We start from the raw sequence: 72089 nt of genomic DNA, 5'->3' as shown, positions 1-72089 counted from the left end.
AAATAAGTAATTTTTATTATCTCATAAATTAAATAATAGAAAATATAAATATAAAATTTTAAAAATTTTATAGAAAAAATTAAATATGTATTAATATTATATATTCTTCATATTAAACAAAAATGTGTTTGAAAAATAAGAATTATTGTTAGTAAAGATAGAAATGACAAAAATACAAAGAAAAAAAATGAATTAATGTCTTAATCATAGTCCATTTTCTTGGTTAAATAGGTTAATGATTCAACCAGTAAGGTCATTTGGTTATTGACTATTATCGTCATCATCATCTGATATTGCCACGTGCAACCCGCGTGCACTTTTACTAGTAATATACAAATACACGAATCTTTGTCATGCATGGCATTTATAACCTATTTCGAAGCGAAGATTGCCCACCTATCTTCATAAGCATATAACTAGCCACCTCTTTTCATAGTTTTTTCCCATGCATACACAAAAAGAGTGAGGTTAGGTTGTATTTGATGGGGTTTCAAAGTTGTTTTTATCATTGTTACAGAGTCTTGGTAGATGGAAGTCTTCTCTACAATGTCTGTGCTTGGAAAATGAAAGCAAAACCCATATATGAGAAATTAAATGGTATATTCTGGTTGAAAACACACATCACACCATAGCAAAATAGGTGTTATGTACCGTGGACAAAAATAGGTAGCCTAAACCACACCACACCCACATAGGTATGCTACATGATTTGGTGTGGTTCAGCTATACCCTGTGTTTTGATTCTATGTATCTCAAATACACAATGTGAGATAATCTATGACATTGATCAAGAGTAATATTTTTTTATTGTCTTTTAAGTAAAATACAAATTAATTGAACATGTGATCAATTTAAACATAGCTAATACTAATTAATAAAATTTAATGGAAGAATTCAAAAATAATAATAATGATGACTAAAAATTATTAGTAATATAAAAATTAAGAGAACTAATATTCGTAATAAATAACTAATAAAAAATCAATATATAATCATTAAAATTAGTAGAAAATATAAAAAAACAAAATTCATACTTTTAGTACCAATTAGTAACAATTTTAATGATAAAATAAATATTATTAATTAGATATAAGACAAATAATTAAAAAATATTGTATGAATTTATATACATGTGAAGTACTAGATAGGGAGGGGCCTATGGCATAGTTGGGACCACAAGATATTGGTATGGCCAATATTTTGGAATGTGGTTAGTCCACACAAGAAGTAGGTTTTAAACCACACCACACCATAAGGTCCATAACCAAATACATTAAAGTGGTGTGGTTTGAAACCACTATCCCGTGGATTTACTATACTACTAAACACCATCTTATTTAATATAATTACATGTGCGGCAAATTTGTCATTCATGTAAGACACAGATCAATTCTGTGGACATAGAATCTAGACATTAGGAAATCTCCCATGCATGTATCTTAAATTCACGGGGAGATATTCCCTACATACAACTTGATTCTCATGCTTGTATGGTTTTTGCTTGCAAGGAATCTAGTGCATTTAACTGGGCATTTGGGCCATTGGGCAGTCTGAATCCCATACACTTGGGTTTGTTAGTGGGTCGAATTAGATGATAAACCCACTCGGATGTTAAGTGGGTTTCAGACTGGGAATAACCCACACTGACCTTATCTGGTCTGTTGGCAATAAATCTGTATCAAATTTGACCCGTTAGTATCTATAGATACATTTAGAATCTACTTGGTTTATAGTCACAATTGAAATCGAAATATTTTGAAATCAGAATCAGAATGGTTTATTTTCATAGTCTGTTTAATTCATCTGAAATGGGATTTCATTCTCAAGATAGGGAGGGAATGGTCATTCTTTCTAATGGGAGAATACTATTCCACCAGGAATGATAATGATGGAGGCCCATCTCTATGCACATCCCCTCATATAGGCGGCAATTCATGAGATAAGTTCAAGATAAATCAAGAGTCCAAGATAATTCAAAAATTCTAGATTCAAGATAATCCCAAGATTCAAGGAAGTTCAAGATCCAAGGTAATTCCAAGGAGATAGACCCAGGGAGATTGGACAGTGGAGATCAAGGCAACATCCAAGAAGAGTTTCGATCCTAGCTAGAAGATTAGATGTTTAAGATCTATCACAATTTTTCTTTTCTAGTTACTCTACAATTTCCAGATGTATTATAAATACTGTTAATTCCAAGCTAATAAACACATTCAGTTTTCGCCAACTTTTCTCTCTCCTCAAGAGATTCACGTCCAGCTTCACTACAAGGCTTGCGTTCGCCCGGTGCCTGCATAGCCAGCCCAGTTTTCACTGCTTTTACGTTGCATCAGGTGGTATCAGAGCAGGGAGTTCGCCTAGTCAGATGGCCAACCAAGATGGTAGCAGTCACAACCCACCCCGTGACGGAGATCAGGTTAGGGGTTACAAGCTGTTTGGAGAGCAATCGAAGAGCAGCACACAACCACACATAACATCGAGTAACAGTTGGTAGAGATCGCTGGACAACTGCGGACCTTGTTACGAGAGGACATTCCCAGGAACCAGGAAAACCCGTACCCAATCGAAGGAGATGATCACGTCAATCCTATACCCCGACATTCTATTCTTGATAATGATAGTGACAACGAGTTAGACTTCGGCGTTGCTCCAGTCAATCCTGATGACGGTAGGAATGGTAGAAATTGGCGCAACCTAAGCAATTTCAACCCCCGCCGGAATAATGATGAATTTAAACTCAAGGTAGATATTCTTACTTTTAGTGGGGATCTGAATATAGAGGATCTTCTAGATTTGATCACAGAGGTCGATCGTTTCTTTGAATACATGGAGATCCCGGAAGAACGAATGGTGAAATTGATAGCCTTTCGATTGAAGGGAGGCACATATGTCTGGTGGGAACGGATGAGAGAGACCCATATCAGAGAAGAAAGATGTCCTATTCGAACCTGAAGGCGCATGAAACAACTTATAAGAGGTAGATTTTTACCCCCAGATTATGAACAATATATGTTTGAATCATATCAACGACGTGCGCAGGGTTCAAGAAGTGTCAATGAATATACATCTGAATTTCTAAGATTGGCTGAAAGAAATCAGCTATCTGAAAGTGATAACCAGCAGACAACCCATTATCTGAGCGGTTTGATGCTGGCTATCAGAGATAAAATTGGCGTTCAGATGGTTCTTAGTGCGCAGGAAGCAAGGAACCTAGCTTTAAAGGCTGAATTAGTGTTCCAAGAAAAGATCCGTGGTGATAATTACCGTTGGTACAGTGGGAGCGACAACAAACTGGAAGTTGTCGACAGAAACAAATCAGCTCCAGGAGTACAACCTTCTCACCTGAAGACTACAGCTAATGCCGGTAAGGCCATCGCGGGAGGAAATACTCGAGGTAACCCTTCCAACCCTCCTAAACCCAGTAATCCTTATGCAAAACCTGATCCTTTTAAATGCTTTAAGTGCAATGAAATTGGGCATAGGTCCAGTGACTGCCCCAGAAGGAAGGCAGTTAATATGATAGAGAAGGAGGAGGAAGATAATGTTGAAGATGAAGTATATTGTGGACCTAATGGGGAAGATGAAGAAGGTCCATACGAACATGAAGAATATACATGTGCTGTGAGAAAATTAATGTTGTCCCAAAGAAACGAAGATACCTCTCAATGACACTGATTGTTCCGCACTAGACGTACTGTAAAGGGTAGTTTATTTGATTTAATTATTGATAGTGGTAGTCAAGAAAATATTATTTGCAAGGATGTGGTACAAAGATTACAACTACTCCCTGAAAAACATCCAAACCCATACACAATTAGGTGGATCAAAGAGGGCGGCAGCGTACGGGTGGAGGAACACTACAAGGTCACATTCTCCATTGGTAAGTACAATGATGAGGTGCATTGTGATATTGTAGACATGGATGCTTGCCATATTTTGTTAGGGAGGCCTTGGCAGTTTGATACAGATGCAAGACACATGGGTAGGAAGAATACCTACCGACTTGAAAAAGAGGGTATACACTACACTTTATTACCCATGGCTGAAAAGAATTCCCCAAAAATAGATGAGAAAAATTTCCTTACTATTACACATCACCATGCTGAATTTGTAAAAGAATGTAAGGATCCCCGTGATGTACACTTGTTGGTAGTAAAAAGAGAAAGTATAAATGAAATACTGGAGGAAAATAAAATTCAAGTGGAAGTGCAAGGACTACTTGATGAGTTTCATGATGTAGTTCTAGATGAGTTACCAAATGAACTCCCGCCCATGCGAGATATACAACATCACATTGATTTTGTTCCTAGTGCTAGTCTCCTTAACCTCCCATTACAGGATGAATCCTAAAGAAAATTAAATATTACGGGAGAAGGTAGAAGAATTGTTGAAAAAGGGGCATATTCGAGTCAATATGAGCCCTTGCACAGTACTAGCATTGTTAACATCAAAGAATGATGGAAGTTGGAAGATGTGTGTCGACAACTGGGCTATTAATAAAATTACTATTGGCTATAAATTCCCCCTTCCCAAGCTAGACGACATGCTAGATCAGCTTGATGGAGCCATAGTATTCTCTAAAATCGATCTCAGGAGTAGATACCATCAGATCAGAATCCGTCCCGAAGACGAGTGGAAGATAGCCTTCAAGACTAGAGATGGACTGTTCGAATGGTTAGTCATGCCCTTTGGACTAACCAACGCACCCAACACCTTCATGAGGCTAATCAATTAGGTATTGCGTCCCTTTATTGGTAAATTTATTGTGGTATATTTTGATGATATTTTAATTTACAACAAATCTATCACTGAGCATATTGGACATATCAGGGAGGTATTAAAAGCATTAAGGGAAAATAAATTATATACTAATTTAAAGAAGTGCACTTTCATGAGTGATAATTTGTTGTTCCTGGGATTCATTATAAGCAATGGTGGAATTAAGGTGGATGAAAGGAAGGTGAAAGCCATTAGGGAGTGGCCGACACTATCAAACGTTACGGATGTAAGGTGTTTCCATGGGTTAGCAACTTTCTACAAGCAATTTATCAAACACTTTGTAGTATTGTAGCTCCCATCATTGAGTGTTTGAAAAAGGGGAAGTTTCAATGGGGAGAAAAACAAGAGCAGAGTTTTGCTCTCATAAAAGAAAAATTATGTACTGCTCCTGTCCTTGCCTTCCTAAGTTTTGATAAACTATTTGAAATAGAATGTGATGCTGGTGGAGTTGATATAGGGGCTGTATTGTCCTAAGAAAAGAGACCCATTGCCTTATTTAGTGAAAGTTATGTGAAGCCAGAAAGAAGTGGTCCACCTGTGACAAGGAATTTTATGTTGTAGTTAGAGCCTTGAAAACATGGGAGCATTATTTAATTGCCAAAGAATTTGTTCTTTACACCGACCACCAAGCTCTTAAATATCTCAATAAGCAGAAGCAGTTGAAGAGTGATCTGGATGCAAGATGGTCCGCTTTCCTTGATAAATTTCCATACAAAATTATGTATAAGGTCGGGTAGCAAAATACAATGGCTGATGCTCTTAGTACACGTGTCGCCCTCATCAAGACTCTCAGTGTTGAAATTGTGGGCTTTGAATGCTTGAAAGACCCCTACGCCCAAGATGAGGACTTCCAACAGGCGTGGGAAAAATGTATAAATTGATAGCCAGCAGGTGACTTTTACCTTCATGATGGATTCCTTATGAAAGGGGAACAACTATGCATCCCTTGCACCTCCCTCCGTGAAAAGATCATCAAGGATCTGCATGGGGGAGGATTGGCAAGCCACCTTGGGAGAGACAAAACAATTGAAGCAGTCAAGGGGCGTTATTATTGGCCGAAATTAAGAAGGGATGTGGCTACTATTGTGAGTAGATGCTATATCTATCAGACAACCAAGGGACAGACCCAGAATGCTGGCCTCTACATGCCTCTACATGTTCTTACCGCGATTTGGAAGACTTGTCCATGGCTTTCATGCTAGGGTTGCCCAAAACTCCTAGAAATATGGACTCCGTCTTTGTAGTGGTTGACCCGTTCTCAAAGATGGCTCATTTCCTTCCATGCAAGAAGGCAGCGGATGCAACAACAACAACCAATTTATTTTTCAGAGAAATTGTCCGTTTACATGGAGTACCTAAGACCATCACATCAGATCGAGACACAAGGTTCCTAAGTTATTTTTGGATGACCTTGTGGAGGCTATTTGACTCATCATTGAATTTCAGCAGTACAGCCCACCCACAGACGAACGGACAGACATAAGTGGTGAATCGGACCCTTGGTAATTTGATTCGCAGTATCTGCAAGGAGAGACCAAAGCAATGGGATTTCGCCATAGCACAAACCGAGTTTGCCTACAAGAGTGCAGTCCACAGCTCTGCAGGTAGATCTCCATTCTCCATTGTCTATATGAAGGTTCCTAATCATGCACTGGACTTAATGAAGCTACCCAGAGTACCTAGTGCTTCGGCAGAACAGCTGGCAGAGCAGATTCAGACCGTCTAAGATGTCGTAAGGTAGAAACTGGAGCAAACCAATGCAAAATACAAGATGGTGGCAGACAAACATCGCTGGCACCAAGAATTTGACGTCAATGATGAAGTCATGGTGTTCTTGAGAAAAGAACGGATTCCCGTGGGAAAGTATAACAAGCTACAACCTTGGAAGTATGGTTCATACAAGATCATGAAGAAAATCAACGACAATGCGTATGTCGTGGACTTGCCAGATCACATGGGTATTTCTATTTCTAATACATTCAATGTTGCTGACCTTCACTGGTACCTGCCCGAGACAACACTTGCATATCCCAGTCACGACTCGGGGTCGAGTTCTTTCCAAATGGGGGAGAATGATAGAGGCCCATCTCAAGGCCCGTCCCCTCATATAGGCGGCAATTCATGAGATAAGTTCAAAATAAATCAAGAATCCAAGATAATTCAAGAATCCAAGATAAATCAAGAATTCCATATTCAAGATAAGCCCAAGATTCAAGGAAGTTCAAGATCCAAGGTAATTTCAAGGAGATAGACCCAGGGAGGTCGGACGATAGAGAGCAAGGCAACATCCAAGAAGAGTTCGATCCTAGTTAGAATATTAGATGCTTAAGATCTATCACAATTTTTCTTTCCTAGTTGCTCTACAATTTCCAGATGTATTATAAATACTATTAATTCCAAGCTAATAAACACATTCACTTTTTGCCAACTTTTCTCTCTCCTCAAGAGATTCACGTCCGGCTTCACTACGAAGCTTGTGTTCGCCTGGTGCCTACATAGCCAACCCGGTTTTCACTACTTCTACGCTGCATCGGATAATGTGATTCCAATTTTACCCAACCAAATGGTTAGAATAAGAATGACCCATTCCAATTCCAATTCTAAACCCCTATTCCCACAAACGAAACGAGACCTTAATACATACCTTATTATATTAAGGTGTACATTAATCAATAAAAGATTCATGGTAATGGCTTTGATACTGCAAGATCTTACATTCCAGAGTTTGACCAATTGAAACACTCCTCGTGAATTTTGATTTATTTTCATGGGTTAGTGTAAAAGGGCTTGGCATTTGGAAGGAGTACAAATGTAAACATGTACATTATAAATACAAACAAAATAATACAAAATATAGATTTTTTGCTCTAGATATTTGCATTTATACTCCTTCCAAACTGAACCATTCGATCTGATGGACTGCTGTTTCAATTTTTTTTTTTTTTTTGATAACCGTGGAAATCTACTCCTATGCCGTGGTTATGATGATGCTTTATAAGCAAATTAATTGCAATGGTTCGGTAGTAGGTGAAAAGATTGAAAAGATAAGGATAAGATGGTATGCATTTGCATGTTTGTAATAATTCTCTTCAAAAAGGATGGCAGCTTGGCATGATGAGCAGCTCCAACACTGTTCAATGTGCCCACCAATCAACTCAAACATCTATATGCAAGGTTCAACCCAGTTGTCACCTTTTGGTTATTCGATAAAAAAAGGGTGGAAATATCATGCTCTGATGATTCAGGCCGATCTCTCAATTATTTATAGGTGTAATACAACTTGGGCAAATATCTTAAATTATTCTTATTATTTAGTTAATTGATAAGTTGTGTCTTAAATCATTCTTATTATTTTTAATAATTGACTAACTCTTTCTGTTAATATTTGTACACACATGATACTATGTGATGTATATTTTTATTTAAAACCCAATATTACCGTTCTCCTCTCGTGTATAAGCCGGGTAAGAATCAACCCCTATGAGCGAAATTGTTGCACTGGTGCCGATGCTCTGTCCTGTTGCAAGGGTTCCAAGTGCTAGTATCAGTCAATTGGAATGTACAAAAAAAAAAAAAAAATCTCAATTGATAACTCATGACAATTTCCTGGCGTCGTCCACCACGGCCACGAATATCTGTTGAGACGGGGAATTGGAGATGACTTCAGTGTTGATGATGTCGAGAGATTTGACGGACAATGCCATGATGGGTGAAAAGAGACCGGTGGTGCTGACGAGAAACCATTTCCTTAACTGAAAAAGCCCCCACCGAAACCCCTCTTTTTCCTTTCTCATATCTCTGAACAATTTGGTGCTCTTTCTCTCTCTAATTGTTAAATGGAAGCAATTTGACCTTATCACCAAGCATTTGAACTCAGGGAGTCGATGAACAAACAGACGAAAATCATCAGAAGATTCAGAACCCCTGGTGGGAAGGGTGGCCCCTCTACGAGCTCTTGAATCTCCAAGCCAACACGTAGGGAGAGGAAGGTGATGAATAGATTGTGGATGTAGATACCTAGCGCATACGAGATAGACGATGTAAAAACCTTGAATGAGGTAGACACAGATGACATAGATGGTGACAATGGTCAACAAAACAGAGAACAATCGATGCAACGGCAGAGCAACGACACTCCCTTCTCCCTTCCAACCTCTTTTTCTCTCTCTTTCTCTCATTCCCCTCTATCTTTCTCCTTCCTTTTCTTTTTCTTCTTCCACCTTTGACCACCGGCCTTGTTCTCTGTTCATATTCTCCACTCGATGTAGTCACAAAGAAGAAAGAAACGGGAGAGGGGGAATTGCAAAGAAGATGTCTATCTCGAATTATTGCTGATGCTCCTTTGTATTACTGGAGCAATTGCTATTTTAATATCCAAGTTTTCTTCCTTTTTAATTGAAAAGGAGAGAGGGAATCGAAAAGCATATGCTGAATTACAGTGGGCTTCGACCTAGTCTTCCAACACCTTGCTACAGCAGAGAAGAGAGGGGAGAAAGAGGGAAGAGAGAAGGGCTTCAAAAGAGTGTCTGATTCTAGTTGGGCTGATGTGAGAAGTTATTGACAGCATTGAAGGCTGTGAGAAGAAATGAGGTTGGGGGTGATAACAGTGTTTTCGGATGAATTTCGTAGGGGATGAGAGAAAATGAAAAAGTTAGAGGGAGAAAGGAGAGACCAAGGGCAAAAGGAACATTTCATCATTTCCATTAATGACTTAACGATGATAATTTAAGACAATAGTTAAAAAATTTGTCAATTAGCTAAAGATAGTTTAATAAATTTGTCCATCTTAAAACCAATTGGCACAAAGAAGTTACACACAGGGCATACTGACATTTTGGTAAGATATTGTTAGACAGTCTTGTATGCCTTTAGCTTCAATCGGATTTGATGTACTTTTGTTATTTAGTGGAAATAAATTAAAGTGTATGTTTGATTCATGTTATTTGGTATAGTTCTGTGTAAGACCCTAAAACTGGACACTTATAGAAACTTGTGTTAGTTTTAAATGTTCACAGCCATTGGATAAGTCTGTGGAGATTTATCCTGCCAAGGCTGATACTGGTGTGCCACCAAGTGTTGGGATGACTTGTTTCGGCCATCAGGGTAAGACCCAAGGCACATGCAGTATGGGATTGCTTGAACCCTTGAACCAGACCAGATTTTCAGTATTGCCCTAGACCTTGGAGACAGATGGGCAAAACTGAAAAGTTACACCTGACCCCTAGACTCGATTATGACACATCACTAGGTGTCGGATCAGGTTGTCTTTGATGTATCAATTAGTGAGATCCTTAGTGGGGGGTCAAAACCTAGACATGTTGGGGCAGTCTGAGAATTCATCTGAGTGAGTGGTCATAGTGACAAGATCAGCCCATTTATCGGACAATGGTAATGATCGGTAATGCACTCTCTCTGATGGAAACCAAACTGCTAGCAGTTGATTTCAATCGTTGGAATTTTGTTTTGCAATTTCAAAAGATTTGCAAAATGTTTTAATTCTCGAGATCCATGTGAATAGAGATTGCAACACTATTCATTGTAGCCGAGAGAGAGGTCTTCTCTTGTCAGGCAGTGCTTGATCATTAAGGGCTGAGAGGTTAAGTGTAAGACTATTTAAGAATACCTGATGGGCTAATCTTGCACCTGCCCACAGTCCTTGGGTTTTTATAAGATGGTTTGGCATAGGGACCACTTAATGTAAGTGTTGGGCCCATAGGGTCCATGTGATGGGCTCAAGGGGGTCACTGAGTCTTTCAGTGAATTCGGCTGGGCCTTGTAATAAAGGTTGGGTCGAACCCATGTGGCTGGTGTGTAGATAAATGCTTGGGTCCCACGCCATACAAAGAAGCTCAACTGGGCAGTAGGTTGGAAACTAGTTAAACACTGAACATTTAATGGGCCAAAAGCCCATTTCGAACTGGGTTGATATGATCACTAGTTCATAGGGCGAATCTGAGATTAGTGTTAGTAAAAGGATTGAGTCTTTGACCTTATCCACTCTAAGAGACCAAATTCAAATTAGATTTGAATCTGGTAATCTTTTGATAAGATCAGGAGTTAACTAACTTAATCTGTAGATAGGATTAAGATTAACCTCTATCCAAATATTGATTTGGATTGGGATAACTCCCAAAATATTGGGAGGTTTCTTAATCAAGAAGAAAGAGGAGACAATTATGCCCTCTTCGTCCCTGGACTTCTCCTACTTCAGCTGCCGCTATTACCTGTTGGAAGATTGGATCTTTGCAGCAACAGGAAGTCAAGAAAGCAGTTCTTGACAATAGTCTTGCAAGAAAGACACTAGGATTCGGTGTTCAAGGTTTCCAGAGGGTTCTTGTAAAGAATCCAGTGTGTAGGACGCACCCTGCTGGTTCCGTTCCATCCACAACTATGTCATCTTCAGCAGGAGCGGATTTTAGTTACTTCTTTGGGCGTGAACACCAACTTTGGGAGATATTATTTCTCTGGATCAGGTATAATCCTTCCTGTTTCCTTTTGGTTCAGATATGGTTTGTTTATGGTTTAAGTAGGATCATTGAATAATGTATTCTAAATTTAGGGAATATGATTCCCAATTGGAAGAATGTAGGAAATTTTTTGAAATTCGCCCCCCATTCCACACCTTTCTTGGCGTCCATCAGATGAATCCTACCATTCTTTCAGATATAATATAATCAAGTATTATATTTGTGGATGACTAAAAAAGGTATTGTGTTTGTGTAGAAAATAGGGAGGAATCCATCGTCTAAGACCTGGGTTCTTGTTCAATAGTTTTTCTGTTTTTTATTGTTTCATATAGACAAGATGGGTTCCTCTATTGCCATCATCTCTCCTATGTTGAAATAGAGCTAGTAAATTCAGATGGAAGGCTGCTGACTTAGATTCAAATTTTGGTTACAGGTTGGACCAAGAATTGAAAGCTATAATGTTTGCCATTCATCTCAGTCTAGTAGCTAACTGCCTCGCTCTCTCTCTCTCTCTCATATTCATGGGCTGAGCCCAAACCCGGCCCTTTGGAAGTCTTTTTTTTTTTTAAATTAATTTCATAATGGTAATGATGTATATTATATTTAAATAGTTAAAATCATTATTATGCTCTTAGAAGTTTTTAATATAATCATCAAAGGGTGGCATGGCTCTAAATTTCTAAAACCATAACTTTTATTTTTATGAAAATCATAGTGCTTTTTTTACCAGACAATGCAGAAAGTGATTATTATATTCGTGGTTCATTTTTAAAACCATGAGTGAGTATTGACTTTGTGATTGATATGTATATGTACTTTTACTATTTGCTTTTAATTGTATGGTCATCAAGACATTATTGGGAGAATATAATGGCATATGAATATATATTTCATATGCCATCATAACTGCTATGTCATGTTGAGAACAAATTTATTCATAAAAGATAAATTAAATAAGTCATTTAATTCAGTCATTTCAATTTCAGTTGTTATCAAACAGTCCCTTAAAAGAAATTATCTATTATCACATGATTTTTTTTTTTCTTAGGCTAACTCATACGGGTGTCGAAATTGAGGTGTGCCCAGATCACTATTTCACGACTAACCCTCATTACCACCAGGTGTACCTAGGTCATGATCATGTATATATATTGACTGTTGGACTTCATCTTTGGCCTTTGAAGTACTTTCAGTTCTCGTGAGAAGACGAGAAATTGGAAAGAAATTGTGTGGGTGAAGGTGAGTCATAGGTCACAACTCACAACTGGTCCATCGAACACCTGAGAAGTAGGTAAGTGTGTCAATGGACCGGTTTTGGGTTGGACCCCATCCAATCCAAAATTAATGTAGACAGATTGGACAGATCAACGAGGCATATTGGATTGGATCTATCCAGTTTAAAATATTTATTAGATTGGATTAGAGCTGGTCCATCCATAATAAACTTATATTGGATTTGGTTGGATTAAGCTAATATCTGGTCCATTGATAAAAGATAAGAATATAGATGTCAATGATCCGGGTTTGGGTTGAAACCAATCTAAATCAAAACGAATTTGAACAGATTGGACAGTCCAAACATTCAATTGGAACAATCCAAAATATTCATTGGATTGAATTGGACCTGGTCCATTTATAATAAACTCACATTGGACTAGATTGGATTGGACCAAATCCAATCCAATTGACACCCCTAGAAGTAGGTGGACTAGGTGGAGTTTATTATGCTTTTTCTCCGAATCTCGAGTCTCGGAGTCAAAAGACTTCACAGTTCCTTTTTACTTTGCTTCTTCCCTAGCTACTTAAACCCCAGCTGATATTTTTTTAATTATCAGTGAATTGCCTTAGCCACGAATGGGGAGTATTGCCTCTGAGTTGTTCTAAAATTTATCCATAAGCAATACTACTATAACAACCAATTGTGGATGCTCATTGGTCATATAAGAGTGATCGGTACTCTTCTGTTGTTTTATCTTTTGATCGTTGTTTTCTGTTGCCGAAGGACAAATTCAAGATCTGAAATCAATGGATAAATGGTGAAAATAAAAAGGAAAATATAAATTAAATCAACTCAGATTATACATAGAGATTTATGTGATTTGACTTTAACATACATCCACCAGTGATAGAGGAGAAGAAATCCATTATAGATAAAAAGTAGCTTTCTGTGTATACAGCTTCCATCAAACCTTGGCTGCTAATACACCCAAACACCTGCTCGCAAATAATAATACGATCTGTATTACAGGCTCATGTGTTCAAGATACAAGATGGATTCTTATATAAAATAGTCCAAGGCCGTAGTCCAACACAACATTCTCATAAAAATGAAATTGTATTTCCATTTATCTAAATCAAACATTGAATTAGGTATCAGCTGAGTGGTGGCTTAGTTGGTATATTAATTAGGTTGTCCCAGCGAAGCTGTGGATTCACATCCTACTAATGGTATGATTTCCACAGATTTTGAAGAGTTATGTGTTTCTGATTAGCTGTACTTTGTCCAGAAAAGAAAAAAAAAAAAAAGAATTATGACCCTTATAGGGGTTCAGGTGTACATTCAATACCCAAAAATCCAACAGTAAGGGTGTTCAAAATTGATTACCAAATCGAATAATCCAATTAATTTGATTTGATTTTCGGTTTGGTTTGAGAAATATTTCAAGGAACTGAATCAAAAACCAAATTAACTAAAATAAATGCACATATTTATATTTTAATTATTGTTGAAATATTTTAATAAGAAATAGGAAAATTGTCTATAACTCACCACCAGTTTTCAACATCTCTCTTAAATTCACCACAACTTTTCAAAATGTCTAAAACTCACCATGTCACTAACTTGACGTTAAACAGACTAACGGGTGTTAATATATTACCATTTTAACCTTCATAGAAAAATATAAACTATATACAAAATAAATTAACGAGGGTGTTAATATATTACCATTTTAATATTTAGACATGCAAAAAAGGAAAAAGTTCAAAAAAATTATTTTCAAATATAAAATATAGAAAAACATAGAAATTACAAAAAAAAATTATAGAAACTATAGAAATTGACAAACAAAACTAGAAAATAAAAATTGTAGAAAAACACCAAAAATATAGAAAAACACAGAAATTGTAAATAAATAACAAAAATACATAAAATTTATAGATTGTAGAAAATAGAAAGAAGTTATAAAAAACATTGGAAATTATAACAAAACAATAAAATTGCAAAAAAAAAAAAAGAAAATTGAAAACTGAAAAAGACTATTTTTCATCTAACTCATCATTCAAGGGTAATTGGTCATGAAAATTGTTATTTATGCAGACATTGTTAAGAATCACTAACGGTGCACTAACGGAAGGTGAGTTTTGGAAAATAAAAACTTCCTGACATGATGAATTTTAGACATTTTGAAAAGTTGTGAGTTTAAGAGAAATATTGAAAACTCACGGTGAATTTTAGACAATTATAACATACATTTATAGTTGAATTTACTACATTAACCAATTCAAAACCAAATCAAACCGAGTTGAATTTGGTTTGATTTGGTTTGGTTCATGAAAATGGCGTAACTGAACCAACCGAATAAACACCACTATGTAACCAACAGCTTAGGTCCTGTTTGGATGGACTTTTATATACAAAAAACACCATATAGCATTTCTAATTTAGCCTTGAAAGTACACCGTCCGCTTTCCTTCTGAAGAAATCCTCACCAGCCTTGACTAACCTTGAGCGGTATTTTGAAGTGCAGGCGATGCTTAGAAGCAATGGGTTGGCAAGTGATTGACCTGTTAATGATCATCATTGCCCTGTACTTTGTATCCGTCGGAGTACTTATGTGCCTTATTGTAGAAGGTGACCGGCCGGCCAGCCGGCGAATGTCCTTCAGGTATACCAGAATAAGAGGGGACGGGCTGGTGGGAAGATAAGGACTTGGGAAAATACTTTCCTAACTAATATGTTTGGCAATTGGGTAGCCAATTTTGTTCTGTTAGCTTTTAAGTGTTGAAGTAGATAGGATTCTGACAATGGAAACGCATCTCATGATGTGAATCAAAATCCTCTTTTATTTCTTGATTTCATTGTAAATTGTAATCAATGTGATGCTTTTCAAGGCTACATTGGAACCCACTTGAGAAAATCCATACTCAACTTGTATTCCCCTTTCCACTGTTGAGAAATGAGACAACCCATGTCAGTGCACTCATTGAACCATCCAAATCCTCTTAACTTTAGAGAAAAAAAGGTTCATCAAACTAGTCTGTCTGTGTACTCTTTGTTCATCTTTGTTCCATATACTTGATTATTGAATTCTTTTCTTCACCCACCTTGTTTTTGTGTATCTAAATAAATGTTTACAGATTGGGAAATATGTAAAAAATTCTAAAAAATAAAATTTACCATGCATATATATATATATATATATATATTTGAATATATACTTGACTAGCTAAAATATGAATCATTTAACTGGTAATTAAGCACTTGTTGGATTGTTCATGGTCAACAGATTATATATGTTGACAGTTCAACCTGAACCAAAAAAATAAAAATTTAGATGTATATATACTTGGCACATGCTAAAACAATTAAAGATGTGAAAAATCTATGGTGCAAGAACACTGTTTCCTGGTACTGGTAGTAGTCCACCTTGAAATATTTGGGATCTTGTTTCATGGGTATTTTTTTTTTATTTCAAATAGGCAAATATTATTTATTTTTTCTCATTATACAAGGTTGAAGTTGATAGAAATTCCTTAACAGAGAGAAGGGTGGCAAGGGGCAGGGATTAATAGAATTTTGATTGAATCAGATAATGCCTGGTTTAACTGATGAGCAAATTATTGGACTTGTCCAGCTCTAACTTGGAAATAGCCCATTGTCCACAAAAATATAAAGCACAATGAAACCCCAAGTATAAGCAGAGCAATACGGTTAATTTCTGTAGTTTAAGGGCATCTATTATATTACCAAAAAAAAAAATACATACCCTGTGGTTTTGTGCTTTGAAGACTTAAACGTATTATTCTTGTCGTCGTGATCATCATCATTATTATTTCTTGCAGAAATTTGAACCATGCCAAATGACCACCTCTCCACTAACATATCACCAATTTTAATGATAAAAGTTTTTACCTGTCAATTAAAACTTTTCGAAAGCCAATTTTACTCTTTTTCTATCCTTTTGTATTTTATATGGGCAAAAAGAGTTTGATCAACTACTAAGACATGGTGTCAATAATGTCGCAACCAGTTATTGCTTTTGTACATCGAAAATACCTAGGGAGATGACTGGCCTGTTGGGACAATGTTGAGAGCATTTCGTTAGTAGCAAATCCTTACTCGGCAATAATGTCCCAACCAGGTGAAGGGACAGATTATTTTCTTTTTACCACAAATTAAAATTGGGTGGGAATGACAGGTTGAAAATAAGCTCAGAAAAATAAAATAAAATTAAGATAGTAAAACTATAAATCCATAACTATTATCAGTAAATACATTTTATAAAGGCAAAACTAATATTTTGCTATCAAGGAAATTTTAGAAAAATATCTTTTTCCATCTCACTTCTATCTCTTCCATTAACGTTCCCCTATAGTTTGTTGGTCAAATAGGGTGGTATAGATATTTAACCAAAATCTAAGGATTAAAATATTTACATATAATATATATTTTTATTTTTTTTAATTTTATAAGTATTTGAGGATCCCACCCATATCTATATTTCAAAATATTTTAAAGGACCTTTGTATCCATTTACCCATCTAGATGCATCAATATAGATAGGATGTACCCGTATCAATATTCTAAGTTTCTAACCCTTGCCAAAGCCCCAAGGGAAGTGCAAGTAAAGCTATCTACACTTGATTACCTGTCTTTGTCTCGGCATTTGTCCTCTACTCCCCCCTCTTCAGAATGCTGCCCCACGATGTCTGCTTGATGTGAAAGGGCTCGGGAAATCTATACGGACAGCCAGTTGGGTTATATATGCTTTTCTTGAGACCTAATATTTGAGAGAGAGAGAGAGAGAGGATGGCTAGATATGGCGAGAAAGTTCATATCTGCCCCCACAAAATGTGTCCTAAAAGCACCCCATATGTAATGCATTGAGAATATTTTATTGGGAGAAGTTTCCAACAAACGGTTGAGATTGAATTCGGATATAAGAGACTCCAATCTCCAATCTGTAAGACTATAGCTTCCTCTTCCTCTACTTTATCTATATATAATTCCAATCAAAGTAAACAAAGGGCAGGTCAAACATTGAGTGAGCCTGTGAACAATTATTCTCTTCTCTTCTATGGTTGGTATGATAACCTAGAACCCCATTTTACATTTGGTCCACAGCTGCCTCAAGTATTTATGTAATTCAACCTATTTCCAACTTCACCTTTGGCATGGACTATTTATTTCTAGCAAAAGTTTGTTAATATACTTTTAATACGATAATTAATACAATTACACATTAAGAATATCTCCCATATTTATATATTGTCATTCATGGAAAATATTGCCGTGTTAAAAATGTGTTAATATGCAGCAGATCCCGACTTAATTGAGTCACAGACCAAAAGATCATACTGAACATTCAAGCCAATTCCTCAAGTTCCTAGATGTAAAGTTGGTAAGGAAGAAATTACCACAGTAGATGGCATTTTGTTAAAGAATCCCTAGAAACCTAAAGCACTGCACAAGACCTGGTCTGGGGGAATGTTGGTGTCAAATATCTACAATGCCTCAAATGATTTTAATCTCAGGAGAGACAGAGTCAGTCCAGACATGAGGTTCATTCAATTCATGCATGAATGCCTTGCTCAGTAGGCTGAGTTTGAATCAAGTTCATTAATTTTAACCAATGCAACCAGTGATGTCAGACTTCGACCACACATAAAACCATTCTGGCCCCTAATGATTTTAGTTTCGGGGAGACGGAGCCAGTCCAGATTCGAAGGTTTAATGCTTTGCTCAGTTGAAACAAAGAAAAGCTAAGAGTTTGAGTCAAGTTCATTTTAACCAATAGCCAACCATTTTTGTCAGATTCAGATCAGACATAAAACCATTTTTAAATAAAAAAATAATTAAATAACTCTAAATTATTTTTAATTTATTTTTATTAAAATAATATATAAACTATAAAACTTGCTGTATCTGAAATAACTTTGATCAAATCAACGATTTAGAACCAGGCATCCCAAATGGTCTCAGCACTAAAGTGAATCCAAACAGTACCTTCACCACTCCACTAGACGAAAAAAGGGGAGGGTGAATTTACCCAGGCGGGGTCAATAATTGGCACCACCATGTGAATTTCTTCAACTTGTTTTTTTCCTTTTTTTTTTCTAAAAATTTAATAACATGAATTTCTTTAAAATATCAATAATTTGAAATTATTCTTTGAAGAAATAATAACATGGACCTGTTTTTTGAAAAATTAATAACTTATATCTGTTTTTTTTTAATTAATAACTTGAACCTAGGAACCATTTGGTTTACAAGAATAGGGGTCTGGAATTGGAATTGGAATGAGTTATTCTGATTCCAACTGTTTGGTTGGATGGAATCGAAATTTCATTCCCATTTTTGCTGGAATGATATTCTCCCATTTGAGGGAATGCTCATTCCTTATCCCTCTCTTGGGAATGAAATCCCATTTCTGCTGATTTTAATTATCATTTCTATTTATATCTGAACCAAACAGACTATAAGAATGAATGAATTATTCTCATTTGGATTCCAAAAAATTTTGTTTATGCTTTCATTCTAATTTTAACTGCAAACAAAGAGACGTTAATGTTTAATTTGATAGAAAATAAGAGGGAATCAGAAAGGTGAGAGAAGAACACCAAAACACACAGCATAACAATTTCCTTGGTCTCGAGTATTATATAAACCTTGCTTTTTTGCTTTACTGCCATTTTTTTTGTTTGGTTTCATGATTGAGATACCTTCTCTCCTCATCCGTGTTGTCTTCTCTTCCTTGTTTGGTGCTTCTGAGCTGTATGCAGCCATGTATATCACTTTTTTTAAAAGGCCGTGGGATTAATCAATCAATCCTGTAAAAACTAGAAATTCCATAAAAAAGTGGGCCTTACCTATAAATCTACGAGTGATACTGTAGATATACTCCATAATACTCCCGTTCCATGATGCGGATAGAACATCTTCATGACATCAACCAAATTATCCAATCATCGCACTAGCTCCACTCTTCGTACTTTCCCTGATTTATATCATGATTCGTACGATTGGAACCAAGTACTCATACGAGTCTTAGATTATGTATATACGGAATACGGTGATAGGGTACATATATATCATGGTTATCACGTGGTCCCCGACATGGGCCCGCATTGATTGTCAAGGCATTAACTGGTCCCCACAAAAGCAATCTCCGATGCCACAGAATCCACATGATGGGTCGATTTCTACGGGACCAATCCAAATGGGTCGATTCTGTAGATCAGTCCCATTCACACACATCTTCCTGAAATTTGTCAACGTACAAGGAAGGTGATACCGTGATACCGAAAGATGGGATGGTTCATGGTTCCAAGGCCACCGTCTGATTGTGCGCTGTAGGAATCCCGAATTCGTGCAGCTTCTCTGTAGTGACTGAGCAAAAGATGTGATAGAGACCAACAATGAAAGCAATTGACTCTTGATGGCATACGTCTTACAAAAACCATCGGATTGGAATAATAACAGATGTTGTAGTGATGATGATGTTGACTCTAAATGTTTTAAATTTTATGGGGATTTTTTACTTATCAGTATTTTTTATGGGCATAGGGATGTTAGTGGATCGGGGTTAAGTGTTAAATCTGAACTGACACGATCCTATTGGGTAGATTCATTTGGTAATTGAATTTAGTTCGAGCCTGATAAAATTCCGCTTGCGAGTTTAATTGAGTTTATATAAATAATATTATATAATTTTTTTTTTTATAAAAAGCTTGACTCAGTCCAATTCAAGTTGAAACGAACTTGAATAGCCACATATTCATTTAAATTTGGCTTGATGTACCCTTGACCTTGTCTCATTTTGGATTAGGTTCGGATTGAGATGTACCTGTATTGGATCCAACTCTTTTTGACATTAATACATTGGAATATATTATAAGTTCAGTTGAGTATAGATATACCATATAGAATTCAAATCTGCTGGTCACATTCATCAAACCACATATTGGGAAGGTGGGCTAATAAAGTACACCAGATATTTCCGATGTAGGACTGGATGAATATGGTTAACAATGTGGTTATTGGTGAAAGTGGCACACTAGTCACTCGTTGTCACCTTGGAACGTTTATGCAAGCCAGATATTTGGCAAGTTACCCAACCTCGTGAAGGCCAACCTATGTGATCTAACGGGTACTGGCTTTCATTCTGCTCCTCTCTGTTCTCAGCTCTCTCTACTTCTCTCTCAGCTCAGTACTAATTTGATCATCAAAGCTCCCTCGCCTGGGTCCACCACTCGGGCTTTCTGACGTTTACCTTCTTTGCAAATTCGACTTACTCCTCATTCGGCTCACTCCAAGGGACCGTGCAGATTGAGTCACATCACAATACAATGTATTGTGGTCAGCAGATTCGAAATTCATAATATGCAACGAGGTGGGTCAATATGGGCATAATAATTTGGAACACTATCAAGCATAAGATGTGACTCGTACAAATATTAACAAAGTGTTTTTAAAAATTGAGTTGGGAGATTGAACTGTTTTGTTAATGGGCTAATGGTTCAACTGTTCAAATTCAACTCATAGTGTTCATGTAAATAATTTTCGACAAAAAAAAACCAGCTAAATGGTTTAACCATCACGATCAATCGCGCCAATGGGCTTTGCAACACAATGAATGGGTTAGGGGTTTTACCCATAATGAAATTATGATCAATTCAGGGCAGATCACTGACATATTAAAAAACAGCGAGAATAGGGATGCCAATGGATTGAGCTAAGTGGTTAAATTCCCACTGACCCGACCAGTTTGACATTGTTGCATTGAAATATTAGTAGATATAAGCTTAGTTGAGTGTACAAATACCATGTTATGGGGATGGATGGGTGAGTTGGGTTCACCGGTTCAGTATTCTCTTTATTGGGTTGCTGATTCGGGTCGGGTTGAACATAGACAATTGGACCAAACCCGTTTCCATATCTAAACGAAAAATGATTAAATAAATAAATAATTTGTGTGACAAAGTAGAAATTAGGTAAATCATGTGATAGGAGTTTCACCATTTTTTTTCCTTTTTTTTTTGTGGGGCCACTTGGAACTAGTTAGTGAAACACGAACCACACACCATATGGCTAGTGCATGACAAATCAGGGAAGCAAGGCGCCCAGGCACACCCCAGGCTAAATGGGAGGATGCAGCCTCACATGGTGTGAGTTATATTATTAGTAGCTTTCAGCGTTTACATATGAGTATCACCCATATCCATATGACATGAAAATGAAATACATCAGCTACAAGTAGACCCGATCCATACCCGCTTCCATTTTCTAACACGGATCCCTCTGGTGGCTCCTTTTGAATTAAAGGTGCTGAGTGCTGGCCTCAGGTGTCTCTCAGAGATAAGTCCATTTACGGCCTACAGCCTTCGTACTTCACTGTTTTATGCAGTTGATGGGTTTCGGACTTTCTGCGTTCATTCCATCCACCATCATCACCATTCACGACCGATTCTACTTCACACTCCACACTCTCTCTCTCTCTCTCTCTCTCTCTTTACGTGAAAAAATCCGTGAAAGGCTGTTACCCTTCAGTCCTTCTGTCTTCTTTTGGTTTGTTTGCATGCAAAAATGAAAATATCGGATATCAGTTCACTTCCGACCATCGGATCGGTGTAAGTGGGATTCACAGATTTCGAAGTCGGGTACACAGCGTTAAAGTGGTCTCACCTCACGTGTGTAATTTTTGTATACAATAAAACTATGTATCACCCACCAAACCCACCATCGCTTCATTCCAGTAAAATGGATGGACACTTGATCCTGACCACTCGATCAGTTTACCTTAACAACCATCAGATAAATCTGACTTTCAGCTTTCTTTCGGTTTCGAAGCGTTCGAGTTCTCGTGAGACAAGAAAATGAGGAAAGCCACTGGAGCCAGCCAGTTGCAAGCTGTTGCAACTGAACGTCCAGACCAGACTTCTTCATCACTTAAGTCGCGTCCTCCTTTAGACCTTTACTCACTAAAGAACATTAATTCACCTTATCTACTGTTTAGTCTTAACTTATTCCAATGACGAAAAGTTTCGGTTAATCGTCTACTTTAAGTAATTCTCATGATGATGATCGCCATAGATTTTTAAAACCCACTGACAGGCCGATCTAATTGGTCCCACTGGTGGGGAATATGTTCCTGCAAATTATCTCTGTTTTTGTTTGCTCCTGTAATTTTTTTTGGGTATCCATTTTGTCTGTAGTTCATTCCTGAAACACCCATAAGCAATACCACTGCAGGAACAACAAACTGGGGATGTTCCTAACCCTTCTGCTTCCGAAGGTTTCTGTCTGTTTCTCCCTTTAATAATGGCACTTTGTTTATCGTCTTATTTTAACTCTCTAACCCCGTTTATCTTTCTGGGTTTCTACTGAATTCGCTTCTGGCTGCGTAGATGCATTTATGTAGTGAATTTGAATATCTGTTGGTAAAGGGTCGCTACATGTGTCCCTCTGCATGTTCTATCCCTTTACGTCATTAGGCGCTCTGTTAGACCAAGAGATCTTCTCTGCTTTTATTTTTATCAAATCTACTATTATCATGGTTTTGAAAAAATGGGATTGTGCTTCTTTATTTTCTGCATGGAAGTTTGAAATGGGATGCAGGAAGTCTGAAAAGGATTTGGGTTTTGGTATACCCCATTCTGAGTAGTGAGAACTAGTTATTCTCATATTCTTTCATTTAGTTTTTTGCATAGTTGTTTATGATTTCCGATATTTTGTTAAGTTTTCTATAATTTTATCATTGTTTGTTTGCAGCTGAAGGGAAGGTGGTGCTCGTTTTGTAGACTGCTTCGAATCCAAAATTGTAGTTTCAGGTTAAGCGGAGGTTGAAGTTGTAGTTTACGTGACACTTGCTCTGTTTTGTGTGAGCGAGAAAAGATCTTATCTTTAAGGCTAAAGCTTGATATTGAGATGTTTCTGTTGATGGGTTCTCTCTTTTTCTTTTTCTCTCTCTGAATGGGTTACCTTTTGGTGAAGAGGAGGAAAGTTGAGATGATATCACGTGGTTACATTTGAGAGGTCTGTTTAGGAACCGTGAAAATTAAAGGATTTGTAAGGCTTGTTGAAAGGTAGTTGTTTCTTTGGATTTTGAACTTTTGGGCACAGAATGGAGCCAACAGCTCAGAAGACTCTTGAGAGAGTTGTTTCGCAAAAAGCTCTGCAGATGGGTAGTTCATTTCCATGTCAAATTTGTGTCGTGGGTTTTCTTTGTGGTGTCTGTCTTACCTATTTCTTTCTCGCCGCTCTCAGTTCCTTGGTGGAGTTCGGGGAAGTTGCCTTTTCATTTCCCTCGGCAGGACTTGCTTCAAAGAATTTGAGTTCAGGGGTTATTGGTAAGCAAGAATTACTCTTTCTACTTTTTTTCTTGCTTGCTTTCTTTAAAGATAGATTATGGTTCGAATTCATTTTACGGTCTTTCAGAATTTTTATAGACGTAGGGAAAACAAAAGAAAAAAAAAAAGAAGGAAGTTTGGTAATAGTTGTATCTATTAATTGCTTTGTCTTTGAGACTTATTGGTTAGTAAGTATTACTCTGTTTTGGTAATTCAATTAATTGCTTGCTTTTCTTTTATGGTACATCGAATCCATTAACTCTTTATCAAACGTGAGCATACTGCCTGGTCATACAATATTCATTCAGGCATTGGACCAATATGTTTTCTAAATCCTTGTTTCTAGCTAACTCCTAATTTGAATGAATACTTTTGTAAAGACTACTCTCTTGGGTCCATTGCGTTTGCTATTTTATATTATTTGATTTTATCTGGTTTGCAGATCAGAGTGTCTTCTCCTTTTCCAGGTGTTATTTCCACACCAATTATTTCTTGCAAATTAAAATTGGAATAGTTACTGATAAAGAATAATTGGAAAGCTCTTTTTGTGTATTTTAAGTCATGGTTGAGAAAATGCAATGCTTGTAGATGATATTTTTGAGATCCCATGTTTCTGTTTGAAGCCTGAACCTCATTTTACATAGAGTGGGGTTACTTACTGAACGTGGTTTCTTTTGTCATTGTTGATGACTATTAACCTGTTGTGTAGCTCCATGTGTTCTATAGGAATTCAACTCAGTACTGTTATTAAGTTTCCTAAGTGCAACAATGTGCACTCCTTTAATTCTCCTTTAATTCTTGGTAGCACAATTTGCTGTACTAGCCTGATCTGAAACTTGCATTTAAAGGCTGTTTGGATCTAATCATGTCTTTAAATAATTTCGTAGTTGACATTTTTTTTTTCTTGGAAAATTCAGATATGAGAAAAAGCTTGGACTTTTCCAACCTAAAAGAAACAAAAAGAAGTGAACAAAGCAATGATGAGAAAGTCCTTTTATTATATTCAGCTTGGAGTGCAATGCTGAATGAATCAATAGGTGGTGAACATGATGTTTTCATCAGGGTAGGATTGAGCAGATCAAGTATACCTGAAGCTCCTCATCTGGAGAACTGTAAATTGAGTGAAAAAGTCAGCAAACACCTTGACAGCCGTGGAGAGAATGGAAGCTTTCCTCCCTGGACGATTTGGAAAGGATTGCTAGGCATAGATTTACCCCACTCTTCTTTTGCAATGGATAAACAACAGGGAAATTTTGATCGTCAAGCTAAACTGCAAGGATCTTATCCTCCCTGGGTATGTAACATGTTGGCACCTGCTAATCTACCACTACCAATTTATTTTTCTGTTATTGTTAACCAAGTGTCTGTATTTATCTGTACATGTACTCGTGCAAGCAATCTGCAACTTGTTAGTGTCTGTCTGGGTCTTTGTTGTATGCATGCACCCATTCTTTGATGTTTATTTGTATTGTTGCGCACTTCCACCGTATTCATCTATGTGTAACGTATACCTGTTTGTAGTGGCAAAGTACACATGACCAAGCATATTACCTTTTTCTCTCTTTTTATATTAATTGCCAGGCTAAAATATTGTCCATAAAAATCTCTTCATAATGTATGTATAGGTGGCACGATTGTGTTTATGTAAATTTTGCATATCTGCATGTGTATTGCACATTATGTTGTTAACTATAGGTATAAGTGTCTATGCTGCCCAAGTAGGATTCTTGTGACAACCTCAATGACTGTAGTAGATTTCAGTATGACATTCAAAGGATACGTGAAATCAGTACTCTAAGCTTAGTACTGGAAAAAATCTATCTTTTCAATCTTTAAGTTTCAAGTTCTGACTTGTGTTACTTATCTTTCATGTGGGGACTGTTACTTTTTGGGTGCCTTACATGGGAACTATTCTGTTACTTGCATTATGAATGCTTTGGAGTTTCTGTTGCTATGTATAATTCATTTCAGATGTTAATGTGTTGTTAATCTGGCATATCCATTAAAATGCTAGAGTTACAGCAAGTCCTTACAAATTTCTCTATATTATATAGGTTTTGTAATGATGCGTTCTTATGCAAAGGTACTTATCAGTGTGATTGTATATTCTGTTTTCACTAAGCTTATTTTTAATGTGACATTTCACTTTTCTATGTGGTATGACTACTCCTGAATGTTGTTATTCAACCATAACAGATACAAGAGTAATTTTAATAGCATTATTTTTGGACCAAATTTAGAATATCATGAATTAGCTTTCCTTTTTGCACATGCCTTTCTTTTAACGCAACGATGACAAGGGGATCGAACAGAGCTATGCATCACATCATCATCGTCATCATCGTCCGTGCCTTATCCATCACATCCTTTCTTATATGCATATTTCCTGATAAATGTGATCATTTATACCATTAAATTTTAAATGCAACTTCTTTTTGTTTATACTTTATGATTTACCTTATAACTTTCCCACTTTACCCACCCAACAGGACATTCTGAACTTGGTAGCAAAGAGTACCTGTTGATCAACAGTCACTTAGCTTGAATACATAAAGATAAAATATTTGATCAAATGTTTAAACCATAAATTTATGAATGCTGCAATGGAGGAGATTCAGTGAAATTAATAACATTCTTTTAGGTAAATGTTCATATTCCAAGCACCAATCATATATTTAAACCCATTACTAGACCTTTTCATATTGGTAAAAATTACTTTACCTTATGGTTTGCAAAAATAGCTTGCTGTTTCAGGCTTTTGACTTGGCTCAGCAAGATTTCAAGTGGAGTTAACTAGAGAGTCATGGAGTTCACTTGGAGAGTCATGTTACAATTTAGAATTGTATAAATTATGGTAATGCGGCATTATGTTTTATATTCTTAATATATTTTACTTCACACAACCTCAAATTATAGATTTTTAAGTTTGGATATTCTGTATTACAAAAACAGGTGAGGTTGTTTAGGGAGCTTTCACAATTGACTATGTTGGATTGAAGTCTTTGTATGTATGAGTATTCGGCTGATAAGAGTTCTTATTAGCCTATACTTAAGTTTAAGTTGTCTTGTACTGGGCCTATGTTAATGGGCCTAATCCTGTTTAATGTTTTAAGTTGTCTGGGTGTCCCATCACTAATCAGGGGCATTCCAGTAACTTCCTGTATCATTGTACTACATCATAATATAAATAATAGTATTGTCGACTGAGCAGTTCAGTTCTACATTCACAGCATACCAGTGGTGTTCTTCTCCTCTTCTCTACTTCAAGTACAACTCTCAAGATAACATGGTATCAGAGCATTAGCTTCTTCCTGGTTTTAGCCGGCGCACTCTCTCTTCTCTTGCTGTCTTTTCATCTTCTCTCTTCCTTTTCTGGGTTGCTACAGTAAAGACCTAGGGGTGTAAGAGAGTAAAGCAAGTTCGAACCTAGGGTTTCTCTTGGTTGTAGGACTCAAGGGAAGTAAGACCCAGAAGTAGATGTCCTACTAGGTTATTTCCAGCAAATAGTAGCTATTTGGCTACTAAGAGAGGTCTGAATAAGACAAACCTAGTTGAGGTCTGATTTCGCAATCCTAGCACTAGCCAAAAGGTGGAGAGCTTCCTCTACAGTTGCAGCTTTGGTGCTCCAGCAAGACCTGCACAGAACAGTAGTCGGTTATCAGCTCCAAAGATTACATGTTATCAGCTTCACTGTAGCTTCGAAGCCCCAGCAAAACTAGCATAGCACAGTGGGAAACAACTCCATGTTCAGGTTGGTTATCAGTCCGGAACCTCTCACCACTGCTGTACCCGAACTGCTTCAGCTCAAGTGAAGATTACCTAGGGAGCTGCCAGTTCCAGATTGTCCAGCACTGTGAACCCTAGTTGAGGACTGATGTCAGCAGTCCTAGTATTGGTTGGAAGGAGGGACATTCTCCTTACAATTGCAGTACTCTAAGTTCAAGTGGAGTCTGCATAGCACAATAATTGAGAACCCTTAGTTTCAGGTCGGTTACCAGCCCATAACTCCTTGTTTGCCACTGTAACTGAACTGCTTCAGAACTATGACAGTCTCGGCAAGTCTGAAACTGTGTCGAGTGCTGTCAGAACCTGCTGTGATCATTTCGGCTAATCAGAACTTGCTCCAGAACTGGTTCAGAACCTCCAGAACTGCTTCGGCTAGTCTTAGTCAGTGTCACCTTCACAGTGGCTGTAGTCAAGATGTCTCCAATATCCAGAGAAGTTTCTTCTAGGGATAACAGGCCTGCGGCAAGTGGGAACCTTGTCACCAGCAACAATGGTGACAACTCACAAAATACTCCAACAGGGTCTTCTTCTCCTATGGGACAGGTTGCTGATGAAGGGTTGAGAGATCCATCACATGGACGCCCAAAGATTGCGGAATAAGGGGCGAATTTAAAAATTTTTTCTCTCCCTTCAACTGGGAATCACATTCCCTATTTAGAAAATCATATTTTCAAGGATAAATCTTGAACCTTAAACTGAACCAGATCTGAACCAAAAGGAATGGGAGAGAATGATACCTGATACGGAGAAGCAATATCTCCCAACGAAGGTGTTCACGCCCAAGGAAGGATCCAAAGACTGCTCCCACTGAAGATGGCGCAGTGCAGGATGGAGTAGAATCAGCAGTGTTCTTCCCCAAGAACTCTGTCCTTCGCAAGAAACAACAGGATGGAACGTGAGCACAGCTCCCTTTTCAATCATTTCTCAAAGAATTGATGTCAAGATCCAATCTTGACTTCTCCCACAGCTGGAGATTGAACTGGCAAACAGGGCGGCAAGAGCGGGGAGGCGGCAAGAGAGTATTCGCAGGGTGCAGAATTCTCTCTTCTTGATTTCAGCACTAAAGAGGATCTGATGTGTTTCTTGGTCTCTCTCAAGGCTGCCGCCCCCTCCTTCCTTTTGTTGACTTGAAAAGATCAGCTCCTAATCCCATTAGGAGGTGCTTATCCAAATCATATTTGGATCAGCCTTCTCTTCTAATGATAAGGATAAACCCTTATCTTATCTGCAGATTAGATTAGCTTTATCCTAATCTTATTAGGAGGTTTCTAGATTTGAATCACATTCAGATCTGGACTCTCTGAGTGGATAGGATTAAGACCCTATCCTAACTGCTAATCCATCTCAGAATTCGCCCCTTTAATTAACTAAATTAATAGCCCAGTTCGAAATGGGCTTTAGGCCCATTAAGCTTATGTGCTCACTTAACCTTCCTAACTGCTGCCCAGTTGGGCTTCCTTGTATGGCGTGGGACCCAAGCATTGATCTACACATCAGCCACATGGGTTTGGCCCAACCTTTGTTATAAGGCCTGGTCGAATACACTGTTAAAGACAGTGCACCCCCTGAAACCCATCAAATGGGCTCTATGGGCCCAACACTTACCCTAAGTGGTCCCTGGGCCAAGCCACCTTGTAACACCCAGGGACTGTGGGCAGATGCAAGATTAGCCCATCAGGTATTATCCTCAATGGTCTTACACTTAACCTCTCAGCCCATAATGATCTTACACTGCCCGACAAGAGAGGACCTCTCCCTCGGCTGCAAGGAACAGTTTTGCACTCTCCACTTATATGGATCCCGGGAATTAAAACCTTTTGCAAACATTTTAGAAACCATAATGTATATACTTTTATATCTCATATAAAATATACTTCGCAAAAACAAATTTCAACGGTTGAAATCGGCTGCCGACAGTCTTGGTTTCCAACAGTGAGAGTGCATCCCCGATCATTACCTTTGTCCGACAAAGGGGCTGATCCTGTCACTATGATCACACACTCAGATGAATTCTTGGATTGTCCCAACATACCCAGGTTTTGACCCCCGCTAAGGATCTCACTGATTGGTACATCAAAGATAGCCCGATCCGACACCTAGTGCAGTATCATAATCGAGTCTAGGGGTCGGGTGTAACTTTCCAGTTTTGCCCATCAATCTCCAAGGTCCAGGGCAATACTGGAAATCTGGTCCAGTTCAAAGATTCAATTAATCCCACACTGTATGTGCCTAGGGTCTCACCCCGGTAGCTGAGACAAGCCACCCCAACCGACTTGGTGGCACCACAGTGTCAGCCTTGTCAGGATAGGTCTCCCCAGACCGACCCACTGGCTGTGAACATTCAAAATTAACACGAGTCTCAATAAGTGTCCAGTTTAAGTGTAATACACAGAAACATACCAAGGGAACATGAATCAAATATGTACTTTTATTCATTTACAATAAACTCATAAAGTACATCAATTTTGATTGAAGCTAAGGGCATACAAAACTGTCTAACAGCTGATTCCTCTGGAACTTGTGCTTTGGGCTTCACTGCCAGTGAGGTAGAGAGCCTTAGCAGGGCATTGACCTGTCTAAGGAATAATTCTTTTACTTCTACATCTCTTGCCAGATCAGGTACAACCTCTGCCTTCAGTGCCACTGGATCTATTGACTCTATTTCTTGGGTTATTGATTCCAGTGCAACTGACCACATGACACGTACGTCTTCCCTATTCTCTTCATATCATTTGTTGTCTGGTCAGGATAAGATGAGAGTTGTTGATGGGTCTTTCTCCACTATCTCTGGAAAGGGAATGGTTGGCCTAAACAAGGACCTCTCTCTTAAATCAGTTTTACATGTTTCCAGTCTCACCTCAAATCTTTTGTGTTTCAAAACTCACCAAAAATTTGAATTGTAGTATAACTTTTTTTCCTATTCATTGTGTCTTCCAGGACAGATTGACAAGGAGAACGATTGGGTGCGGTCATGAGTATGAAGGACTACTATCTTGATGCAGACATCGGTTCAGCCTTACAAGCATCTACTGGTAGTAGTCCGGAGAGTGTGGAGTCAAAAGCTAAGTTGCATCTTTGGCATGCTAGGTTAGGTCATGTGTCTTTCTCCTCATTAGAAATGTTGTTTCTTGAACTGTTTAAGGGCATTTCAAGTCAGAGTTTAACCTATGAAGTATGTCAAGTGTCAAAACAATGTAGAACTATGTATCCAATTTCCAGTAATGATATTTGTGCTCCTTTTGATTTGGTTCATTCTGATGTCTGGGGCCTTTCACCCATTATTTCTTTTGATGGCTTCCGGTACTCTATCAGTTTTATTGACCACTACTCTCGATGCACATGGATTTACCTGTTAAAAGGATGGGATGAAGTCCCACGGATAACTATGGCATTTTGCAAGATGGTTGAAACTCAGTTTAATAAGAACATTAAGCAATTCAGGTCAGACAATGCTGTTGAATACTTTGAAAAATCCTTGAACTTATTCATGGAAGATGTTGGCATACTACATTAGTCATCCTGTGCTTATACCCCTCAGCAGAATGGGGTTGCTGAGCGCAAGAATAGACATCTATTGGAGACAGTTCGAGCCTTACTATTCCAGCACAAAGTCCCCAAGCAATACTTGTCTCAAGCGGTTCTTACTGCATCATATCTGATAAATCGGATGCCATCTAAGGTGTTGGGTTTGAAAACCCCTTTCTCTGTTTTGTGTCCCACTCTTCCAGATTTTTCCCTTCCTCCTTGGGTCTTTGGCTGTATATGTTTCATACATGTGAAGGATCCAAAGAAGACCAAGCTGGATCCTAAGGCTACAAAGGGAATATTCCTGGGATACTCTCCTACACAAAATGGTTACAAGTGTTATGACCCTATCTCCAGGAGAAAGTATGTCACCAGAGATGTGGTCTTCTTTGAGTCTCACCCCTATTTTCAGTCTTCTCTGAATCCTCTTCAGGGGGAGACTAGTGGGATGGAAGAGGGTTCTCATTCTCCTTCCTTTTTTGTTCCCTTATCTACCTTGGGTCTTCCATCCTCTCCTCCTACTCCTTGTTGTGGCATTCCAGGTCAACCCAGTGAGGCTCCCACTGTGCCGGTTACCTCTCTTGATGCTGCAGATGTTCCTGAAGGCTCCAGTAGGCAACGGAAAGAGATACTTACATACAACAGAAGGAAAAAGGGGCCCTCAATCTCATGACAACAACTAGTTGGACTCGGATCAATCTGTCTCTACAATCCAAGGTAATTCCAAATCACATACTTCTGATTTAGATCTTCCTATTGCTCTTCGTAAGCCTATTTGCCCTTGCACTACCCGGCACCCCATTGCTGATTTTGTTTCTTACTCACATTTATCTCCTGCCTATCACTCCTTTGTGTCTGCTCTTTCCTCTGTGCATGTTCCTTCTAGGTACTCAGAGGCTGTGTCTGATCCAAGGTGGAAAGAAGCTATGAATGAAGAAATGAAAGCCCTAATGAAAGCAAGAACTTGGGAATTAGTGGATCTGCCAGAGGGGAAGAGCACTGTTGGGTGCAAGTGGGTGTTTACTATAAAGCACAGGGAGGACGGGTCTATTGAAAGGTACAAGGCTAGACTTGTGGCAAAGGGGTTTACTCAAAAAGAATGGATTGACTACAAAGAAATCTTTGCCCCAGTAGCAAAGCTCAACACAATTCGGGTTCTTTTGTCACTAGCAGCAAATTTTTCATGAGAACTTCATCAACTGGATGTGAAGAATGCCTTCTTAAATGGCGATCTTCATGAAGAGGTATTTATGGAACCTCCACCAGGCTATGATTTTGGTAGAAAGGTGTGCAAACTAAGAAAAACATTATATGGGTTGAAGCAATCTCCCCGTGCATGGTTTGAGAGGCTTTGTGGGGTACACTCAGAGTGGTGTAGACCATACCTTGTTCATAAGGAGACAGGATAGCAAACTTACTACACTCATTGTTTATGTGGATGATATGGTAATTATCGGGAATGACTTGGAAGAGATAAAAAGACTAAAGGAGTTTCTAGATTCGGAATTTGAGATCAAAGACTTGGGTCATTTGAGATATTTTCTTGGGATTGAAGTTGCTAGGTCAAGAGAGGGAATCTACATATGTCAGCGGAAGTATGTTCTTGACCTCCTTGAGGAAACAAGCATGATGGGGTGCAGGCCAACAAATACTTCAATAGAATAGAATCATGGCCTACAAGAATCAGTAGGGGAGGACTACTGTGATAGAGAGAGATACTAAAAATTGGTAGGGAAGCTGATATACTTATCCCTCACTCGGCCAGATATTGCTTATGCTGTGCATGTTGTCAGTCAATTTATGCACTCTCCAAAGATCCCTCATATGAAAGCAGTTGAAAGGATTCTTAAGTACTTGAAGACTTGCCTAGGGAAGGGAATTCTCTTAAGGAAAAACAATAGAATTGAAACTGAAGCTTACACTGATGTAGATTGGGCTGGATCTGTTGGAGACAGGAAGTCAACCTCGGGTTACTGTACATTTGTGGGAGGAAACCTGGTCACATGGCGCAGTAAGAAGCAGAATGTAGTGGCTAGATCAAGTGCAGAAGCAGAATATCGAGCTATGGCCCACGGGGTTGCTGAACTCTTATGGCTCAAACTCTTTTTAATGAACTTGGCATTAAGGCTGAAGGTCCTCTCAGGCTGTATTGTGACAATAAAGCTGCCATCAACATTGCCAACAATCCCGTGCAGCATGACAGGACAAAACATATTGAGATTGATCGGCACTTTGTTAGAGAAAGAATTGTCTCGGGTGAACTCTGTGTGCCTTATACTCCATTTGAGATGCAAATTGCAGATGTACTGACCAAAGGGCTGGCCGCAACAAAGTTTAGGGACATGCTTGGCAAGCTAAACATGATTGATATCCATGCTTAGCTTGAGGGGGAGTGTTGGATTGAAGTCTTTGTATGTATGAGTATTCGGCTGATAAGAGTTCTTATTAGCCTATACTTAAGTTTAAATTGTCCTGTACTGGGCCTATGTTAATGGGCCTAATCCTGTTTAATGTTTTAAGTTGTTTTTGGGTGTCCCATCACTAATCAGGGGCATTCCAATAACTTCTTGTATCATTGTACTACATCATAATATAAATAATAGTACTGTTGACTGAGCAGTTCAGTTTTACATTCACAGCATTATCAGTGGTGTTCTTCTCCTCTTCTCTACTTCAAGTACAGCTCTCAAGATAACAGACTAAATTAAGAAGGGGAATGGTTTGGGTTGGCCACCTCCCATTTTTGATAAACTGAGCTGTGAGCAGATCCCTAGTGAAAAGACAAAGGAACCACCATTGAATTTTTGTCTTATAATTTGCGTTTTTGACTAATGATTAGGGGCATGCCCCCTTGTAAAAAATGATAGATCCACTAGTTATTTCCCAATTAAGAAAATCTTCTTATTAATTTATTTCAATGCAAAATGAAATAAATCTACTATTAGCCTTTAAATACTCAGTATACCAATTTTTTTTTGCATTTTAAAATAGCACATAAATAATGACACAGGTTGAAAGTAGGAATGGCTAAAGAATGAACTCAGCAGGGAGTCAAAGGAATCAGTTGGATCTATCACTTGATTCAGACAAAAGGAACCACCACAGTGACTTGGTCCCCATGCTTGGGAGTGGAGTCAACTATGGGAAGTTTTGGAATTAAGTCAATCAACTTGGGAGTCAGCAAGCCATGTTTGGAAAGTGAAAGATTAATACCTAAATCAGGGTATTTAAAAGAAAACGTGCCATATATAAAGAACATATTACCTGTTTTGTGGAAATTCCAGACTGTAAATATGCTCGAAGTTAATTACCTAGCATTCTTTAGTCAAATATTGAGCAAATCAGCAAAGCAAAACAGATAACCATATTTTGGTCTTGTGTAATGCTTTTAGATGCACTGCTAAGTTCATGAGCTGATGGTGCACCATGTTGGAAAATAATATAACAGGGTGGTGCAGTCAGCCTAGCACGGAGTCCTTGTGTTATAACCAACTACATGCTATATTGACAAATAAGGCTTGGAAGTTATAAATGTTTCCAGATTTTCCTCTTTTCTCAATGTTGCACCTTATTCCATGAGTTGGTAAATTACTTTTTATGACATCATTTAATTCTTTGATAAGTTTATCTCAGAATTTAATCAATAATGTGAAATGCTGCAGATTATGGGATCGGATGAAGATAACTTTCCTGCCACTAGGAAAGTGCAACATGACATATGGCTCCATCAACATCCCTCAAGCTGTAGTGATCCTCATGTGAGGTTTCTTGTTGCAGACTGGGAGACACTGCCTGGATTTGGTATTGGAGCCCAATTTGCTGGAATGTGTGGGCTTCTTGCTATTGCAATTAATGAAAAGCGAGTTCTTGTTACCAACTACTATAACCGGGCTGACCATGATGGTTGCAAAGGTGTCAATCATAATTATGAACATTATGGTAGTCAAGAAGACTTGCATTGTATTGGACAATTCATTTTCACATTGGCTTAAAAACCTATGGTTACCATATGTTTGAATAATGTTACAGTTTAGAATTGCCGAATCGGTGACCCTCCAGTATGCCCTCTACAGTAAGTGTTTCAGGGGGGTAGACAGGCCTTATACCGACCCCCCCCCCCGAACAGGTTTGAAAAAAACAAAACTAAAAAAAAGCAGCCAAACATACAGGCTGATACGCCCCATCTGGCATATCGGCCTGTATCAATATTTAGAACCTTGAATACCATACTTTTATGATTATAAAAACAAAATATAACTTGGACATGCCTTTGTAGGTTCATCACGCTCTCATTGGTCTTGCTACTTCTTTCCTGAAACATCTATAGAGTGCAAGAACCGTGCATTTGAACTTATGGCAAGGAAAGAAGCTTGGGAGAAAGGAATTGTAACAGGGAAAGACAATTACACTTCAAAGGAAATATGGGCTGGACGGATTCCCAGGTAAGTTATTGCATTGTCTAACCATCTTTTGACAAACTGCACAGAGTCAAGTAGATATATATTCTTTTAATTTTATTATAATTTTTTCTCCCTCAATTCAGAATCTGGGGTGAGCCTTGGAATTACTTGCAACCAACAACTGAGATAAATGGAAGTTTGATTACTTATCATCGCAAAATGGATCGTAGGTGGTGGCGAGCACAGGTATGAGCAGCAGTTTGTATAGAAATATTAGAAAGATTCCCTCTTTTCTATGAGCTGTAGTAATATTCCTAATTTGTGCAGTTGAATAATAAATCTAAGATCTCCCCTGTAGGCAGGCATTTTATTTATCTTCTCATAACCTATTTTATGCTACCTGGATGTGACAAGGACATGGCTGGATATGGTATTCAGCTACAAATATTTACACAGAAAATTGAGGTATCCAACATGATATGACACCCTTGTATGGGTATCTGGGTTCATAGCTCATAATTATTCTACTCTTGTAATATTGCTGTACCAAGTCTAGCCTCTCAGTATGTATTCAGAAACCATTAGTGATATAGGGTCATAATTTTTTTAGGCATTATATCCTTTTTTTTTTTAATCTTTATGTATTATAAGTCCTAATTGTGTTTACATTGTTACTTCTGAGTTATGTTCCTTATTACCAAATCTCTGACATCTTGCTTTAGTTAACATCTAGTAATTGGTCCGCATTGTTATTTTACAGGCTGTTCGTTATCTAATGAGGTTTCATAGTGAGTATACTTGCCATTTGTTAAATATTGCCCGACATGAGGCATTCGGACTGCAGGCTGCAAAATTGGTCCTTGGTAGTCGTCTTGGGAATTGGCCCCAGGTCTGTTAATTATATTCCCTTGTTTTATTTTTCCTTTTTGTTATATTGTAGATATATAAATCAAGGATGAAACTACTGGTACTATCAGCTTTCCTTTTAGCCTTTTGCAGATACAATATAACATGCATGAGAATACACATAAATGTTTGGTTATTATTTATATTAATTGATACATATGCTAGACTGGTTAACTAGAACTTTTTTTGATGAATAATAATAAGTTTATTGATTCAGAAGCAAATTAGAGTGAGTTCATACATCATCCCAACGAGAGGCGTGAGCTGCAGCCCCTCCTTGAAACTTACAAGTAAACTAGGAAAGAAAAACAAGAATCACAACTGAGCCCAAAATAATTCTTCCCTATTTACCCCTTGCTTAGCTAACACATCTGACAAGGTATTTGCTGATCTCCCCACCCACTGTACAGTGACCAACATATTCCTTGTCAACCAACTAAATTTCTTCATTTCATTCTTGTATCGCCACATAGCCTCTTCAGAATTTTTCAACCAACCCACCATCACTATGGAATCCCCCTCGATTATTAGGTGTTGTACCCCCAACTGGTTTGCAAATTGGACCCCTTGTACAGCAGCAAAAAGTTCTGCCCTGATGGAATTCCCAATTCCCAAAGGACCTGAGTAGAGCAACAAAATCTCTCCCTTATCGTTTCTCAAAGCACCCCCCACTCCGGATAATCCTGGATTACCCATGCTGCTTTCGTCAAAGTTCAACTTAATCGAGCCTTCGGGTGGAGGAGACCAGCTTGTTATTGATTTGGCCTTTAAAGATGATCACCTTGCTACTGCTGACCAATTTCTCCAAATGTCATTAAAGGAGAATTGATGAAAGATTTCCAAGGTCTTCAGCCAATGTATTGCCCTGTTTAACACATAGTCTTTCAAATCTTGGCAGTTCCTTTCCTTATCTTGAAAAATTCTGAGATTCCTTTCTTCCCAAAGAGTCCAAGTCAGCACGAGCACATCTCCACATAATTCTCCCTATTTTTGTAGGCCAATAAAAGATAGAATGGTTGAAAAGCATGTGAACTTCTGCTGGTAGACTCCAACTACTCCCAAACAACGAAAGTAGCCAAGCCCAAAGGTTTGTAGAAAAGGGACAAGATACTAATAGATGGTAACAATCCTCACCGTGAGCTCTACAGAGGATACACCAATTAGGAGAAATACAAAGAAAAGTTCTTCTCTTTTGTAGGTTGTCTAAAGTGTTTACTTTCCCATGGAAAACTTCCCAACAAAAAGCCATAATTTTTGGGGGAACTGGCTTACACAAAATTTCTTTTGACGGAAAGGGTTGGTGAGTTGGAAGTTGAGAGATGGACTTGAAAAAAGAAGCACAAGTGAATGTTCCGTTGGGTCTAGGAGTCCAAACCCTCTTATCTGGCTTAGAGGGATCCAAACAAACCTGATTAAGACACCCAAGCAACAAAGAAAGAGACTCAATTTCACCATCCCTAAGTCCTCTACGAAACCCAAAATCCCAAGTAGGATCTAAGGGTGTTCCCAAAGGTGAGATAAATTTTGAGACCACCTCTTTTTTGTACAAAGAAATAGAAAAAAGCAAAGGGAACAAATCCTTTAACAGTGAGTCTCCTACCCAAATATCCTCTGAAAAAAGGATAGAGTTGCCAGAACAAACTTCATACCTGATAAAATTGAGGAATTGAGGAAGGGTGTTGTGAATAGCCTTCCAAGGTGCTGCTAGGTTAGCTTGCCTCGATACACCAGCATCCCATCCATTCTCTGACCTCCCTGAATGCTTCCCACCACCTCATGCCACAATCTCTCTCTTTCCAAAGGCCATCTCCACAACCATTTCGCTAACAGAGCTTGATTCTTTCTAGTTACCCTCCCAATTCCCAAACCCCCCTCTTCTTTACTTCTGCAAACAATTTCCCAATTAACCAAGTGATCATTTTTCTCTTGTCCCGGATCCCATAAGAAGTCTCTCATCAACTTCTCCAGCTTCCTAGCTTCCCTAACTGGTATCCTAAAGACAGACAAATAATAGGTACGTAAGTTAGCTAAGGTAGCTCTTATTAGGGTAATTCTTCCTCCTAAAGAGATATAGTTCCTCTTCCATGAGACTAATCTCTTCTCAAACTTTTCTAATATTGCGGTCCAAAATCTACTCTCCCTAGGATTTGCCCCTAAAGGAAGCCCTAAATATGACATAGGCCAAGCAAAGGTGGAACACTCAAGACACTCCGCAATAGCCTCGACCTCCCCTACCTCCAAATTTATACCTGCTACGCAACTCTTTTCCAGATTTATTCTCAAATTAGAGACACTTTCAAATCCTTTTATTAGTTCCTTTAGGTTTGCTACCTTTTCACTAAGACCTCCTTCACAAAAAATCATTAGGCCGTCTGCAAACGGAAGGTGGGTGACGGAGATTTGGTGTCTCCCTATTCTCCAACCCTTAATGGCATCTTCACTGTCAGCCTTAGTAATGATCCTACTAATCACATCAGCTACTAAGGTAAAAAGGAAGGGTGAAAGTGGATCCCCTTGCCTGACACCCCTGCAAGCTAGAAAAAAATCCCTCACCGTACCATTTACCAGAATAGAGTAGTGACAAGTACTGATCACCCAAAGATCCAACTACACCACTTGTCCCCAAATCCACCATTTCGCATAACCTCTAATAGAAACTCCCAATCCACCAAATCATAGGCCTTTTCAAGATCCAATTTACAAATGAATCCTTTCATAGTAGACCTTTTCATTTCCTCCACACACTCATTCGCAATTAAGATCTGATATGTTATTTGTCGCCCTTGAATGAAAGCCCCTTGAGTTTCACTAATGATGGTAGGGAGGACTGTTTTGATCCTCAATGAGAGCACTTTAGCAAGAATTTTATAGATGCTTGTCACCAGACTAATAGGCCTAAAATCTTTTGGGTGGTTGGCATCATTCTTCTTAGGTATCAAGGCCAAAAAGGTGGCATTAATTCCAGGGCTTGTAGTGTGATTGTCTGCAAATTCCTTAAAGACTTCAGCTAGATCCTCTTTCAACACCTCCCAACAGTCTTGATAAAAACCCATTGTAAAGCCATTTGGGCCCGGAGCCTTGGATCTATCCATTAGAAAGAAAACTTTCTTAGTCTCTTCTTCCTTGAAATCCCTTTCCAGCCACCTTGCCACTCCATCAATTCTTGGCCAATCCACCCTTTCCATGACTGTTCTCTCACTCAAAGGCCTTCTATAAATTGATTTGAAGTGGTCCACAAAATTTCTGGCTATGTCATCCTGGTTGGTAATCACCTCCTCTCCTATCTCTAGCTTGGTCACAAAATTCTCTCTTCGTCTCCCATTTGCCAAATCATGGAAGAATCTAGTGTTCCCATCGCCTTCCTTAATCCACTTGTGTCTAGATTTTTGTCTCCAACTGATTTCTTCCATCAATAACACTTCTTCCAACTCCTTTTTTAATTGTCTCCTTAACACTCTGTCCTCCTCGGTCAACCCATTGTGAGATTCCTTTACTTCCAAATTCTCTATTCGAGAGATTAGGCCCAATGTTTGCTCCTCAATTATATCAAACTGATCTCTATTCCACTCTTTTATTTTAGCTCTCAACCTTTTTAATTTCTTATGGAACTTGATCCCCTTCCATCTTACCCCCCTCTCCTCCTCACCCCACCACTCCACTTTTTTCACAAAATCTGGATGGGTAAGCCACATATTTTCGAATCTAAAAGGTTTGGGTCCTATAAGAAAAGACTCAGTTCCTATTTGGATAGGACAGTGATCGGAGGTGACCCTAGGTAATGCCCTAGCAATCAAGTTTTCCAAACTATTCTCCCAGGCAAGGTTAAAAAGGAATCTATCCAACTTCGAGCACAAAGGGGTTTCCTGAAGGTTGGACCAAGTGTAATTGGCTTGCAACAGAGGTATTTCCTTCAGATCACAATCTTCAATAAAACCATTAAATTTCCTCATGCTTGTTGAGATTACCTGTTGGGGATTACTGGTTTCATCAGAGAATTTAATGACGTTAAAATCCCCGCCCAGGCACCAAGGACCATCCCATAGCCCCTTGATTGCATATAGTTCCTCCCACATCTCATTCCTCTCTCTATATGAATCAGGGCCATAAACATTGGTTAAGACCCATACACACCCATTTTCTACATTCTTACACTTAATAGAAACTGAGAATCTGCCTATCAATTCTTCCACTACTTCCACCACATCCTCCCTCCACAGTGTTACAATCCCCCCCCAAGGCTCCCCAGGAAGGAGACGAGCTCCAACCTAAACCTCTAGACCTCCAAAAACTCCTAACCCATCTCCCATCTAATTCCATCAGTTTAGATTCTTGTAACAACACAATATCAAGTTTTTCCCTTCGGAGTAGGTCTTTGATCGCCCTTCTCTTCCTTGCACTCCCTAACCCTCTTACATTTCAGCTAATAATTTTCATCGATACAAAATAGCAAAGGAACCCAATAAGAGGCCATATTCTCCTCATTTTAGGCCCTTCCTCCTATCCCCTCTACCACTGAATTCTAAATCCCCCTCAATGTCTGAAATTAGCCTTTCCACTTCAGATCTTTTTTCCTTATTTGTTCCTCTTTTCCCCCCCTTCCCAATTTCTCCATCATTTCCAGCCAATGTTTGAGAGAGAATTTTACCCTTCTCACACTTATTTTGGCTACAACATCTTTCTACGAGTCCTTCCTTTTTATTTTGTTCCTCTATCATTGTACAGATCAACTCCCAAATTCTATCCGCCTCCCCCTTACTACTTCCTTCCAACACCCTCTCTCCTCCTTCCACTATCACCCTCTCTCTTGCATCAGAAACTCCTGGATGGGAAGCTGGGATATCTATTACAGGCATAACAAACAAGCCAATACCTAAAACAGAATTGACACCCATACCTGAAAGAACGGGGGTAGGACTAGAATAACTGGAAATGACTTGCTGACAGTCGGCAAATGGTTTTAAAGCCTTTCCCCTTTTTGGACAAGGTTGTGAAGTAGACATGGTGAAAGAATCACTTCCTGACAACCTACCCACTTGGAAAACCTTTCTCTGTGTTTCCGACATTGGAATACCCGCATCCATTCTCACGGTCGATTCTTGTCCCTCTCCACCAACATCCTGTAATTCATTAGACTCAGGGTCAGCTCCCTCGACGAAGGGAGGAGGAGTTTTCACAGCTTTAGAACCAATTTCTTCACCATTCCTAGTCTTCCTGCCACTTGCCTCTTTAGTCTCTTCCTCTAAAAACAACAACTCTGTATACAAACTTTCTGTTTCAAGAAGATCATTGTTGTTTTTCGGAGACAAACTTCCCAGACTTAGCGTTTCGTCTCTATCAGAATCGTCATTGCTGTTTTGTTCACTCAACCAATCTTCAAGCCTTGTTCTATTCTCATCACTAGGCTTCAGGTATCTCGGGTTACGCTTATCTGGTGAGAGATGGTTCGCCAGGTTGGAAGGGACCCACTGTAGAGAGCCTCGAGACTGTGAGTCTTGAGACTTTTTTGCGCCTGATCTGTTTGGTCGAGAGGAAGGGTTCGGGGTTGAAGAAGATAGACGCTTTATCTCGTGCTTACTTAATGTGTCCCTCGACCCATCTGTCTTATAATGGGCCTTGGGCTCAAGACTATAGGAGCCCAACTCCTTTACTTGAGAAGCCTTCTCCGACCCACCATAAAAGGGATCCACTCAATTGGACCCTTCTTTTCGTCCCACGTGACCACTTAAAGAGTCACACCCCCCTGTTTTAATGGTCAAACCAGCAACCTTCCCTGTCTGAAGTTGCTGGTTCAGCCTTCTCCCTTTCGACACTAGAAGCTTTTTGTCTTTTTCCCCTGACACCACCTACGCAAAGGATCTGCCATTTGTCATAACTTCTTCTTGCTTTCTCCAGGTTTGACCTTCCAACTACCCCAAAACTTTTTGGCTTCCCAGAATTTGTTGGCCCTTTTTAGTGAAAAATCCCTTCCCATTTGAATTACCCAATCTCACAAGTCCACGTAGTGCTTCTTCTTCCTCCTTCTCCCCTCCTACCAAACGAGCCTCCTTCCACAGCCCTGCTTCAATGGAGGAAGCTAACCACACAGAGACAAAGCTCCCCTCTGTTCGTACCTCTACCTTTCGTGGAATTTCTTCTGGCTTCACACCACTTAACAGGATTGCTACTGAATAGAGATCACCCCAGAAAGCATCTTTCAAGATTCCTCCACACAACACAGCTATAGACTGCTGTTTCTTGTTTCCATAGATGGAATGGCAAGCCTATTACACGCACCACCACACCATCTTTAACAAAAAAATCCTTGAAGTTGGATGTTGGATTCCATTTGAAGACTGTGAATGATCCGAACTCAGCCTGAACATTGATAGCTAATATTTCCAAATCATTCTCTAATGGATCTAGGATGGCTTTACAGTTATCGAAGGGGGTTACTATGAAAATACTCTTCAAATTCAACCTGGTTGCCAGTAAGTCAGCTACCCTCCTCCAATCATTAACCTTTTCCTTGGCTTGTATCACCAACTTACTATCCCACTCCTCTCTCTCTAGACCTCCCACCATTCTGCAATGGCCTTTTGTTTTTGCCATGACCACTGGTCCTTGTTGTACCCTGCTGTTACTGGGATAAGCCTTCTCCTCCCTTATGGAAGCTTTTTTCTCATTTGCTACTCTTTGAGCAACCAGTCAACTTTCCCCCAGCCTTGGTTCTGTTTTCTTGCTGGTAGACACACCAGTTGCCTTTGTCCCTTACCAAAAAATTCAGCCAAAGCTATGAAGAACCCCTTTCTGTTCCTCTTACCTTCAACAACATATCTTCTCCCTTCTAGTGTACTAAAATCCTGCCAGTTTATCTGCTTACCTTTTGAACAGGCTCCAGCTATGAACTCTCTTAGCCACTCGATCACTTCTAATCCTTCCAGCAATATTGTACCCTTTTTCGCTTCCCTTACCTTCAGGCTTACCTTCCCCTTGATTCTCATCTCTTCGAACAGGAGATGTTTTGCTTCTATCTTCAAGGATCTCCTCCACGGACCTGCCTGCACAAACTCCATTTCTAATTAATGTGGCCTTTTCCAGTACTTTGGTTTGTTAATTCATAGCAAGAGAAAGACTAATGAGGATATTGCCTATCAGAGCAGGATGGGCCCTGGTTAACTAGAACTTTTCTGGTTCAAAAGAATAGCCAAACCTAGTGGATTTAACTCTTTTCCTGTGACTCCAAACTGTCATTTTGGTTCGCAATGTGGAGGGTAAAAACATGTCTTTGAAGCATACACCCTGCTTACTTCAAACTTTTTACTCTCCCAAGTCCCAAGTGTTGGTTTTCTTCATAAACTCATAATGTTGCCATATGTGATCATGGAACTAGTCATGGTGCTGCGGACAATTCAATTATTTTGATTATATTTAATGATCTATTTATCCATCACACATCACAGCAGTGTGCCTGCATTTGAGACCATATAGACTATTACAAGCAAGGTGCAAATTAGCACATTGAGTTATGCAGTGCAACCAGGATTTATAGAATATATGGTTTGACACTTGACAATACCTAGTGCCTGAGATTTATATAGTAATAGTATAGTGTGTTTATAAAACTGCTTTTAGGTTCCATTTTCTTTGAGAAACTCGGGCACATATAAGCCCATCTGCCTATCATTATTATTGATGTTGTACAGAACCTTTCTTCCTTTTGAATAAATTGGTATTGGTATGATAGTATTAAAGGTTTATCTTAACCACTCTAATTGGTAAAAGAGTGATTTAGGATCCTTTCAGTAGAAGTTGGTTTACTTAGTTTGTTCCATGATAAAAACATCTTGGTAGGAAACAGGGCCAACAATAAACAAATTGCAAATTATGATCTATGAGGTCAACTGGATGCTATAGATAAGACTTGAATAGGTGGCTTTAATCAAATGGTGAACAACAACAACAATCTAAATATTTTCTGTCCTCAGGTTGTATCTAGCTAGGAGTCCCACTGTTAGCTATGGGATCAGACAATCTAAATATTTGAATTACAAGATCCTCCATGTGATAAATAAAGCCCTCAAGCAAACCAACCTTCAACCTTCCACAAGTAACCCATCGAGAAGCCTCAACCACAATTTATAGAATGTGTGAGGAAGATCCCTTGATTACTTTGTTAATATACGTCAATCCAACCTTTTCTTTTCTGGGAAGTCCACAAAAAGAAAATCAGCCACAAATATGATCTATTAGTGGCCTTACTTGCTTCCGATAATGTTAAGAGATTCCATTCAAAATTACTATCACTATTTGTGACTGACGAGGAGAAAGTACAATAAGAAGCAGACGATCTGTTGACTCCATAGGATCTTCACATAATATGTCTTCCAAGGCCATCCCTCTTGTCAAGTTGTCTCTTGTTAAAATTCTATTCAGATGGGCTGTCCTGAAAAATAAAGGCACCCCTTTGCACCAGATCCTATTAAAAGGTATTTCTTGCCCCTCTTCTGGTTCAGCCAAGGCATTGTAGAAAGATTTGACAAAAAAACTGTCCACTCTTATCAAGTTGTCTCTTATTAGTTCTTATCTTTTCCAATAGTTATTATTGCTTTAACATTTACTCTTGGGTCAATGGCAGATTTAACTTTGCTGAAGTTTTGGGGTTCTAAATCTCTAAATACCACAAATATGAAGTATGCATGAAATGACACCATGTTTGCTGCCCATTACAACTACCAAACAGCTCCCAGAAAGTTCTTTTATCCTCTATGCAATATTCAAAATTGGTTTTGGACATCTGAATGTGTTGTTTTTTTCTTCCACAGGGTGTTGGAAACAGGTCTCAATCTGATATAGAACAATTTGTATGGTCCAATCATAAACCTTGGATCCCTAGGCCACTCTTAAGCATACATGTAAGAATGGGAGACAAGGCATGTGAAATGAAGGTGGTAGAATTTGAAGAGTACATGCGTCTAGCTGACCGCATCAGGAAACGCTTCCCACACCTCAACAACATCTGGCTTTCCACTGAAATGCAGGTTCAAGATTCTTTCATGCTTAATTTCCTTTCATTTTTTGAAACAATTATTTTGTTTGAAGATGTCTCCTTACATTGTTAATGACATTGGACATGTTCAGGAAGTCATAGATAAATCAAGATCATATCCCCATTGGAATTTCTATTACACAAATGTGACACGGCAAGTGGGAAACACAACAATGGCTTCATACGAGGCAAGCCTGGGTAGAAAGACCAGTACAAATTATCCCCTAGTCAATTTCTTGATGGCTGTGGACGCAGACTTCTTTATCGGGGCTCTGGGTTCTACGTGGTGCTTTCTCATAGATGGCATGAGGAATACAGGGGGGAAAGTAATGTCTGGGTACTTGAGTGTTAACAAAGATCGATTCTGGTAGAGAGCCATTGTTAGCTGGCGCTTAAGTCCATTTGTTCATCTTCTATCTTTTTGTTCCCTTTTGACTTCATTACCCCCTATTGTATTTTGTATGTATAAATATCACTCCTTTTTTTGATATACCGGCATGGTTTCTGTACAGAAAGTCAGAAACATTATCATATAAAGGTTGAAAATTTTTACCTGAAATCAGGAGACAGATTTCTGTATTGAGGTAAAATGTATAGCAATTTCAGTCGTGCCTTCTCATTTTGCCTTTCCTTCTTTTTTACCCTTGGAAGCTCAATTAATAATTGACAAAAATTTATAATACGAACAAGCTGAAGAAATCCCTTTCCTTCTGGAATTGGAATGGGGCTCCACTCCATTGCACATTTGCACTGCATTATTCGTTTAGATGTAACCCATCGGTGACATTTAATATTCATTTTCACTGGTGGCAAAATGAAGAAATCATGGAAGGGTACTAGCGAACTATATAAGAAATGTTGTTAATACAAGCCTACAATGAAAATTGTGCTCTTTAAATGTCATGAATTGCAGAATGCAATAAAAAAAAGCCACTCCATTTTTTTCTGTGCGTTCAACTGACTGGCATGAAATAAACCCTGTTAAGAAGCAAGGAAAATTTATAAGACAACGGTTTTGACATATAATCTAACCCCCTCTGTGATTTCTTAATGCTCGTATACAAGATAAAATATCCGACGGCCCCTTCTTGCCATCAATATGCCCAACACCCATTTCTTGAACAACCTACTCGCAATCATACTCCTTGTCCTTGATGGTGAGATACAGTGACAATCAATAATACTGGTGATTGTGGTGACTAGGAGGGGACCCTTAAATATCAAAATTTCCCACGTCTTTTCCTATGATTATTAGAAAGACCAAAGCAAATAAAATTAAGTTGTTAAAAAAGAAAACAAAATTTCTATCCTATACTACCAAAATAAACAATGACTTGCGTCTTTCCCATGAATTATCAGCACTCTATCCGAACAGCCCCACTTTCTGATGAGACAAACTTTGGCTTCCTTTTCACTAGCTCCAAGCACTGGATGATATCTCCGATCTGGAAATCATCAAAATCGCGGATTACAAGGCCACACTCATTCCCCTTTCCAACAGTCTCCACGTCCTGCTTCTCCCGCTTCAGTGACACACAACATCCCTCAAAAACAACTTCCCCACTCCTTAACAGCCTCATGGTTGATGACTTGGCGACACGACCATCAAGAACCCGACAACCTGCAATCTTCACATCCTCTCCTTTTGATTTGCTCCTTCCCTTGAGATTGAAGATGTTCAGAACCTGGGCTTCTCCAGCAATCTGTGTCTCTTGAGTTCCAGGAGCCTTCTCTACAATAAAATTGCCCACATCTTCCAAAAGGTGGTAGATCACACGATGCAGCATTATCTGTGGTCAGAGAATTAGGTAGTAACATAAGTTCCTGTCTAACTACAAACACTTCAGACTTCCTCATCCACCAGAGAAAAACCTTAATACCAAATACTTTCTCTTTCCATGTATCTTCAATATAATTTCCATTTTTACCCTAAATAAGTTGAACAACATGCAACATGGATGACACAAGAGATGACTTTGAACAACATAATGAAGCATCAATACCTTTATATTAGCTCGATTTGCTGCTAAGCTAACAGAATTGGGTGGGTTTCGTATATTGAATCCAACTATGCATGCACCACAAGCTTGTGCTAAGTCGACATCTGATTGAGATATTGGGCCAACTCCAACATGTACTATGTTCACAAAAACCTGGCAGTGGGATTTAAAAAGGAAGAATTAGCATAAAGTAGATAACAGAAGTCAGAATATGCAAGTTCTCAGTAAAATTTCACCATTTCTCACGTTGGAACTGTATTCGATTTTCCAGAAGGGCAAAACCACTTCTACACCAAATAAACTGAACCCCGCACTATGTGTGCTTATTTCATGGATCATCAGAAGGATATACAACTGCCGGATGGTTGATGGTTCTAACCCAAAATTTGTAACTCTGAAATTTCATGCACATACAAAGGTAGTAACTAGTGGAACTGTTGGGACATCCAAGTAAGGTAAGCTCTAGTGACGAATGGGTTCTAGAATGGTTGGAAAACCTAAATGATAAACTATCAACCAATTGTGGCCTGAAGTCAAAGCACCACCATCAATGGTGAGCTGCAACATTTCCAAACGACCAACAAATAGGCCTCCGCCCTAAGGAGGAAAAAAGAAAAGATAATCCAGTCATAATTAGCATATACACAGATGGAGGAATACCTGGGGGCTGTTTAGACTTTTCAGTGCATCTGTGACCGCTTGAACAGTACCCTGCACATCTGCTTTAATTAGTATTGGCATCTCAACCCTATCAGGCACCTCTTCTGATAAATCAGGAGTTTCTATCCTCCCTTCATCAATCTTCTGAAGCCTATCTTTCTCCAGCTTCTTTTTCCTGCCTGCACTAAGCATTCTTGCTCTCTCTTCTGATTCTACAACTATAACATCATCACCAGCCATTGGGAGTCCCCTTAGCCCTTCAATCTCTACAGGCATGGTAGGTCGTGCCATATCTGTCACCCTCCCGACCATATCCTTGATAGCTCTTATTCGTCCCCACTCTGCACCGACCACCACATGTTGCCCAGGGATCAAGGTACCTGCCTTTATAATTGCAGTAGCCAAAGGGCCCCTTCCCCGGTCAAGTCTTGCTTCTACCACGTAAGCTTGAGCAGGTCCCTCCACGCGTGCCTTTAGATCCATCATCTCAGCCTGGAGAAGAAGAGCTTCCTCCAATTTATCCAGACCAGTCTTATTTGCTGCTGAAACTTCAACCACCTGAACATCTCCACCCATTTCCTCTAATGCCAAGCCTTCAGAACCAAGCTGGATTCTCACCCTTTCTGGGTCTGCAGCTGGTTTATCACATTTATTGATTGCAACAACGATTGGGACATTAGCTGCTTTTGCATGTGACATGGCCTCTAGAGTTTGAGGCATCACACCATCATCAGCTGCTACCACAAGCACCACTATGTCTGTGACTGCTGCACCTCTTGCTCGCATTGCGCTAAATGCTGCATGGCCTGGTGTGTCAAGGAATGTGATGGATGCTCCCGATGGCATGTCCACAACAAATGCACCAAGGTGTTGGGTGATGCCTCCAGCTTCCTTAGCAGCCACAGATGTTTGACGCAGGGCATCTAAGAGAGAGGTTTTCCCATGATCAACATGACCCATAACTGTAACTACTGCTGGACGTGGTAGTAGTTCTACACCTTCATTTGAGTGTAACCTTCTAACATTTACTCCAACCTCCTGTCAAAGATTGAAAACCAAAGTTACTAGCCCATAAACTTAGGGCTGCAAATGGTATCTATTTTTCAGAATCTGAATTCAAATCTGATCCAATTGAGGTGATCCACATCAAATATTGATCCACCCCAATCGGATTATATTTGATGGATGTATACATGTATGTATTATACATATATTTACATACATATATATTTGTTTGTGTTTGTACATATATTAACATAAAATGAAAATGTATCTTTTAGTAAAGTTGGTATGTTGCATGTTAACCAAAGGGTCATAGGTTCAAGACTTTAGTCATTTTATTTATTATAATACAATATCAAAGCCATTTCTAGTTCATTTTAATATTCTAATAATTTTTAGTTTCAGTTATTAATGGTATACAATATCCAAATCTAACGAGTCCGGTGGGATGTTCCCAATACACGGTGGGATGTGCCTGTGAGGTCGGTGTGGGGAGCAGATACCAATTCAAATCTAACAGATAAGATCTGTTAATTTTTAGTTCTCTAGTTTTACATACCATTCAGCATGCATATTAATTGAAAAAATAGCATTCTCTTTATTAAGAACATTAATTAAATTTCCTCTCACAACATGGCAAATTATCATATCTAATAGATAAAGATATTTTAAATATATTAAATTCAATATTTTCAAAAATAATTACTAAATATGATAAGTATTTAATAAAGCAATTTATATCAATTAGCAACTAAAGAAGGCTATAGTTTTATATCATAAAAAATTAAAGATAGAAAGTAAAAAAGAAAAAAAAAAAAAACAAGGATGGAACTGCCGTTTTATTTAATGTCAGAGAGAGACAGAGAGAATGGAAAAAAGAAATATCTTTAAATTTCTATTGTTCCTTTCTTTTTCTCTTTTCAAAACACTTTGATCTTTTGAATTTCAATAATAATACTTCCAAAAAAGTGAAAATTATATATCTATTATATGATAGAATGTTTAAACACAAATATTGATAAGAAAAAGGAATATGAAGATGTTATAATAAGGTACTTGCCTTGTCATCTTTAATGCCAAGGCAGGCACGTTACCGAGCCAAAGGTGCCCAGACAGCACTTAGACAATTGTGCATCTTGACTTGATTAGTTTAAAAAACAAAACTGGACAAGCAGAGAAGGAAAATACCATGGTAACCAGCTCTGCAATGTCAATGCTGATAGGGTCAAACTCTGATTCAACTTTCTCCCCAACATTTATAAGGATATCTTGCAGTGAAGTTATTGATTCACCCGTGCGCTTGGCAAGTTCAGAAAGAGTCATGCCTTCAAAGATGTCGATTGTTCTATCAGGCAATGATTTTGTCGTTCTTTTTGGTTTAGGAGCTATATATGGAGCTTCAACAGGTGGTTGGGTCCTATTGTCCCTTTTCACATACTTCTCTTTCTTGGGAGCTTTTAAACCAAATGCTTCATCACTTTTTCTCTTATAAAATAGCTCTGAACTTGCATGAAAATACCTGCAAAAAGTTGAACACATTGGAACCTATATACCACATAGAGACATTTTAGGTTGAACCACTCAATTAGATAAATTGATTTTTCCTCCAGCATAGCAAGCAATATAGGATAGATTTGAAGGTCTAATGATAACTATGACATCTATTACTTACAATTTATTACCAAAAAGATAAACATATTTGTTATTGGTAAATATTGTAACTTTACTGATGCATGCTAAAAGAATGGGACTATAGGATTAATGCACCCCAAGCTGATGGCCCCAAAAGGCAAACAATTTTTGTTCTAGTTATATATTGCTTATAGTCATCAACTCAACACATGGAGCACTTTGACAAAATTCATCCAAAGTCATTAATCGGAAGTATGCTTGGAACCTAGATCCCAAAAGGTCAGCTTGAACAGTTTAAATTCAAAATTTCTTCCAAAGTCGTTGTAATCTTCTCTTTTTAAATTTATTATAAAGAGAGGATCACAAGGAAAATGAAGAGGTTTTCACCCCAAAGAAAGAAAACAGTACAACTATACAATATTTATAACTGAAATCTTAAACATAAAATTAGCACCAAGTGATGAACCCTTAAACACTACTGTTATGTTGTTTCCCATCAAATATTCTTATGTTCCTCTTCCTCCATATGCCTCAGCATAATTACACTCCAAACAATATTTATTTCTTACCAGTAGTAATAGGCCAAGAGAAGATCTCGTGTAATTATGTTGGCCTAAACTGCTGTCTTCTAAATTAAAAAAAAAAAAAGAAAAAGAAAATGGCCATTACCCAATGTTGGATCCAGGCCCCCAGCTATCTGTGGCCTAGGGAGAGCTGAACTGGATACAGTCCTAACCTTTGGCTTTTTTTTTTTTTTTGGCACAAAGTGACTGCTCTCAGATTCGAAGTGTTCTCACATTTGACAGCCTGAGATTTTACCATTACACCAATTAATGGCCTCTCCTGAATAAACAAAAGAAAAGGAGTTAAAGGGGAGGGGTGGCATGGAATTTGAGGAATGAATTCAGAAAATTCAAATGGCTGTCACAGGACATGTTAATCCGAGTGACATGGGTGAGGACTGCTAATAGCTTGGCAGATAGCTTAGCCAAGCAAGGGGTACATAGAACACATATGTTTTGGGCTCAAATGTAGTTTGGGACAGCTTCTATAGCTGGTTCCTTTCACAACTTCTTGTTGTAATCATGTTTCTCTCATAATTAATCAATTTTTTTCTGTGTTTCTGATAAAAAAAAAAAGAAAAGAAAAGAAAAGAAAAGGACCTCCAAAAAAATCAACAACCTCACATTGAATAAACGTATGAACCACATCTCTTGCACATGAAGCACTAATTTTTTAGATGGAAAGCTGCATATTCTAAATAATTTTTTATCAGAAACATGTATATTTTAAATGATTAAATGTCAAAACTGTCTATATGTTCAAGTGGGTGCCACAGTATGCAGTCTGCTAATGTTGTTGCTGATACATTTGCTAAAGCGGGACAACTAGGAAAAGTCTTCAATTGGGAAAACCTGGGCCATGATCAGATGTGTAAATTGCTCTGTTTCTACTTCTAATTCTTGTAGGTGACAAGGTACACGGGTTGCCTTTTATCCCTCTCTCTACTTGGTTATTTGGGTAGCAGAGATTTTTTTGAACAAATGTGAGCTTTTGTTATTGATTAGAAAAAAAAACTCTCCAAAGTAATAATCGTAACACCATTTTAACTTTAAGTTTGGGAGGGGGGTTGACCATACCAGATGCCAAAGGAGGATAGATTGTTTGGTGGGGAGCTTCCCGGGTTCCTTCTGTATACCCCATGGCTGTGGAGAAGAGTGTATTCTACTCAAAAAACTCTCCAAGGTACACGGGTTGCCTTTTATCCCTCTCTCTACTTGGTTATTTGGGTAGCAGAGATTTTTTTGAACAAATGTGAGCTTTTGTTATTGATTAGAAAAAAAACTCTCCAAAGTAATAATCGTAACACCATTTTAACTTTAAGTTTGGGAGGGGGGTTGACCATACCAGATGCCAAAGGAGGATAGATTGTTTGGTGGGGAGCTTCCCGGGTTCCTTCTGTATACCCCATGGCTGTGGAGAAGAGTGTATTCTACTCAAAAAACTCTCCAAGGTACACGGGTTGCCTTTTATCCCTCTCTCTACTTGGTTATTTGGGTAGCAGAGATTTTTTTGAACAAATGTGAGCTTTTGTTATTGATTAGAAAAAAAACTCTCCAAAGTAATAATCGTAACACCATTTTAACTTTAAGTTTGGGAGGGGGGTTGACCATACCAGATGCCAAAGGAGGATAGATTGTTTGGTGGGGAGCTTCCCGGGTTCCTTCTGTATACCCCATGGCTGTGGAGAAGAGTGTATTCTACTCATATGGGGTTATTACAAGCTGTAGGGGTGAGCATATTTCGGTTAACTGGAATTTTCAGTTTCAGCTTTTTTGGTTCAGTTATTTCAGGTTTTGGGCTAATTCAGTTTCGATTTCAGTTTTCAGATTTGAAAATTCAATTAACCAAAAAACAAATTAACCAAATTTCATTAAAGAAAAATAACTGATAAAAAATTCGGTTCGGTCATTTTGATAATGCCTTAATTCAGTTTCGTTCAGTTTTCCCTCTTAGGCATTTGGTTAATTCGGTTTCGGTTTTAACTGAACATATCAAATGCTCACCCCTAATGAGCTGGTAGAAAACTTAGTAGTCCAAACCCCTATCTTAGACACCAAATAGGCCGGTTTGCCAAGTACTTGTCTGTTTTGCCCATCTCAAAAAATTCAAAGTTTCCCTAGAAAGGGATGATACAAGTGTTCCTTTCCTTAGTATTCAATATATTTAACTCATCCCAAGTTCCAACTACATTGGGCCAGCAATATGAATCCTGTTCGGTCAATCCACTTGATAACAAGTCATATCTACTGTAATATTGTTAGCCTTCAGATCTCTCCTCAATACTTTAGTCTATTCCTTTTTAGACATCATGGCATCAAATAGAACCATCAGCTTGCATCAGATCATTTCCTAGGTAGGGGTGAGCAAGAAAAACCCAAAAAAAAAACTGAAAAACCGACCAAAATCGAAACAAAGATCTGGTTAACTGAACTGGTTGGTTCAGTATTTAAAAAAAAACAAAGATATTGGTTCGGTTTTGGGGATTGAGGTCCCCACCCTGACCCTGATTTTATATATATGTATATATATATATATATATATATATATCAAAACATTATTTATAATTTAAAATTTTTATTTATTTTAAGTAGTTTTTTTAAAAACTGTTATCTAAAAAATTTTGGGGATTCGGGTCCCCACGGGAAACCCATCCACATCGGGGGTCGGGAATGGAGGACAAATTTTATGCCTGGCGGGGATCGGGGACAGGAATATGATCCCCGCCCCGAACCTCCCCGTTGCAATTCCTACGTGAGCACCCCTATCCTAGGCATTGGATATGAGGACCTAAATTCCAACCAAGATTTGCTTCTTTATATGGAAGGTTTATTTGCTAAGATATTTGCTAGAATTGGTTTCTCACCCTTTTGCTTCATTGCTAACATAAGGCTAATATGAAATAATGGTTATATTATACCAAAACTTTTGGGAGCTGACAATTGATAAGCGATAACTGGCAATATATCCTCACTTGCCCAAAAGTAGTATTAAAGGGCTTCTGTGAACAAAGTCATATTTTATTGTTGATTTCCATGGAACCAAAGAAATAATGGAATCCATAGTGTGGCAAATCCAGAGGATCCCCTACTCAATGGACGATCTGGTTCAAGGACATGATTCACCAACTTGGAAGAAATATGGCAGGGTCATGTAGGGAATCTCCCTATTAGACCTGATAATGAAACCTTTTTCCATATAAATGTCGGAAGTCCCTAGTTAAGGAAAAGACTAGTAAAATGTTCATTTTCATAAACAAAAAGTATTGACACAACAGAAAGTTTTGAAATATGTTGATAAAGGTTGGCTAGATGCCAGAGCACTCAATAATAAAAGGTAAAAGAAGGAAAAAGGAAAGGAGATAAAGAAAAGACCAAAGAATCAACTTACCGAATAGAGCATGGTTTGTTAGAAACAATGCAGCTTTCAGGACCTTGGAAGGTTGCACTAACATAATGTTCTGCATTAGAAAATTCATAGTGATCATAGATCTGAATATAAAATCAAACTTGATCTGACTTGTGCTTGTCCTACTTTCATTCTTTTCCATTTCTGATGGGTAATTTGTGATTTAATTAACAACTTCACAGTTGCTATAGATGTCAAGAAAAAAAAAAAAAAACATTACCCAATGCTGGTTCCAGATACCCAGGTTGTTGGGAAGGTTAGACCAGTTACGGACCTAACATACAGAATATTTTGCAGTCTGACTGAACTAACAAGCTATTAAACAAGATAGAAATAAAATCAGCAGGTAAACACGAATTTCAGCTTCAGCATATAGACTTTTGCCAAATTACTCTTCTAAACCAGCATTATAACCATAGTCCCCCAGCATATGTCCCCTGAAATTTCTTAACTCCATTAGTATTAAAGCCCATATTTGCACCCACCCCCACCCCCCCCCCCACCCAACACCACATGCCAAAAATAGAAAATATAAGAAAGTAACATGAAATAAGATTTACCTGGTAAGCCCCAGACAGATGTAGAAATTAACCGTACTCCATCTCCTATGCCAGTTGAGTTCAAAGCTCTTAGAATATTAACATAGATACCCTGGGAAAAAGGAAAATTCATGTAAAACCCATTAAGCACTATCAATGGAGCAAATGTTAACTATTGTGTTATTCATTAAATAAATTTTTATTTGAGTACATAAGCCCAAATTAACAGACCATACAATATAGCATGCTACCTCAAGAGTGTTCTTTCTCATTTTATCTTTTCCTCCATCTTGTTATCTCCAAGAAGAAATATTGTACTGTTTCAAGGTTTTGCCGTTTTGGCATAATGGTTAAATTCCATTTGAAGCACAGTATTTCATCAATCAACAAAAAAAAAAAAAAAACAGCACTCTTACTCTCTTTCCCAATTATTACAAACACAACCAAACTGAAAATGCATATTCCTATAAAGAACAGGTTGAGGGAAATCATTTGGAAAAGAAATTCATTGCATCCATGTAAGCAAGTTTCTAAAACTTGTATCCTCCATGTTTTCTAAATTCTAGTACTAACAAGGCTGTATAATTTAGGGACAGTTCAGCGCGTGCAAGTCACATTCATAAGCAAAAAATAGATATCACATTCAAATGGGTTAATTGATACCTTACAGCCCACCTTTTTCCTTATCTCTCTCCACGCCATTCATAAGTGTGCTAGCATCTAACAGAACAAACAATGGGCAAAGATTGAATTGCATATTGTGATAAAAAATAAATAAACATAGGAGTAATAAAGACCACAATCTTTTAATAAGACTTTCTGAACTTGCTCTCTGCAATTGGTCACTTGAGTTTCAAAATTGGTGATTTCACACACACAAAATAAAAAAAATCCGGGTTCCCTCCATCTCGTTTATACGCTTGAAGCTACAACATTGGGTGGAGGTTGCTACATATTTTACCTAAATCCCGTCATGAAAGATTGTCAATTCCAGAGTTAAGAATCAGTAGGACTCAAAGATAACGTTTTTCGAAGGGACTTGTCGATTTCAGAGTAGAGAAGCTCCTTCTAATGCACTACTTGCCGGAAAACGGTGACCGGCGAAACCGCTTGAGGTGAATGATTGATAGGATAGAGTTGATTGAGTTGCGAGCCGACGACTAGACTCGCTGCGGTGCCTCCGGCTTCTCCGGTTCTGTACTTCTCCTTCCTTCAATCCTTCCCACGGGTCTGTCTGAATCGAACCTGTTAGGTTTCTTAAATCTCAACTTCAAATACCTTTTTACTATTCTAGCCTCCCGATTCACCCGAAACCAATATGAGATATTTCAAAAATTTACATATATGGTATATCCAAATAGGGGTAAAATTGTCTTCAAAAATTATTGTACGATATATAGCCTAAAAGAATTGTTTGATCCAACGGATCTAGTCCAATTCGATCCGATAAATTAACGAATCACGTTTTAATGAGGAAACTTATTCATGGGCCGGGTTCGGGCTTAGCTTTTGCCAGAATTGGAATGCCCCTTCTCGAAGCCCTAGCCTGATGCAGTGTAAAATGTTCATGGGCCGAACCGGAAGCCCGGCCCGTGAACAGATCTTAATCGCCTTCCTCTTCTGGGGATTGCAAATTGCAATTAACAGAAAGAAGCAGAGAAGAATTCAGACACAGAAGGAATGAAAGCAGAAAGCTTGCTCAAGTGGGAAGAGATAGGTAAAGAAAAACCTTGCCCATCAAAGATTTTCAGCTGATAAACAATCTGGGTTTTCTGAGTAACAAGTTTAAGGTGAAAGGTGCTTGTTCTCCCTCAATATCCAGATATCTGTTGTTTATCTGATCATGTGTTCATGTGGCCTTTCTTATTGCTGCTACTTTAGCCTGTTTGAAACGCTTCTACTTTGCATATCTGAATCGTACACTGTAAGAAATAAAATGGTACATGTCAATCCGTTCATTATATCTGCATCTCAGAATGCACGCATGTGATTTTGAATATATCTAAGCAAGTTTCTGTTTTGAGTGAAGTTCAACACAACTCATTTTGTATCTTGCAATGTCAATACTCTTCTTTTTGAAGGTTGTATCGAGTAAGGGACATTCTAAGAGCAGCAGTCTAGGTCATAAAGGCCATTTTGGAGGGAGATGGAGTATTCCAAATCATATGGTAAGAGAGATTAACTACCTCTGTGGAATTGCTAAGGTGCTTAGCAAAAGATACCAGAAAACACCGTTTCTTTTCCACCTCCCCCCTCATGCATACTTTCACTTGGTTATAATGCATCGGCACGTTATGGAGAGGTGGAAGGGCCCTAGTTCGTTCATCTTAAAGCAATGTTGGAGTTCATAAGATGGAAAAGGAATGCTCAAGAATCATTAATGATATTCATCGCCCAGTACTTCATATGAGCCAGCATAGGGACAGGTCTACTAGGTCAGCAGTAAACACCAATGCTCTTCTTCAAAATGCAAAAAAGGACAAATTTGGACATCATTGAATACGTTGAAAACTAGGATATGACTCTTCATTTCTCTTCATTTCCTCATAGGCAATACATAGATGTGATAATAAGTATTCCACTTAAGATGCTGGTACCATAGTTTAACCTGTGAGAAAGGGAGGGGATCCTGAGAAGTTCAATGGTTTGATCCAATACCATATCCAGTCATGTCCTTTCTGTGTCTAGGTAATATGGATGATGGCATATGGTGCAAAAAAGGAGGTAAGGTAATATTCTTCTGTCTGAAATGGATTCTTTTGTATTTTCTACAAAAATGGTATCTCAAAATCTTAACATACATTCCGACTCTGAAGCTGCAGTAGCTTGTTCTTTTCAGAGCTCATTTTTGGAGAGCTTAACTTTGGTTCAGCTGCTTTGAAGAAGCTACTCAAACAGGTTTGAATGGAAAGCTATCTAATGCTATATAATGACCAAATTTGGCTCTCTTGATTTTTTACCAAATATTACATATAGGCTTTCCAGGTGGGCCACATCTCACAAAGCCAAAAGCAAAACATGAAAGCCCTCCCAGATGGGTATTCAGTCCTACACAAACCTGTGGAGAGCAAAGGGAATAGCATTGAAGATAGCTTCCTTTTTTTGCAAAGGTTTGAGATGTAGAATATAAAGATTAGATGACAGGAAAGTAGCTTACTTCTGTCTTCTTTTTAACATGGTGAATGCGATATATGAATTAATTGTGTATGCTCACAAGATTCTCCATGGGTGATGAGGCAGATCCAAAATGTGATAAGGCTAGAGGATGCAGATAATGACTACCATTACTTTTCTATTTTCATGTAGAAAATCCATTTGGGCTCTTCCTTATCACCCATCCCTCAACCAAAAGAAAGAAAGTTATAAAATTGTACTGCAGAAGTACCCATTTTTTGAGAGAAGGTAATGTAATGAATTATATTAAAGGCATACTGTAAGCACAGATTACAAGTATATCAGAAGATGAAAATATCTACATGTACAGCCAGGAACTATACATCAGAATTCACAAAAAAAGAAGATCCCAAAAACAGTCACCTCAAAGCCAACAACAAAAGCAGGTCTCATGATTCTGATTAACATGTCTGACTAGCTGAAAAGGGTGCTGCTATCAAAATAGTGGTCATGAGGAATTCTTCTGAAGAGATCTGTGGCAGACAACCAGGAATGAATTGAAGCCACAACCTGTTGTACCACCTTGTCCAGAGCCCAGCTCTCCCTTTCAAAGATCCTTCCACAATCCCCAGCAAATGACATGGGGAACTGTACTCCAAAAGAGCTTCCCCTTCTGATTTAACCCCGGCAGCTTCCAGGACTGCAGGAGTTCAAACAAACACCTTGGTTGGCACCCCCTAGCATTCAGCAATCTGCAGACATGATTGAATAAGAAGCTTGCTACATGGCAGTGCAGGAATAGATGGTCAAAGGACTCTGCTCCCTGATCACATGTCACGCAATCCAAGGAATTCAAAGGCGCCCCCTTCTTGAAAGCTGAGCCTTTGAAAGGCATTTGCCATTCACAGCTGCCCACATGAAGAAACTTATCTTGGAAGGAATGTGAGAGACCCATATTCTCATAGAAGGATTTGACAGAAAAGTTTCCTTCTTTGGACCATCTCCAATATCTTTCATCCTGCCAAGTCCGAACAGGTTTTTGGGCATGAATAAGTTGGAGAAGTACCAATAAAGTATTCAGATTGCAGAGGTATCCATAGAATATCTAGTGATAAAATTAGTATCATGTTATGTGATATGCATTATTGAGCATGCTGAAGCATTGGCTTACCAGGGGTTGTCCTTACCAAAAGGCCAATACTGCAAGTTAAACTCATCAAATCATGTCCAAGGAATTTTTATCAGACTAGTGAATATAGGTGAAGACAAGATAGGCTTACCAGGGGTTGTCCTTACCAAAAAGCCAATAGTGCAAGTTAAACTCGTCAAATCATGTCCAAGGAATTTTTATCAGACTAGTGAGTATAGGTGAAGACAAGATGTCTAAAGTGAGGAAGGATTAACTCATCATTATTATCATCTAAAGCCTTATTATATGGGGTTGGCTACATGAATCCTGTTTTGTTTAGTGCTAACACAAAAAAGACAATTCAGGATCTATGATCAGAAGAGTTTCTCAAAAGTTTTAATGCCAGCTTCCAACCTGACACAACCCTCCTCTTTTATTTAGGCTTGGGACCGGCAGTGTAAGACAAGCTCACACTGAGGAAAGCTTAAATGAGACAACGAAGGAAAAGAGGGATGGTAATGTGAAAAGCAACAAAGGCAGCAATTTGCTGGGTAACCTGGGAAGAGAGGAACAACAGAATTTTCTTGAAAAAAAGTAGAACAATAGAGGAAGTGATTGATAGTATCAAGGTGAAAGTAGCCCATTGGGTAAAATCCTTGGACAGCTTTCAAGTCTTCTCAGTCACAGACATTCTAAAATCATGGTCCAAAGTAGCACAATCTTCGAGAGTAAGAGATAAAGTAAGGCTGGAGTGGAAACCACCAGAAAGCAATAAAGTAAAGCTGAATTTTGATGGATGCTCCTTTGGAAATCCAGGCATCTCAAGAATTGGAGGAGTATTAAGAAACTCTAACAGGAGGATATTGGGTATGTTCTCAGGACCGATTGGCAACGGAAACTGGTTGAAGGCTGAACTATTGGCATTACTACAAGGGTTAAAGCTAGCCAAACAACTAGGATGCAGACACGTTGAAGTGGAAGGGGACTCAAAAGTAGCAATATCATGGGCAACAAATAGCAGCCATACCCCATGGACGTTTAAACATGTGATTAGGGAAGTGGAGAAGATTGCAAAGGAGGTTGATGCTGAATTCAAATGGGTCCGAAAAAGTGCAAATGGGCTAGCTGATGGATTAGCAAAACACGGGGCATTGAGACAACAATTATTTTGGGCTGCACTGTAATGGGGGGTAAAATAGAATGATTAAAGGGGACCAACAGTCCCATCACCAAGTTGTATAAACTGCTTATAATCTGAATTTAATAAAATACATTTTTACTGATAAAAAAAAAAAGATTGACAATCAGAAGTCTATTCCTTGTATCCATCCACATGATGGAGTTCTATGCTTGTAGTTCTCACAATCATTCGTCGTGTTCTTTTCATTGACAGAATATGATCACAGGTTTTAATCGATTTACAGTTTGAACACATGCATAGACAGGTGTATCACTAAAAATGATCTTAAACTTTTCTCTAACAACTAAGTCTTATAACGAGGATGACCAACACAACTCTAACTTTTAAAAGCAGCTATTGATGAAAGAGATGACAGTGACAGAGAAAGCAGAAGCTGTTGATCTTTATGAAAACTATGATTTTTGGCTTTCAGATTAATGACTTCTCAACTAACCTTCTCTGGTACGAATTTGATGTAAGACCAGCTACCTGACTACATAGCCTTTTGTGGTATAATCATGTCCAGTCAACACATTTTCTTTAGAACTTGTATGGTAAACATAGAACTTAGCCAAGGAAACTTGATTCAGTTCAGTTTTTAGTAGACTAGTTGATGCAGAAATAGAAGCAAGGAAAGAATCCATGGAGAAAATTGTCACTTTTCTAATTACTATATATCTATTTCAGAATTTTTCAGTGACTGGGATTCTGTTTTATGTTTTCCAAGTTTTGAAATTTATTTTCTAGTCAAAATATACAGCATTACAATCAACCCAAGGAATGTGTATGAGATACACCTCTCATAATAATAAGCATCAATAAATCATAAAGAAGCATATTAGAACTAGCCCAATATAAATGATCCCTATTAACCCCATGCTTGGCTAATGTATCAGCCATTCCCATTTTCTGATCTTCTCACCCATTGAATTACCAAGGTCATATTGTTAGTCAATTAAACTTCTTAGTCTCATCCTTGAATTCCCAAATAACAATCTTCAGGCTTCTTTAGCTATCCCACCACTAGCTTGCAGTCCCCCTCAACGATCAGTTTGTCCAAACCCATTTTTTCAGATATCTGCACCCTTGAATAACTGCAGGAAATCCAGCCCTGGTTGAATTTTCCACTCCCATTGTTCCCGAGAATAAAGCAACAACATGTCCCTCATGATCTCTAAGAATATCCCCTACTCTAGATGGTCCCAAATTGCCTTGATTCCTTCTAGCAAAATTAAGTTTAATGAAATCTTCACTTGTGTGTGGGTGGGTGGGTGGGTGGGGGGGGTGGGAAACCAAGGAGTTGGCTCCTACAAATATTATCAAAGGAGAGATGTGAAAAGATATTTAAAGTTCTAGCCCAGTGTATCATCCTAGTCATAATACACTCAGCATTACTTCTTCATGAAGGGATAGGATATCCATCACATGGACGCCCAAAGATTGCGGAATAAGGGGGTGAATTTCAAAAATTTTTCTCTCCCTTCAACTGGGAATCGCATTCCCTATTTAGAAAATCATATTTTCAATGATTATTCTTGAACCATAAACTGAATCAGATCTGAACCAAAAGGAGTAGGGAGGGATTATACCTGATACGGAGAAATAGTATCTCCCAATGGAGGTGTGCACGCCCAAGGAAGGATCCAAAATCTGCTCCCACTGAAGATAGCGCAGTGTAGGATGGAGCATAATCAGTAGTGTTCTTCCAAAAGAACTTGACCATTCGCAAGAATCAACAGGATGGTTTGTGAATACAACTCCAATCAATCTTTTCCCTAAAAGATTGAGATCAAGATCAAATCTTGATTTCTCCCAAGAACTGGAGATTGAACTGCTGGAGGTGGCGGTTGTAGGAAGGAGGCGGCAAGAGAGTATTTGCAGGGTGCAAAATTCTCTTTTCTTGTGATTTCAGCTCTGAAGACAGGAGTTGTGTGTTGCATGTCTAAAGGTTGCCGCCCCCTCCTCCTTTTATAGACTTAAAGGGATCGGCTCCTAATCCCATTAGGAGTTGCTAATCCAAATCATACTTGGATAAGAAGTCCCTTTAAGTGATAAGGGATAACCCTTATTTTATCTGCAAATCAGATCAGTCATATCCTAATCTAATTAGGAGGCTTACATATCTAAATCTTGGACTCTCTAAGTGGATAGGGTCTGGGCCCAATCCTATCAGCTGATCCATCTCAGAATTCGCCCCTTTAAGTGACTAATCAAATTAGCCCAATTCGAAATGGGCTTAAGGCCCATTTAAGGTTATGTATTCATTTAGCCTTCCAAACTGCTACCTAGTTGGGCTTCCTTATATGGCGTGGGACCCTAACATTGATCTACACATCAATCACATGGGTTCAGTCAGCCTTTGTTACAAGGCCTGGCCGAATACACTGTTATGGACAGTGCACCCCCTGAAACACATCTCATGGGCCCTATGGGCCCAACACTTACCCTAAGTGGTCCCTGGGCCAAGCCACCTTGTAACACCCAGGGACTGTGGGCAGATGCAAGATTAGCCCATCAGGTATTATCCTCAATGGTCTTACACTTAACCTCTTAGCCCATAATGATCATACACTGCCCGACAAGGGAGGACCTTTCCTTCGGCTGCAAGGAACAGTGTTGCATTTTCTGCTTATATGGATCCCAGGAATTAAGACATTTTGCAAACCTTTTAAAAACCATAATATATATATATATATATATATATTTTTTATCTCATATAAAATATATTTTGCAAAACAAATCTCAACGATTGAAATCAGCTGCCGACAGTCTTGGTTTCCATCAGTGAGAATGCATCCCCGATCATTACCTTTGTCTGACAAAGGGGTTGATCCTGTCACTATGATCACCCACTCAGATGAATTCTCAGACTGTCCCAACATACCCAGGTTTTGACCCCCGCTAAGGATCTCACTGATTGGTACATCAAAGACAGCCTAATCCGACACCCAGTGCAGTATCATAATCGAGTCTAGGGGTCGGGTGTAACTTTCCAGTTTTGCCCATTAATCTCCAAGGTACAGGGTAATACTGGAAATCTGGTAAAGTTCAAAGATTCAATTAATCATACACTGTATGTGCCTAGGGTGTCACCCTGGCAGCTGAGACAGGCCACCCTAACCGACTTGGTGGCACCACAATGTCAGCCTTGTCAGGATAGGTCCCCCCAGACTGATCCACCGGCTGTGAACATTCTAAACTAACACGAGTCTCATTAAGTGTCTAGTTTAAGGACATTACACAAAAACATACCAAGGGAACATAAATCAAATATGCACTTTTATTCATTTACAATAAACTCATAAAGTACATCATCTTGATTGAAGCTAAGGGCATACAAAACTGTCTAACACTCCACTCTTTTCCTTCTCAAAAAATAATAATAATAAATAAAATCTACCATTTCTCTCTTCCCAAATGGTCCATAAGAATGGAAAGTTGCACCTGCACCCAAACAAAGAAAATAACCAATTCTAAATACTTGCAACAAATGGACAAGAGATTAGTAAGCGGTAACAGTTCTCACCATTGGACTTACATAGAATGCACCAGTTAGGGAAAACACAAACAAAAGGTCTTCTTTTTTGTAGATTGTCCAAAGTACTAATTTTCCCATAAAAGAAATAAAGATTTCCCAACAAAGGCATTAATTTTAGGGGGGACAGGCCTGCAACAAACTTCTTTTAACGGAAATGGTTGAACTTGGTGGGGTGGGGGGAGGGAGAATAGGGAGTTAAGGATGCAGACAAATTAGGATGGGGAAATCAAACGTGTATCGGGCTTAGAGAAATCAAGACAAACCTTATCCATAATGAGCTACAAATCAGAAACCTTAGCAAATCCATTTTCCCTTGAATCCTATAGAGAAGATGGGCCAAATGGCCCATAAGTTGTTTATCATTTTTTATCTTTTATGTTCTTTGCTGTAATGGGCCTTAATCTGGGTTTTATTATTTCTTATGTTATGTCTTTTTAATTTTCTGCCCAACTAGGGGCTTATCTGTAAATTACAAAAGTTTAACTTAATGAAATAGAATTAAGGGAGTAAGAGAAGAGATTATGTTCGAAAATCTCTCTCTCCGAACCCAAGTTGCTGCCACCTTCTTCTTCTTCTCTCCTCTTGAATTCTGATTTTTGCGACTTTCTTTTGAATTTTTGCAACTTTTTAAACAGCCATTTCTTCTCAAATGGTTGTTTTTCTTCTTGGTATCAAAGCATGCTCGTTTTTCCCTTTTTTTTCCCATACATAGTGTGTATGGATAATTGTTATCTGTAAATACAAACTTGTTATCATGTAAATAGCCTAACTAAGTCATTAAACTGTTGTGTAACATTCTTCCCTTCCTACTTTGTTTTTCAAGATCTAGAGTCTTAGAAGGTGATTGGGAGTGACCGTGAGGCGAATGGAATATATCTGCTAGATACTCCTGGACAGTGCCATGAACAACCTGGAAAATCTGCTTTTGGGTCTACATCTACAGAGTCCATCAGTCGAGTCATGTTATGTCATTTTCATTTGAGTCATCTTTCTTTTTTTGCATTAAGTCATTTATTTCCATAACTGTTTAAGGGAATTAGTTTGTCTAATCTTCATTGTGAGTCTTGTGAACTGTTAAAACATTGTAGAAACAGTTATCCTCTGAGTAATAAAAGATCTTCTTCTCATTTTAATATTGTGCACTCTGATGTGTTGGGGCCTTACCGCCTACCTTTTATGGGTGGCTACAAATATTTTATCTTGTTCATTGATGACTTTTCTCGATTCACTTGGATATTTTTTATGAAGTCCCGTGATGAAGTTCCCAGACTTGTGAGGCAATTCCATGAATTTGTCCTAACCCAGTTTGATACCAGAATTAAAATTTTCAGATTCGACAATGCAAAAGAATATTTTGAGGAAAACCTGACCTGCTATCTCACTGATTTAGGGGTTATTCATCAAAGCTTCTGTGTTAGGACCCAGAACAGAATGGAATTGCTGAAAAAAAAAGACATATTGTTGAAGTTGCAAGAAGTATTCTATTTGCCTCACATGTCCCTACAAAATTTTGGGGCGATGTTGTTCTCACTGCTACCTACCTTATAAACCGTATGCTATCCAGGGTTTTAGGGTTTAAGTCTCTCTTCAGTCTTCTTCATCCGGACAATGATCTTTTTCCTATTCCTCTTCGTGTCTTTAGTTGCACTTATTATGTACATATCCCAAGTGTCCAAAGGCATAAATTTGAACCAAAAGCCCACAAGTGTATATTCCTTGGTTATTCCCCCACACAGAAAGGTTGTTGTTTTGATCCGAAGACTATCACTCGGTATGTCTCAATGGATGTCACCTTTGATGAGCTTTTTTCCTTTTATGGTTCTTCTCTAGAGAGACATTGTCCAAAGGGGAGGATTTGTCACATGTGTTTGCTCTTCCTCTTTTTGTCTCAGTTGAGTCTTTTGTTGAGTCTCTTCCTCCTTCAAATGAATCAAGGGAGGATCAGTCACTTCACTCTCATTTCTAGTGTTTCTATTCCTCCTTTACCTACTCACCATCTTTTTAATCCCAGGTTGTATCAACGGCAAAAAACCAGAAATGAGCAGGTTGTTTCCCCTACAATACATGAGCCTCATGCACTTCCAGTTACAGATGAGACAACAAGTACTATTACAGCCCCTTTGGAGCCATCCTTCCTAGACCTTGATATCCCCATTGCTATTAGGAAAGGAAAAAGGAAGTATACTACACATTGCATTTTCAAACACCTTTCTTATAGTTTGCTCTCTCCTTCATATTTTGCCTACATTTCTTTTGTTGCCTCTAACTCAATTCCCAGGTCTGTGTCAGAAGCTCTTAATATTCTAGAATGGAGGTATGCTATGAGAATAAAAATTGATGCCCCACACAAGAATAACACTTGGGAAGTGGTTGATTTGCCTGAAGGGAAGGATCTAGTAGGCTGTAAGTGGGTTTTTACTATCAAATATCATGTTGATGGCACCATTGAACGGTACAAGGCTAGGCTGGTTGCAAAAGGCTATACACAGAAATATGGGATTGATTATCTGGAGACCTTTGCCCTTGTTGCCAAGATAACTTCTGTGAGAGTTCTGCTATTTTTGGCTACACACTCAGATTGGCCATTTTATCAATTGGATGTAAAGAACGCATTTTTAAATGGAGAATTACATGAGGAGGTCTATATGTCTCTTCCTCCAGGGATGTATGAAACAGATATGATAGGAAAGGTCTACAGGCTGAAGAAATCTCTTTATGGACTCAAACAGTCCCTTAGAGCATGGTTTGAAAGGTTTAGGGCTGCCCTTGTTAGCTTTGACTATGTACAAACACAGTCTAATCATATCCTCTTTGTGAAGAGGAGATGATCCTTGGCCGTTTACCTGATTGTGTATGTTTATGATGTTGTTGTGACTGGTAATGATGTCTCAGGAATCAATGATCTCAAATGTTTCCTTCATATAGAGTTTGAGATAAAAGATCTAGGGGAATTGAGATACTTTCTTGGCATAGAAGTTGCTAGATCCAAGGATGGGACCCTTATCTCTCAGAGGAAGTATGTTCTTGATTTGCTCTCTGAAACAGGGAAGATGGGTGCTAGACCAGTTGCTACTCCAATCGATATGAGCCATAAACTCTCTGCTTCAGATGGAATATTGTTAGAAGATAAAGGAGTCTTCCAGAGACTACTTGGAAAACTTCTTTATCTATGCATGACTCGGCCAGACATTGCATACGTTGTCAGTTGCATCAGTCAGTTCATTGCATTCTAGAGACATTGCATTCCAGAGACTACTTGGAATGCCCTTGGTGAGGAATCTTATTTGCTAAGCATGGCCATATGAAACTTGAAGCCTACACAGATACTGACTGGGCCGGAAACATTAATGATAGAAGATCTATCTCTGGGTACTGTAGCTTGGTGGCAGGTAATATTGTCTCTTGGAGAAGCAAGAAATAATCATTTGTTGCTCGATTTTCAGTCAAAGTAGAATACAGAGCCATGGCTTATGGAGTTTCCAAACTATTGTGGCTTAGATCCTTGATGGAGGAACTAGGAATTGGGCATGATAAGCCAATGATGGGGCATGATAAGCCAATGATGTTATATTGTGATAATTAGGCCGTCATCAACATTGCTCACAACAACCCAGTGCAACATGACAAAACTAAGCATATTGAAGTTGATAGACACTTCATTCGAGAAAGAGTGGCTTCTGGAGAAGTGTGTCTACCTTTCATCACCTTTGAAGGACAGTTAGTTGATTTCCTCACCAAGGGCATTCCCAAGGATAAACTTCAGCATGATACTGGCAAACTTGGCATGATTGACATCTATGCTCAGCTTGAGGGGGAGTGTAGAGAAGATGGGCCGAATGGCCCATAAGCTGTTTATCATTTTTTATCTTTTATGTTCTTTGCTGTAATGGACCTTAATCTGGGCTTTATTCTTTCTTATGCTATGTCTTTTTAATTTTCTTCCCAACTAGGGGCTTCTCTGTAAATTACCAAAGTTTAACTTAATGAAGTAGAATTAAGGGAGTAAGAAAAGAGATTATGTTCGAAAATCTCTCTCTCTGAACCCAAGTTGCCACCACTTTCTTCTTCTTCTCTTCTCTTGAACTCTATTTTGCTACTTTCTTTTGAATTTTTGCAACTTTCTAAACAGTCATTTTTTCTCAAAAGGCTGTTTTTCTTCTTCTTTTGAATCCAAAATCCTAATCTATACCCATAGGAAACAAAGGAGGTTGAAGTAATTTTGAGATGGTCTCCTTTTCAAATAGAGAAATGGAGTAGAAAGAAGGAAAAGTGCCCTTAAGAGGCGAATTTTCAACCTATACATCTTTCCATCATACGCATGGTATTTATAGTAAGACTATAATTACTATTTATTGTAAATTTTCAATTTACTAGCTCTAGTACTTTTTTGTTTCTTCACATTAAGTTAGTTTTAGCAGTAGTAATGAGTCTTAGAGTTGTTTAGGAATTATAAATGTTAATTGAGTGTCCTTATGGGTAGGGGTGGATTTGAGCCAAGCTGATCCGAGCCAAATACTTGTCTATTCGAGCTCAACTCGCTGAAACTGTGTTAGGCTCGAGCTCGATTCGAGCTAGCGACTCGATTCAAAGCTCGCAAGTAATTTACTATTATACATAAAAAATAAAAATATTATATATAAAATTTATTTATTATATATATTTATATATATATATATATGTATGTATATAATACAAAATTATTTATTTATTATACTAGGCTCAATTAGGCTCGCGAGCCTTACGAGCTGAGCTTCACTGGGCTCGAGCTCAGCTCGATTTGCAAATGAACCTATATATCAGGCTTGAGCTCAGTTTAACCGAGCTGAGTTGAGATTTTCACGAGTTGAGCTCGAATAGCTCGTGAGATGCTCGGTTTGTGGCCACCCCTACTTATGGGTTTAGCTATAAAGTAAATAGAAATGGTTTTGGGTCAATTTTCAACCCCAAATTGGAATCTATGGAGGGAGGTTCAGGTTCTCATGTTGAGTCTATAAATATAGCCATTATAATTGAAAAGAAGAGCTGATGTGATGAACAAACTCTGGTTTAGTGAATTCTAGTTGTTGCCAAGTTTTTTTTTTTTTCTTTTCTTCCTCACTTTTTTTTCTTCTTTTAAGTGATTACTCTAACAGCAAGAGTTCTCTTTCTTTCTAATCTCTAACTTTCTTTTTGGTGGATAACAAACTGTTTACTCTCTATCTATGTTCTTCATCATTAGTCACCCAAATTACCCTCTTTCACCCTACGAAAAATCCCACCACGAGACCTAAAAGTTTTAGGTAACCCTACCTGCCATATATCACTAGTTTAACCCTGTCAGTTTGCAACTTCTATATTCTATTCTCATTTAAATTAATGCAATAACCCCTGAAACTCAGGATTGACTTATTGCTTTGTCTTTTAGTGAACAAGTCATTGGAGATTGAAAGTTCCTTAATGGCTGAATTTGGAGTTGGGCCTACTATTCATCATCATCATCCAAGCCTTATCCCCACTATATGGGGTCGGTTGAAGTCGGGCTTATTATTATACCCTCAAATATTTTATTATTTAATTGTTTTGTCCACTGAAAGACAAAACAGTAAGATATTCAGTCCAACCATTTGAGCTATCACTAAACGGCCTCTAACTTGGAAGTCAAGCTTTTATTTAATGACTTTCTAAATTGACTGATGTGTGATCCAGTATTGGTTTCAATGTCTATTATGCTAACATATATTAAGAACTCATGAGTATTTGGGTATGTAGCCACGACACCCAGTGATCCAGATACCTGTACAAGGGTGCTGTGTTGTGTCAGATGCTTCAATTTATAGAATTATAGTGTAAATTTCATATCCAATGCAGTATCCAGCCATGTCCCTTCCATAGCTGGATATCATGAGTATGTGGCCTTGATGTTCATTTTCAGGACAGTTAAGTGGACCACAGTTTACAAAACAGGACCTACTGAATGTTATGTATAAAAGTCATTGTGGTAACTGGGGTCATGGAGGGAGTGAACTGTATACAAACCTAAATTTTAGCATTTTAGCATGAAGTGGCCTCTCCCGTGCTCAAACCCACTTGACAGCATGGCGTTTTACCATCACACTAAACAATGGCCCCTTATTCCCTGGGTGTATCATATTTTGTATTTATTTTTCCATATTTTCATTTTTACTTTTTTATTTGTAGAATCTTATTTTTATATATTTTTATTGATATTTACAGCTGTAATCATTATTTATTTTTGTCAGGAAGGAGTTTTATCCATTACCACTTGTGAACAATCATCAATGTATTTCTTGTATCCTTTGCATGAATCCATTTTCCTCGAAACAATTTTAATTCAGCTTATGTCATTGTGTCGAAGTTGAAGCTCTTTTAAAATGCGCAATAATGGCATGAATTATTGAACCCCTAGAGAGTTTTTGTTCTACATATCATTGGACCAAAGCCTTATCTGATATATAATAATTTTATGTTCCCATGAAGAACTTGGATCTGTAGGCCACTTCAAGCATGCCAGTAAGCATGGGCAACAATGGTGAAGGTGGTTCAGTCAAGGAGTAAGTGCATATTAGGGACTGCTTTTGGAAATTCTTCCAGATCTTGTCAGCATATCTTTCCATAAAGGTCCAGGTTCATGGTTTGTTTATGCTTTCTTTCCCTCTATTTGCAGACTAGTTGCAATGGTTGAAGGCCTGCTTCACTGTATTGTTAGTGGCATAAATCATATTCCGGAAGTGATCATTATGTTGAGGTTGTGTGTCATTAGAATTTTTATGACATGAACATAACACTACAAGTTGGGAACATGATGATGACCCCTTGAGATGCAAGCAGTGGTTCTAAGATAATCATAAATTATTTATTTGTTTATTCAATGATAGCCACCAAATCTGACTTCATCAGAGTTGCAGGTTCATGTTGTGCTTTCTCATGGATGAGATGACCAATGGGAAAGTGCTTACTGGATTAGTAAATGTGAATGGGGCTTGTTTGTGGTTGAGAGGCACCAAAAGCTGGTCGGCAGCTAGCTATGTAAATTAGGATGCATGAAATGTATTGTGAATTTTTTCCTTTACCATTCATATTTTATCACATTTCTTTGGTTTTTTTTAGAGACAACCTATATCATACAACTTTTGTAATGCTACTAATTTATCATGGAATACAAAGCACAGAATATTAATCTTTTGGGATCAATCTTCTCCACTGCATAACGAGATTCCACAGTGAAATCAGGTGTACCCATTTAATTTATGGGAATCTCCTGGGCCCTTTGAAATTTTCTGTACATAGTTGCTCTCCCCATATTAAAGAATAGTCTTGAATGTTCTTCGTATTTAAATGATCCTTCAGTACTTCAAAGGACAAAACCAGCTTGCGTCCCTTTGGAGCTTCTATGTACCAAAGAATGTCATTGGTTCTTTTCTCTTGAAGACGCATTAAGATTTATCATGTGAAGAGTGCTTCAACAGGCCCCACCTGGAGCAATTTAGCAATAAGACATTTTGATGACTGATCATTGGTTGAATCCTGGACATGGATTCCAATGCACTGCATTTGGAAGGGTATTGTTTTATATTTCTGTTGTATGTGCATCTTCTATCATGTTATCTTGCATATGCATTACAGATTTACAGTTCATTGTTTTCTCCTTTTTTTTTCTGGTTTCTTGAGCTTATTCAATACATTGACGATCATTATTGGGAGAAATCCATTCCAAACATGTGTACAGGATGCAGTTTATAAGATCTTTACCTTAGTGCCAACACTGTGAGCACTTTAATGAGATTCATTCCACTACACATATTAAGCAAAGGATGACAGAAGATGACTGCTAAAACTGATATAATTTATAATGATGTCAGTGAAGGCAGTAT

At 38.4% G+C, this 72089-nt stretch overlaps 2 protein-coding genes and 2 long non-coding RNA genes across 14 annotated transcripts in view; 3 read left to right on the top strand and 1 right to left on the bottom strand.

Moving 5' to 3' along the window:
- The window catches only part of LOC148878760 (uncharacterized), a 5645-nt gene extending 3421 nt beyond the window's left edge, over positions 1-2224 (top strand). Inside the window, exon 2 of the long non-coding RNA XR_016103797.1 lies at positions 1878-2224. This is a non-coding gene — a long non-coding RNA (uncharacterized LOC148878760). The remainder of the gene's footprint in view (positions 1-1877) is intronic.
- Positions 2225-22342: 20118 nt separating this feature from the next.
- Positions 22343-46014, top strand: LOC148878759 (uncharacterized). 4 transcript variants are annotated; one of them, XM_088959742.1, is made up of 9 exons: positions 22343-22759; positions 23236-23813; positions 24731-25107; positions 34787-35036; positions 35401-35566; positions 35668-35770; positions 36285-36413; positions 45232-45447; positions 45548-46014. In XM_088959742.1, exons 2-9 carry the CDS (start codon positions 23588-23590, stop codon positions 45824-45826), a joined length of 1746 nt encoding a protein of 581 aa, XP_088815868.1. In that variant the 5' UTR covers positions 22343-22759; positions 23236-23587; the 3' UTR covers positions 45827-46014. The 4 variants fall into 4 exon arrangements, with proteins under 4 accessions (XP_088815868.1, XP_088815861.1, XP_088815877.1 ...); XM_088959735.1 differs by having other exon boundaries at positions 22729-23127; XM_088959751.1 differs by having other exon boundaries at positions 22754-23137.
- A 356-nt stretch (positions 46015-46370) lies between these two features.
- On the bottom strand, positions 46371-56572 carry LOC148878758 (Translation initiation factor 2, small GTP-binding protein). 7 transcript variants are annotated; one of them, XM_088959793.1, is made up of 9 exons: positions 56219-56572; positions 55921-55977; positions 55279-55369; positions 54701-54770; positions 51419-51592; positions 50306-50636; positions 48116-49153; positions 47459-47608; positions 46371-47245 (listed from the first exon to the last, which is right to left on the bottom strand). In XM_088959793.1, the coding sequence occupies exons 6-9, from the start codon at positions 50438-50440 to the stop codon at positions 46811-46813; spliced, it is 1758 nt and encodes a 585-aa protein (XP_088815919.1). In that variant the 5' UTR covers positions 50441-50636; positions 51419-51592; positions 54701-54770; positions 55279-55369; positions 55921-55977; positions 56219-56572; the 3' UTR covers positions 46371-46810. The 7 variants fall into 7 exon arrangements, with proteins under 7 accessions (XP_088815919.1, XP_088815903.1, XP_088815910.1 ...); XM_088959777.1 differs by lacking the exon at positions 51419-51592 and adding an exon at positions 55509-55574 and having other exon boundaries at positions 56219-56489; XM_088959784.1 differs by lacking the exon at positions 51419-51592 and adding an exon at positions 55509-55574 and having other exon boundaries at positions 55933-55977; positions 56219-56485.
- A 271-nt stretch (positions 56573-56843) lies between these two features.
- LOC148878757 (uncharacterized) lies at positions 56844-71409 on the top strand. 2 transcript variants are annotated; one of them, XR_016103773.1, is made up of 5 exons: positions 56913-57054; positions 57339-57986; positions 58097-58155; positions 70696-70769; positions 70883-71409. It is a non-coding gene; the product is annotated as an uncharacterized LOC148878757 (long non-coding RNA). The 2 variants fall into 2 exon arrangements; XR_016103769.1 differs by lacking the exons at positions 57339-57986; positions 58097-58155 and having other exon boundaries at positions 56844-57054.
- Positions 71410-72089: the final 680 nt, after the last annotated feature.

This window comes from Nelumbo lutea, chromosome 1 (assembly GCF_056320005.1).
Source record: "Nelumbo lutea isolate HS-2025 chromosome 1, American lotus-T2T, whole genome shotgun sequence".
Taxonomy (NCBI): domain Eukaryota; kingdom Viridiplantae; phylum Streptophyta; class Magnoliopsida; order Proteales; family Nelumbonaceae; genus Nelumbo; species Nelumbo lutea.
This window is presented reverse-complemented; position numbering and strand designations above follow the sequence as displayed.

Bases quoted from the DNA above. Each gene is read 5' to 3' on its own strand.
- LOC148878759 (XM_088959742.1), top strand. From the start codon at position 23,588: ATGGAGCCAACAGCTCAGAAGACTCTTGAGAGAGTTGTTTCGCAAAAA. The intron at 35,567-35,667 runs GTAAGTTATTGC...CCCTCAATTCAG, and splicing joins TGGGCTGGACGGATTCCCAG to AATCTGGGGTGAGCCTTGGA. The intron at 45,448-45,547 runs GTTCAAGATTCT...GGACATGTTCAG, and splicing joins GGCTTTCCACTGAAATGCAG to GAAGTCATAGATAAATCAAG.
- LOC148878758 (XM_088959762.1), bottom strand. From the start codon at position 55,959: ATGGCGTGGAGAGAGATAAGGAAAAAGGTGGGCTGTAAG. The intron at 55,370-55,920 runs GTATCAATTAAC...CCTTTTTCCCAG, and splicing joins GGAAAAAGGTGGGCTGTAAG to GGTATCTATGTTAATATTCT. The intron at 49,154-50,305 runs GTATTTTCCTTC...AATCTTTGACAG, and splicing joins TTGCAGAGCTGGTTACCATG to GAGGTTGGAGTAAATGTTAG.